Source organism: Brienomyrus brachyistius, chromosome 19, assembly GCF_023856365.1.
Source record: "Brienomyrus brachyistius isolate T26 chromosome 19, BBRACH_0.4, whole genome shotgun sequence".
NCBI lineage: Eukaryota > Metazoa > Chordata > Actinopteri > Osteoglossiformes > Mormyridae > Brienomyrus > Brienomyrus brachyistius.
In genome coordinates this window covers 8,821,356-8,893,444 of record NC_064551.1, presented here as the reverse complement: position 1 = coordinate 8,893,444, position 72,089 = coordinate 8,821,356, and the positions used below count along the sequence as shown (strand labels likewise).

At 45.0% G+C, this 72,089-nt stretch overlaps 1 protein-coding gene and 1 long non-coding RNA gene across 3 annotated transcripts; both read left to right on the top strand.

Annotated features, from left to right (window-relative positions):
- The first annotated feature begins 12,605 nt into the window (after positions 1–12,605).
- On the top strand, positions 12,606–14,923 carry sox11b (SRY-box transcription factor 11b). The gene has a single exon (XM_048985727.1). It carries the CDS (start codon positions 12,751–12,753, stop codon positions 13,822–13,824), a length of 1,074 nt encoding a protein of 357 aa, XP_048841684.1. The 5' UTR covers positions 12,606–12,750; the 3' UTR covers positions 13,825–14,923.
- Positions 14,924–22,649: 7,726 nt separating this feature from the next.
- LOC125714779 (uncharacterized) lies at positions 22,650–42,713 on the top strand. Of its 2 annotated transcripts, none has more exons than XR_007383838.1 (6): positions 22,650–22,777; positions 22,900–22,947; positions 23,117–23,156; positions 28,881–28,966; positions 29,207–29,302; positions 40,658–42,713. It is a non-coding gene; the product is annotated as an uncharacterized LOC125714779 (long non-coding RNA). The 2 variants fall into 2 exon arrangements; XR_007383837.1 differs by having other exon boundaries at positions 38,732–42,713.
- The last annotated feature ends 29,376 nt before the right edge of the window (positions 42,714–72,089 follow it).

Here is a 72,089-nt window from a genome sequence, read left to right as displayed (position 1 = left end):
TGCGACGATATATTATAGCGTCCCTGTTAATTGTTGCACACCTGCAAACGATTGCGATTATGACCGTAGCCTGCAAGTGACTCGCACCCCTCACGTTTTTCGTGCCTTCAAACAGAAGTATTTATTTTGGCTGTATAGGCAATACAGTGTTGCAGAATAAGACATTTGGAAGTGCTACGTTTTGATGATTGTACACGTTTTTCAGTGGCCCATGTCATTGTGAGCAATGTCTGCTGGCTCCCAGTGCTTAGCAGAATGCAAAATGGCATGGGACTGGAATCCAAAGTATACAACTAATGACTATATAACAAGCCAATACCACTGGAAATATATAACTCTTCTGGTTACATCTAAAAGGAAAATCTGTGAAAAATCCCTTTATATGACTACTATCAAAAATACATGAAACACATACTCCTGGTATTATATAAAATTCCGGTATTACCAACCACAAATTACTGAAGTATACTTGACATGTGTATGAGTGGCCACAATCATACATTAAAAAGCGGGCATAATAATTCTATATAAAATGATATATTACCTAGAAAACCATTATCAGAACACTTCTTTTCCATGTGAGACGGATGTGTGGAAGCTATATTTATCAAAATACCTTAGCAGCAAGACAGGATCGAGGTTGTGGCATGTAATTTGGGATCTTACAACAAATAGCAGAATTCCTGGGCAGGACTAACTGGAGGGTAGCGGATTGGGGGGGGGGGGGATCATGGATCACTTTCAAGTCCTTCTGGGGTGGGACCACTGACTGAAGTATTTTTCATTGCATTGTTCCAGACTCTGCCTTCAAAGAAATATGTCAGAGTGGTTATTACAAGCCCACTGCCCCTACATAGGGGCTGGGGATCGGGTCAGGTGTGGCTGTGGCCATGTTGGAGTGGAAACCCCCGTTTTTGGATATGGTTTTTTCCTGTAGCCATGTTTTCTATATGAGGTGGGGGGAACCAGTGTGGAAAGGTGCAGTAATGCTTGATTACAGCAGAGCACAAAGCTGTGGAGAGAGATAGGAGGTGGACACCTTCTAAAATTTCATCCCACCCAGCTGTCCTCCACTGACACTCATACAACTGGTGGAAGCCTTGTTGTTTGAAAGCAATGTTTTACTACTTAAAATGTTGTGCCTATAATCACAAGTACAATATAAATGTTACAGAAAGCTTGAATATTTCACTGCGTATTATTTCCAACATTGCAGTGAATGTATACGAAGGAGGATCTCGTGGGACCATATTCTGAAAAAAAGTTGAAAAAAGTTGAGAAAGAAATACGTTTCCAGTCTCAGGTGACTTATTGCGATCAGCTGTTGTCTTCTTTAGTGGTAATAATTGGTCTAATTGGTTTTCTGACTCTTTACTTATATATACCGGCACTTTTTGTACCCCTAAATTTATTACTCGCATATAACATACAAAGGGTTCTTAAGGGTACGGTTCGCAACCAACCTAACGTGAATATTTAGCTATTGAAAGCAGATGTGTTTGCTACGATCCAGTTTTCAAACCCTGTAACCCTCAGCGATAAAATCCTCTGAGTCATTAGGCTGTTAAACGCTGCCGTACTCGCGTCAAATGGACTTGTTACGCAAACACGTAAACAGCCTCTGCTCTTGGTGTTTAAGATGATTAGAAGAGCTCAGGCCGATTCCTTTTTGCAAAAAAAAAAAAAAAAAAAAAAAAAACTGCTGTTAGAAAACATCTGCTCAGCCAGAAATGCTCTCACATGTTTTGAGTTACGAACGACAGGAAACAGGCGAACAGCTATTGGGAAGCTCAGCCTTGTTCAAATAAATTGTTCCATATGGTTGATAGGCTGCGCCGTGCATGGAGATACACAGGAATATCGATGTCACTACAGTATTCGCTTCTTTAAGTAAGCTTTCACTCAACATCACTCACATATCATTACAATTTGACTGTTTTCTTTCTTTTACCGCTGGGTGTAAGTACCCAGCTCTGGGGTATGACAGGCAAACATGCAGTCATTCATCACAGTGTGTGCGCTCTTCACAACCGGCTAAAATAATCTTCATTTATCATACAACATTTTAATTGCTCAGCTGCTGAAATTCTAACAAAAATTATATCAGTCTTATAAGATTATAAACATATGCTGCGACCATTTTCATTAAATTTAAAAATTCATAAATCAAATAGCTGATGTTTCCATGAGATTTCCCACAAACTTGGAAATCGGTGCAACATTCTAGATTGCCGCCTAGAGTCACCTGACTGAGATGATAACAAACTGATATTGTATTTGCAAGTCAGTGATCAAGCTGAATCTTAACAGGTTTCTTTCGTACAGCAGGAGGCTTATGAATAGATTTGTAAGAGAGTGGCATTCAGGAGTCGGGGGGTGGATTGTGGGCGAGTCGGATTGCAGGGCACCCCAAAGAGTGTGAAATAATGACTACAGCTGTAGGGTAAAGACGTGGTAAAGACACAAAGAAGGGCGATAAGGACCTTTCATATGGGAGGGTGGAAAATACCGGCCTACATGTGCATATTTAATGTTCAGGATAAAATTAATTCTCAAAGCTACGTTGAATTTCAAGATTTTTAAGCAGAGGTGGTCTAATTCCTCTACATGGTCTATTATTGTCTACACATACTTTCCATAGCGGACAGAGCCATGAGCACAAACAGCAGTGTAGACTTAGGTTCTATTGACACTGAATTTTTGAGTATATCTTGAGACTCCCCTATTCTTTCTGTTGACAGTCAGTCAACCGCTAAAGGCATATTCAGCATTTGAATAAAATAACCTGTCTTGAAATATGGCGCTCGACTAGTGATGGTTAAACTCATTTCACATCGTAAGTCAATAGTTGTACATGTTGTGTTTTATTACTACATGGCTATCAGTGTCATATTAGCCTTTTACCACGAGAATGCACAAATGTACAACTGCTTTTCACTGACACAGAAAGAATAAATGAACAGCCAACTCAGCAACAACTAAATAATGGCAAGTACTCAGTGACCTTCAATTCCCAGAAGTGTAAGGCCCCGACATGGACATCTGAGAGCCATGAGGTTGAAAATGGCTAAACCCTGGTGGTTCTCTTCAAGACGAAGTCGGGTAGCTATGTTGCCGTGAAACACCGTCCTGCAAAATAAGCCCAATAAAACCCTGAGCGCCGATCTCTAGAGACATATGCAGGATCTCAGCTCTCCCTACAAAGGTTTAAGGATGGTGAATAAGTGAAGAAACTCTGACATTAGCCCAAATGCAATTGCTCATCATGGAGTAAATTTTATAGCTTGCCAACAGCTCATACGTTATCAAATTATTACAGTACAAGCTTCTTTACGATGAAATCTTAAGTACAGTAGACGGCCTACATCCACAGTATTAGTGACTATCGTTTCAGTTGTATTTGGTTTATTGTGGTATGAAAAAAAAACTGTAAAATGTACAACTGTATGTTTCTTCATTGTTCCTTCGTCCTTTGAGGGGTATAAAAAGCAAGTGACTCACACCTTTCATATTTTTCTTGCCTTCAAACAGAAGTATTTATTTTGGCTGTATAGTAAATATTGTGTGGCAGAATGCTCCGTCATCCCTTGATACATTATATTTATTCATTGCTCTATTGTCTCTTAAAAATTAGGCTAAAACGTCAGAATCCCTTTCACTCAACAGAGTACAGTACTGTATACTATGTATGAGGTACTTAGTAGTATTACTATAATTAATGCTGGTAATGTCTTACTGTGCGTAATGTATCAGTTACCATATGTGAGTACACAAAAAAATCACATTATACATGGGGTCCACGTATGGTTCGCTGGTTCCACGGATGGTTCCATGGTTTTGGCTACTAACGGTGAATTTTGGAAGGTACCACCTGTAGACATGAGAGGCTACTGTAAGATATCAGCAACGATTTTCTTATAAAATTAAGATATAAATGAAGTAAAAATAACTGAACATGTAAGGCATTTTTGAAAGAATTTCAGCATCTATTACTGATGGGGCATCTTAGCCAACTGGGCAAGACATAGTCTTAGTTAATCTTGACCTGTATGAAGTACGTGTTACACAGAATACCTTAGGAATTATACCAATAAGTGCTAAGACATCATACTAATGAGTGTGGACACATCCCTCCTCCCCCAGCATACATCGCTAATCCTGTTTCTCTGCAAAGTGAAGTGATCCTGCTTTTTCTTGAAGACCATCCTGCATAAATGCACTCAACTCTCAGTGAACTAAACTGACAGACAAAGGCCAGATGGGTGTGTTTTCATAGGTAATGAAAGAGGCACGGAGCTGGGGGTTTCTGCTTTACATGTTTTGGGGGGAACCAAGCCTTTTAACTCCTGTGTGCTTTATCCCTTCGGAGGAACGTGTTTATTTCTGGAAAAGATCTGACAGAACATTAACGAAATGTCACGTCAACAAGTCTGAATATGTGGTGGGCAGTTTCAAAACAACAGCGGCTATATGGTCTACTTTCTGTGCCTTTAGCGCAGATAATGAAGCGATTATTCCTGCTAGCGCGTAGGCTAAGTGAGGGCGATTCTATTGGTCTGCGGGCAGCTCCCAGACATGCAAAAATGTTACCTGCAGACCCTGCAAACAAGACTGCAGTCCCCGCAGTTCTGACATGCTGTGTTTGTCATGCTTTAGTTGGGTACTCTCCAGGCTCCAGGTAATTAACTGGAATGTCAACATAAGATAGACTGGGTTTAAATAATAGCGTCTTTTATCTTCAAGTCATGATCATTATCTCTGGGTTTTTTCCTTCCCCTCTGTCGGTCGCTCCCTCCTTTTCTCTCTCTCTCTGCCATTGTCTTCTTTGTTCATAATTGATTATATCCTCTACTTACCTTTAAATTAGTCTGCCCCCAGGATGGAGGGCTCCAAGGAGACTTGCAGGAGAACTTCAGTTTCGAGTAGCTGCAAGCAATTTGTGACCAAGAACCAGTGACTTGTCTTGGCTCTACCTACAGCGACATTCGTAGAGAAACTCAACAGTGGCTCACAGCAAGGTAATATATGATGAGACAGAGATGCGTTAATTTTAATCATCATCAAGCCAAAAGTCATTTCTCAGCTGGAGAATCTGAAATGATTTTATTTTCATTCATTCATCATTCATTCATTCATTTGTTTATTTATCCTTTTGCATTTTTCAGTTCTCTTGATTTGAGGCTCTGTTCTCTCTAAGCTATAAAATATTAACTCTTGTAATACCTTAAAGATAACATGTATTTTTTGGCATAATTGACAGCACAGAGCATGATGCAGAACGCTACCAGAAATCAGCTCTTATTCAGATGTGCTAATTAATGTGGGTAGATCAGTTGTTTCAAGCCCTTAAATTTCAGGTTGTACGTTTTAAAAAATGCTGAATGAGACCTTGTGTGCTTGGACCCGGAACCAGCCAAACATCGGGACATCGGGAAAAACATTTGAAAGTGATGAAACACACAGGAGGCTCCTTTAGCCTGTGCTTAAAAATAACACCGATCAGTCTTTTGTTCATAACAAAGCACCTCCAGATATGTAATTCACACAACACAGCTGAAGCGAAATAAAAAGAATAAATACACCGTCCATCCAGATTTTTATGCAGTACTGGGGGGGGGGGGGGGGGGGCATGCCAGATCACTGCAGGGGACACACATATGTTATAGGCAATTTAGTGAGATGTTCACCTAAGTGCATGGTTTTGGATTGCAGAAGGAAACCAGGGTGCCTGGTGGAAATGCACCAGTAGGCGGAGAACATGTATGGCAGGGGGAACATGAAAACCGCACACACATGGCAGGGGGAACATGAAAACCGCACACACATGGCAGGGGGAACATGAAAACCGCACACACATGGCAGGGGGAACATGAAAACCGCACACACATGGCAGGGGGAACATGAAAACCGCACACACATGGCAGGGGGAACATGAAAACCGCACACACATGGCAGGGGGAACATGAAAACCGCACACACAAGGCAGGGGGAACATGAAAACCGCACACACATGGCAGGGGGAACAGGAAAACCGCGCACACATGGCAGGGGGAACATGAAAACCGCGCACACATGGCAGGGGGAACATGAAAACCGCGCACACATGGCAGGGGGAACAGGAAAACCGCGCACACATGGCAGGGGGAACATGAAAACCGCACACACAAGGCAGGGGGAACATGAAAACCGCACACACATGGCAGGGGGAACATGAAAACCGCACACACATGGCAGGGGGAACATGAAAACCGCACACACATGGCAGGGGGAACATGAAAACCGCACACACATGGCAGGGGGAACATGAAAACCGCACACACATGGCAGGGGGAACATGAAAACCGCACACACATGGCAGGGGGAACATGAAAACCGCACACATGGCAGGGGGAACATGAAAACCGCACACACATGGCAGGGGGAACATGAAAACCGCACACACATGGCAGGGGGAACATGAAAACCGCGCACACATGGCAGGGGGAACATGAAAACCGCACACACATGGCAGGGGGAACAGGAAAACCGCGCACACATGGCAGGGGGAACATGAAAACCGCACACATGGCAGGGGGAACATGAAAACCGCACACACAAGGCAGGGGGAACAGGAAAACCGCACACACATGGCAGGGGGAACAGGAAAACCGCACACACAAGGCAGGGGGAACATGAAAAACGCACACACACAGCAGGGGAGAACATGCAAACTGCACACACAGCAGAGGGAGAACATGCAAACTGCACCCACAGCACGGGGAGAACATGCAAACTGCACACACATCCAGCAGGGGAGAACATGCAAACCACACACATCCAGCAGGGGAGAACATGCAAACTGCATCCACACAGCAGGGGAAGAACATGCAAACTGCACATACACAGCAGGTGGAGAACATGCATGGCAGGGAGAACATGAAAACCGCACACACATGGCAGGGGGAACATGCAAACCCCAGACCAACGACAAGGAGAGTATAGCAGGAGGAAAACATGCAAACTGCATAGATGCAGCAAGGAGAGAACATGCAAACTGCATAGATACAGCAAGGAGAGAACATGCAAACTACACACGTCGAGCAGGTGAGAACATGCAAACTACACACACATGGCAGGGGGGAACATGCAAACCCCAGACCAACATCAAGGAGAGTATAGCAGGGGGAAAACATGCAAACCACACAGATGCAGCAAGTGGAGAACATGCAAACCACACACACAGCAGGGGGAGAACATGCAAACCACACACACACAGCAGGGGAAGGACTTGCAAACCACACACACACAGCAGGGGAAGGATTCAAACCACATACAAATGGTAGGGGATAGATTCAAACTGCCAGCGGCAGAGGTGTGAGGCCACAGTGCTACCCACTGATTCACGGTGCCACATAGAAATGCACTGCTGCTGTTAATGATATAATCTCTAAAAATCTTGAAATGTTGAATCAATTTTAAGAATAACAGTTTTACTACAGTGTCTATTGTGAGAACCAACTATTTTACTCCTATTTGTGAGCTAATTTTATGTGTCAAGTAGTTTTTGTCCAAAATTTTAAGCTGAATTTTAACAAAACTAACCCACACCTCATAAAGTTTGTTGAAATTAAGACATGATTTTGCTTTATAAATGAGTTAAATAAAATCGATCTTTTTTCAGGAATCCTGGTATTTTTTCTATTTTTTACTGGTAACAATGAGCAGGTAACATAAATAGCATAGTTCCTATTGATGATAGATGGCAACAAGCTGTCTCTGAAAGCCTATATGCATAAAACATGCAGCCATGACGTAGTATCAGCATGAGTAATCAATACTGATAGAGATCCTGTATAGACACGAACTGCACCTTCTGGACTCCCACAAACCGCCAGGCCGAGAGCAGCCTCTGGGGCGGCGCTGTCAATCAAAGCTAGGCCTTTTGACTAAGCTCCCTTTCATCAGACAGGGTCAGAGGCCCCAGAGCTCTCCTCTCTGCATCTGTTCTGTACCCAGACAGGGAGGTAAACACAGTAAACTTTGTTACCAAAGCTTGCCTATGTACCTTAAGATCTCCGCACAGGCAACGCTATATACATACCTGCAGGTCAGCCTGTCCTCCACGGCCCCCGTGACGGACATCCCCTTTCACGCTGCTGTGCCGGAGGGTGACCTCATCCTTTAACCACCACCTGCCTTGCGGCCGTTCCATTCAGCACCCGGGGAGCCTGTCGCTGTGGTTGCACCTCCGCCCCACAGCGACAAATCTCAGGGGTCCCATCTCTGTGACACATGGATTACCTCCACTTCCAGCATAATTCCGGTCCACAGTTGCTTTTAAATAGGTTCTAAAGGACAGGCAAGATGGCTGATTTCCTTACATAGGAGTGGGTGTAACAGCCCAGAATTGCAAACCAGTTCCATGGCTACCAACTGTGGTCAGCTGGCGGGCATGAGATTTTCAAATTGAGACAAGTCTGCATGCTCATCTATGTATGTAACAGTTTTATTACCTTATAAATAGTCTGTAGGGATTGCAAACTACCCCAAAGCTTTTGATGTCACAAAATTTTGGCTTATAATAGAATAATATAGATTTGCTGTAAGATTTCGTGCATGAACGTGAGAGTCTGAAAGAGAGTCACATCAGACACATGAGAGTTAGCAACCCAGCAGTTCATATGTCCAAAAAACCATTTGAAATCCACTGATATGAGCCATTGTTCACAAGTTGAATTTTGACCGAGATTATTGCATAGTCATCGTCTGCATAGGCCTGAGCAAAGCTATCAGGTCTGGCCTTCACTGTACATTACCAAACATCCACACACACACACACACACACACACACACAGAATAAAAGAGGGTCACTTGGGGAGGGTGGGGGGATGGCAAAGAGATTTACAGCCTCCGCTGTGTGCACATGACATGTGGTAAACATACCAGTGAGTGTGAAGTGTCAACTGTTTACACTGACAGCGGGGCTCTCGGGCTTCGAGTGTCCGCTAAGTGTCAGGCCCCCGACGGGAAGGGGGCCCCAGCCGTGTCAGGGCCTGTTTACGCCGTCAGCGGTCACATCCGGTCACATCGCCGTCACAGCCAAGTCCTTAAATCATCCACCGCAACTCTCAATGCAAAAGCTCAATGACACCTCGTATCAAAGAGCATCACAACACATATCTCCCCAAAGGGCCAGCAAAGGGAGACACTCAGGGCCGGTATATTTACCACATCGCCCCGACCTTACACAAAGCTCACCACACAATACATAGATGAAATTATTCTCTCTTCAGGCAAAACATAGAACTTCTTCTGAAGTGTAAAAAAACACAGCTGATAAGAGGCAGTAACGTGAGAAGTCATCATCCACGCTAATGAAAGAAAATAGTTGTTTATTCCAAATAATACAAAGCTCTGCAGAGTATAGACTGTCAACCATGGTAATGTGAAAGGGGTAAAGAAACCACATTTTTTACATTGTACAAAAGAAACATGAAGTGTTTGGTACATATAATGGAATTTGCTTTTGTTATGAAAATGTTTACCTATTTCTGGAAAATAATTAGCCGCTAGAATTCCTGCTGTGATTTCCCAGTATTTCAAACCCTGTTTGCAATTTAAATGCAGCGATGTGGACCTCTGTGGATTAGTTGCTTGTTTTCTCTCTGTACCAAAGTATAAGCTTTATTTGAACTGATGTCCATCAGTCTGTCAGAATGCATACAAGTTTCATATTAACCGATGCTGAACTGACACTTCTTAATTTTCTCATTTCGTAACAGGGAAGCAGCAGCAATATTATAACACAATAATGGATCACTATTGCAAAATGTAGCTCCTACTTGCTGATGTTGAGGTGTCCTTCATATTTGCATATTGCGCTTTATAATATACCCCATAAAGTGATGATAGATAGATAGATAGATAGATAGATAGATAGATAGATAGATAGATAGATACTTTATTAAACTCAAAGCAAATTGCAGGTTTACAGTGGCTGAATATATATATTAAGACTTACAAGGACATTTAGACATTAGCAGACAGTAAAAATAACTAAGAAAATATGAGACAACGTGTCTACTCCATGCATCTGTCATCCTCTGGCACGCCCCGAAAGCAGCCAGTCACATGACACACGCTTCGCTCAGCGAGGTCCTGCAGCGACTGCCCACCCGTACATCCTCTGCTCTCCAGGCAGTGTGATAAAGCAATCACAGCTGCCTTTGATTAGATAGCCATACGTGGGAGCGTGGAGTTCACGTCTGTGGCTCGGGGAGTCCGTTACGCTGCCCGGCCCCTGACCCACACCCGCTCGTGTGCTCCGGAGTCGCACACCTGCTGGGCCCGTTAACCTCGTTTAACACACGAGCGCCTGCCGGCCCATTTCAGGCAAGCATTCGCATGTCACTCTACTTTATTCTCATCTTCATATTTACCTAGTCAGAGTTGCCAAAGCCACTCACAGCTTATATACTGAGCATCCAGATATCCTACTCAAAAGTTTAAGGTTAAACATTTTGTTTCAGTGTTCAGTTGCAGCACAGCATTTCCTGAACATTTATCCAGTACGCTGCTTGTTGATAAAAGTAAATCAGAGTCGCAAAGAAATGTCAGACAGACGAAGGAGAAATGGCATTTTTCTCTGACGTTTTATTATGCTTTGTTGTTTTGGTCTTGCCCTCTACATGCTCATATTGTATCATACAGAGGGGTGGAGCTTACAGGGATCCAGGAGGTCAAAGACGCCACCTCCTTCCTGCTCTTTCTGGGGAGCTTTCGGGCAGTTAAAGCTCGCTGTGCGCGCACTTGCACTCTCTTCTGACGGCTATTCTTGCGACTGGGCCGTACTTCAAAAGGAAGTCCATGTAAATCACAGAAAATGTTCATGCCATTGTGTTGATACTGGAGGGAAAGGCCAACATATGAAACATGGTAGGAGCCTTAATTTTAGTAAGCAGTCCTTTGGGTATTGGGAATATCCAGACATCCATTGTCTATACCTGCTACAGCTACAGGCATAAGGCAGGGAACAACCCAGGATGAGGCGCCACCAATGGCAGGGCACACATAAATTTATTGGGAATATTCACACAACAATTATTCTTTTTTATTTTTTTAATGTTACTCTTCTGTTTGTCACAGAATAGGCTCCTAGAATTTATCACACAGAGAACAGGGATTTAAGGCAAAACTACATGCATAACAACAACCTTACACTGCATATTCATTAAACAGACATGTCTGCGGCAAAGCCAGATTGTATTTTTTTTGGGAATGACAGACACTAGAGCATGCCAGATCTGATTAGAGAGTTTTGGCTTGGGGTGGGTGTGATAATGACTTTTACTCACATCTCAGCCGAATGGGGGTCTGCCTTTTCCCCACTTTCTGCCTCCCATGCCGAAGACCAGAAAGCCAGTCGGTCTGTTACCAGTATCACTTAACAGAACTGTATGGGAAAAGCAGGGGTGGTAACCTGCGGGGGGAGGGCGGATTCCACAGGCTCATGGATTGCCCTCTATGGGTGAAACAACAGGAAGCCTTATCAGACGTCTGCGCAGAGCTGGCGGTGGGCCAGGGCCGGTATAGAGACTGGTCATTGAGGAGGTCTGCTATGCTTGACACAGCAGTCTCTGGAGCTCTGTCTGTGCCACATGAGGAACATCACGCCCTACCAAAAGCTTCAGATTATTTCTGGGTCTTGTCACCTAATCACCTAATATCACAGATTATGTCACCAAGTGGGATGTTCAATTATGGAAATGCTATATATATATATATATATATATATATATATATATATATATGTGAGTGTAAATATGTGTGTGTGTGTGTGTGTGTGTCCGTGAAAAACAAAAATTGAAAAAGCACTTTGGTAGCTGTTCTACCAAACTACACTACACAGGTATGTCCAGCAAATGATCATTAAGATGTATGTCTTCTGAAATGCTAAGGGCAATGATACATAAAGCACTTACGATTGCAGACTCTGATCCGTTTAACACACTTTAGGTGAGAAATCCTAAAATGTACTCCCTAACATAATTTCAGACCTCCTAGTTGGAGTATTTATATGTTTGCATCGGGATATATGTTGCATGCTATGGAAATGCCAGAAATTCAAAGTTCAACAGGATGCAATGAAAATGTGCAATAATTCAGCAGTATTTTATTTAGAACGACTTCATGCAGGAGAACCCCCAAACGATGGTCGTATTGCTTTCAGTGTCCAAGCGCCACCTTCAGTCCGGTGATTACACTCCCGGTTTGCAAACGCTGCGGCTATTCTTACAAGACATTTCGCTATTCCGCCAAGACATGCCGATGTTGTTTTTACCTGAATTGAAAATAAAACGAAATTGAAAAGCTTGTGTTTCTTGCGTGAAATGTCTAGCTGTCTCTTTTTCACGAAGAAAGCTATCAGTCCACGCACAGAAAAATGTGAATAGTCAACACGCCTGTCTCGCAGAGGCAGTGCAGACGATTTTGAGGCATGCTCCGCCCACAAATTTTATGGCCAATAAAACAGCTGACAGAAGGCGGACCGAAGGGGTAAGGGCGCCGGGTGGGCGGAGTGAGAAGATTTGATTGGGTAATTATAAATGACGCAATCAATATGAAAACGCTAATAACTTGTTAAGGAGGTAGTCTGCAACTTCGGAAAGAGTGCAGACTGAGCTTCAGCTAGAGATAGTTCTGGTAGTGGAAAGTGTTGTTTTGTGGACTGTTAAAACCGCATAAGCTTCCGTGGAGCCTACAAGTGGGACCATGGTGCAACAAACAGAACATTGCGAGACGGAAGGTACCACGTCCAGGGAAACTACTGACAACGAAGAAAACGACCTGATGGCTTGCAGCTCTGTGCCGGTGAAAGCCGACTGGTGCAAAACTGCAACCGGTCACATCAAGCGGCCGATGAATGCATTTATGGTTTGGTCTAAAATTGAGAGGAGAAAAATCATGGAACAGTCCCCAGACATGCATAATGCAGAAATCTCTAAAAGACTGGGAAAGCGCTGGAAAATGTTGAAGGATAGCGAAAAGATCCCTTTCATCAGGGAAGCCGAAAGGCTCCGGCTTAAACACATGGCTGATTATCCGGACTACAAGTATAGACCTAAGAAAAAACCAAAGCTCGATAGTTCGTCAAAATCAACATTGCCATCGCCAGAGAAATCGGGTAGCAAAACTGCCAAGACTCCCGGTAAAAAATGTTCTAAGTTAAAGACCGGCAAGGCGGTTTCGCGACCATCTGCGGTCTACAGTTATCCTGAAAAGACCGAGAAGACTATTAAACGCGAACTGAGTGACGATGAAGATGATGAGGAATACGAAGATGATCTACCCATCCGGATTAAACAGGAGGAAGATGAGGAACAAATAAGGCTATATAATGTGGCCAAAGTCCCCGCTAGTCCAACCTTGAGTTCTGCTGAGTCGGAGGGTGCGAGCATGTATGATGAAGTGAGAAACGCATCATCAACCAGACTTTTCTACAATTTCAAGAATATTACAAAGCAGGGCAGCACGTACACGGCTTCCGTCTCACCAGCTTCATCGTCTAGGTCTGTGTCTACCTCGTCCAGTGCCAGTGAAGACGTGGACGACCTGCTTGTGGACTTTAGTTTAAATTTTGCATCTAGTGCCCAAGGATCGGAGCTAGGGAACACAAATGCGGGCAATCTCTCGCTTTCCTTTGTGGATAAAGATCTTGACTCCTTCAGCGAGGGCAGCTTGGGCTCTCACTTTGAATTTCCAGACTATTGCACCCCCGAGCTTAGTGAAATGATTGCAGGGGACTGGCTAGAGGCGAACTTTTCTGACCTGGTGTTCACATACTAGTTTGTGGGGAAAGAGAAGAAATGGAAAAACTAGTAATGACTATAAGAGGAATAAGAATATGACCTGTCCAGATTGTTCCAAGCTCTGCTTGCCTGTGGTTTATTTTGGGTAGGAAAAGGAGGTGTGACGACTGAGAACTCCAGATGCAAAAGAAGGTTTTGTGGCAAGTCTGCTGATTTGTTTAAGCCGTCCGTTTTAACAGGGTTTTGTGGAATTTTTTTTTTCTGCGGGTCTGCAGTCAAAACTGTTCAGCTGCACTGGACCACAACGGGAAAACAAATCTGAACCTCTATGCATCATAAACTCCTTTTTTTTCCTAACTGCAGGGAGTTGGAGGACGTGAGACTGGAGTGATCTGTGGACTAACGCGTTTCAGGATATAATGAACTTTATAAGGGTTTTATGTAATTTCTATATGCCGCAAACCGTTTTGTTTTTGTACCCGGTTCAGTTTACCTCCTTGTCTGAGAATAGAGGCTAAGCCGCTATGTTGTACAGCTATGGGGGGAACATTTTGATACATGACATACCTCATCTTTTTAAAAGAAAAGTGAAATATTTTCAGGCATATTTTTGTACAGTCTAAAGGGAATGTTCTTATCGTGCTTTCAGTGAGTTTTCAGGCACTTCTTCTACCCTGTGGGTTCACTTTTTTCTTTTAGCATGCAAGATTCTCAGTTTTTTTTTTTTTTTTTTTTTGTAACGATTGAACGTTAAATTAAAACTTGCATCTAAATGCCTTGTGTTTTTAAGATAGGGTTTGTACAGTTGTAGATCAGATTTGGTGCGTATCTGTAGGAAGGCGTAAATGGAATTGAGGATGTGATAGATTCCTCCGCTGGTACTAGTTAAGATTGTATGTACTGTAATATAGTAAAGTTAGCAGTCTATGTATATTAATGTGGATGGGTCCCAAATAGCAGGTGTAAAACTGGATTTTCTTTGTCCTTAATTTTTTAAATGGCACATACTGATTTGTTTCCTATTTTGTGCAATATATTCAACACACCATCTGCATTTTGTAGCAAAAGACAAACCTTAAATGTCGTGATGCTGAAGTCTGTATCTTGACAAAAATGAATAAATCAGCTGGAACTGATGCAAAGTTACATTTGTTTTGTTGCGCTTTTAGGACTAATACGGAACTTTGCATGTAACTGCATTTTCTTGCAGCCGCAACTTAAACCCACCCCCAGCATTTTTGTAATGGATCGTTGGTTTGTATGCCTGTATGTTAACGGTAAGTAATTTTCGGGCGCATTAAAAAAACGTATAATGGCATATCACTGACGAGTTTAACGGTGTTTATTCCGTGCCAATTTTAATTATTTATTCTTTATTTATGAACTCGGAAAACCAAAGTGATTGCACAAGAACCTGGCTGCTGCTCATACACCGTCGCTCCGTTCTCCTTCAATCTGTTGGCCTGAGTGTCGCTGCGCCTTTAAGAAATCGAATCTCGCGCCTATCTAAATGATGCAATGTGATTGGTGAAGATGTAAGTCCGAAACGCCAGCATCATCGAGTCGTTTGTTAATGTTTACCGTTAACAGAGTGCGTCTGTGTGTTTGTGTGTGTGTGTATATATTAAAAAGTTAGTGTATGTATGTGTTATTAAATTAATTCCTACACTTCTAAACTTTGTTCTCTCATAAGGCTGCTCTAAAGTATCTTCAGCTTCCGTTACCCTTTCATGGTTATTTGATCATATGATCTCCCCTGGTTGTGAGACAATTTACAAATTCCAGGCCATTGCATTTCAGCGATGACTGAACGTAGTGACACGGTCACTCCCTATTCATCTGAACCGCACTGGCTAGAAGCACAATCTATTGATACATTGTGGCTGGTATTTTCACTTGCTGAAACAATTATTATTATTATTATTATTATTATTATTATTGACTTCTAATCTTTTCTTCAACTGGGTCATGCCAAAATGCAACTCAGGAGAGGAATGCACACAGAAGACAAGCTAGTGATGTGGAGAATAGCTGTGGAGCAAATGATGAGCAGCAGCAATTAGACAGGATCAGACAATGTACACAAGAAGAAGGGACATGTATATAAAAATTGCAATGTATTGTATGCAGACAACGAAATAGCAGCCAAACTCCAACACCTGGGGTTGTACTCTACAAAGTGGTGAGTGCCAGAGTATGTAAACACAGGCCATGTGGTTAGGTGGTGCAGTGTGAGGAGACAGGGCACGTAGCAGTAATCCTAATGACAATAACAACAAAAATGATAATTGGTGGTAGTAGTAGTAATGCAAATAGTGCCGTGACGTAGGGAACCTGGGGCCCCCTCTACAGTCCCGGTGTACGTGTAAGGGTCCGCTGCTGATTGCCCCTGTAAAGTCTGCTGCAGGACCAAAGACCTACGGAATCTCTCTGTAGAGCAGCCTGTAGCTAAAGGAGCTGCCTAGGGCATACAGGGACTCATGCAGGGGGTGGGAGAATTTGACCAAGTTCTCCTGGAATTTGGTCACCATCCTCCTCTCACTCACTATCTCCAAAGTGTCCAGCCCCCGCACCCCCAGCACAGATCCAGCCCTGCTGATCAGTTTGTTCAGCGTCTTCCTTTCCAATCCAACAACGCTCCCGTCCCAGCCGACGACCGCTTAGGAGATGGCTGATGATACCACCGCATCATGGAATGACGTCATATGTGGTCCCTTTATGTCAAAGGACCTTCAGTAGAGTCAACTCTGACTCTTTCTGTTGTCTCTCCAGTCCAGCTTACTGTTGAGATGAACACCCAGGTATCTATAGGGCTGGACACCCCAATCCTCCATCCCCTGGATGCTCATTAGAATGATTGATAGCAGCTCTGCCCTGTGAAAATCCACTATCAGCTCCTTTTTAGCATAACGAACATATCTTGAGCTGGAGCCAGTTTCGCTGGCACCACTCTGCAGTGTCATCGGTGAGTCCCCTGCATTGGCACTGAAAACCCGTGATGCAGCTTACAATCGCTGTGCCACCTGTGAATTTTTGGATGTGAAAAATCGTATGTCTTGTGTGCAAAGTCTGCAGTATATAAGGCGAACAGAACACACAGTAGCTCTGCACAGTCCTTGATGACTGGAGTTGATGCCATCTGGTCCAGCTGCCTTCCTCACCCTGGTCTTCCTCAGTTCTCTTCTCAGTTGGTTAGTTGAAATTACAGGAAGGGGGTAGGGAGGTGTTAGTCAATTGATTTATTGGTACTTAGTCAGTACAGGGTGTGATTACTTCCTTGCTAAAGAAAATTTGGTCAGATGCTTGGACGATTTAGGCTACTGCATAATTAATAATGGTTTTAGTGTTTTACCGAAAGATTTAGAACCTGGTGTCCAAGACATTATGAATGGAGCTCAGTTATTTGGGCTGTCTGTATGGTCACCAGGAATAGATATTAACTTCTAGGCACCTAAAAATATTACATTCAAATAACAGACTGGGTCTGCGTACATGGCTATAACATTGCTTGACAGCCTCCATGCCGTTCTGGGGTCTGATTCTGAAACAGTCATTCCATTTTCTCAGCCACACTGCAGGCTCAGCGCATGTATGCACGGTGTATGATTTGTGTACTTTCATTAGGGGAATGGCAGGAAGTTTCCCACAGGGACAGTAATTATGTGACTTGGAATAAAATGCCTCGATGCCTAAAAGCCATTTGGAGCTGACCGTACCTCTCCCTCTGAGCCATTTCTGACAAGCCTGCAGAGAATACGGCTACCTCACTCTCCCGAAACAGACCCCTGGATGGAAACAAACTTCCCAAGGTTAAAAGGACTGCAGTCTTCATTCTTATAGTGCACTTTTTTGTATATTTCTCTATCTTTTCTTATATGAAGTCCTGTCTGTCAATCTGTCGCATATGTATATTTACATTTTCATACAAATTCGTCATTATTTCGAATATTTTAAATCTAAATTGACCTATCAAAATGCACATGTTCTGATACATCGCTATATACAGGTTACTTTAATCCAGAAATAATATATTGGAAAAATTCATGTAGATATGCTCTGAAATTAATTTTTAAATAAACCTGAAAATCAAAAAAGTATTTCTGGTACACATTTGCCAGACATTATAACACATTAGGGCCATTTTTACTATTATGTCATGTGCTTTCATCAGTTTCATCCTTTTAATTCGCTATATTTAGCTGGCTTGCGAGGATCCTGTGAAGGATTACAGGTACCAGGCCAGGCCTCAAAACAATATTTACCAAAAAGTAGAGCCCCCCCGTTTAAAGTAAGACAGAGCACACACACTTTCATGCCTGATCTGGAAGGTTCTTCAGAATCAGTCATCACAGCTTCCGAACATCCACAGCTCCTTTTGTTTTATTTAGGTGCAAATTTTGGGTGGGTAAACCTGGCTGCTTGTTCCAACATAGTCTAACTTGTAGAATTTGGTTCCTTTGGTTGTCCACATGGGTGATATACAAAAAACAGTCAAGCTGCTTGTGTTGCACAAGATGTAGCACGTCCACTTGGCTTATATGGTCTGTAATATAAGGAGAAGAGCTGTGCCCTGGATTTGCCAGGCCTCAGGCAATTTGTGGCAGTTGATGACTGTCTATTTGTTGCTCTCAGGAAACAGGAGGCTAAAGTGAGGCCCTGGGTTTGTCGGTTACAGGGTGCAGACTGTGTCCCTCTGCGTTTGTGGAATGGAAGCAGGAAGTCTTGATTATCCCTGTAGCAGTACGCCTCAGTGAGCCAGATTCGGCCTAAACGGGGGTTAAATGCAATTTGACCTGACGGACAGAGAGACGTAGCTAAAAGTAGCCATGTGTGCTATAACATCTTTGATTTGTCAGCCAGCTTGGTGCAGCTGTGAGATGCTGTACTTTTAAAGTTGAGATGCCGGTGGATGAGCTTTCAGAATCTGAGGCTTTGAGTGAGAGAGATAAAAGTGGGGCATTGTTAAGGCCTCACAGTTGTTTTGTCATTCATGAGGCTCTGCAGCTAAGCAGCTAAGACATCTCTTAACACATAAAAAGCTGTGCAGATAGCCTTAAGCGACTGCACCGCAAACAATGTGTTTTATTGTGGAGGGCAATTCGCGGTCATTTAAATATGTGTAAAGACTGGTCAGAGGTTTGCATATGCTCTGTCTTGGTAAGCAACCAATCACTGGCGCGGAGGCTGTGAATTAAGAACTTTTATCGCACAAGGGAATGCTCTTCGGTGTAATTTACATTTTTGGAGTTTCTTTTATTTAATATTTTGTTCGCACATGTTTCCTTAAATCATGTTTAATGTAGAGTTTCTTCACATGTTTGTATTTACAGGAATCACACAAGTCAGCTTTATATTCTGGTTTAACGTCTGTGTGTAAAGCACAGGAATTATGTGTGTGGTATAGCAGATTAACATGCACACACATCTCATCCAGGTATATTGTTTGGAAAATGGCAGTTTTTATCATCCGGCATTTGTTATCTTCGGGTCCTTGTGAGACATGCTGCATCATTCCTCTTGTTTTTATTTGTATTCTTTAAATACCCTGGCATTTTTGGCTGACCTGTAGAGACATGGGGAAAAGGAGATACCTAAAAGATATAGATAGTGGTGAAAGTAGCATACAGGCTTGCTCTGTCTCCTTGTTTGTTTATCTGAGAGTGGGAAGTCGTTATCTAGCCAATAGCTGTAGAGGTAAACGGCTTTGATATCATACTTCTAGGGGGAGAAATGGCAGGGATTACACCATAAAGGTATACCATCACTGGCTCCATGAGTGTCTAGATAGCTTATAAGATATATAATATTGTAATTACACTAACTCCTCTGTGTTAGCGTGTTTGAAGATGGATTGATAGATTGATTGAGAAATAATGTTCACCATAGAAATATGCGGTAATGTTTATTGTTCTTAAACACTTTGTTTAGGGTACTTGTGCTGTACAACAAATTTCAGCTTAGCAACCCCATCAGCATCTTCATGGCAGTAAATACTATACTAGCTTCACACTATGACAATCTTGAAAGCTGCTTAGCCTAATAGCAGCCCGGACTGGTTCTCAGGTTACCTCAACAAAGACAACAAGTCCCTCCCTATCTACTGCAGTACTGGATCTAATTTTATAGCCAATATGCTGTGTGCTTCTGTAAATAATTAGCCTGTGGAACTTGGGGACTGAAGAAGTTAATTATGATGAATGTGGGTTAAAGGTTTTGTCTGTTTTGGGCTGGAGAGCGCGGTTCAGCCACTCCAGTGCACCATTCAGTTTGCATGTTGTGTTCAGGTTTAGAAATGGGAAAATGTAAAACAGATAATTCACTGTTTTTCGCAAGGCAATTCATCAAATGCTCCAGTGGGATGGTCAGGAGTCCATGGAGCGAACAAGCATTTTAGGCCACTTTGATCTCAGGCTCATGTTTGTGAGAGTAGTGTCTGCTATTTTACAGGACGAAATGAAAGGCAAGAATATAAAAAAGCATCGCTTTTGAAAATGTTGCCAGGAGAAATGAGAAAGACAAACATGGAGAATGGCATTTTTCTTCTTTCTTTTTGCACTGTGCCATTTATATGAATCTGTTATATCATTGTGAGTAATTAAAGAAATATTAAGCCAAAAGATAACCATGTCGCTGTTAATTGTCTTTCACTGATTCCCCCCCCCCAAATATGTGTTTTTTTCCATCTTGAAAAGACAGCATGATGTCATGATAGCTCGTGGGAGTTTTACTTACACAAAAATCTGATCTGAGGGTAGAATGAAAAATGATTGACTCATAGAGATAGCCAATCTGATCGGATGGTCCCGCCTCCTCTAGTTGCTTGGGCCCACCTCCTCTACAATCTGATTGGTTATCTCCCCGAATCAATAATTTTTCGTTCTGCCCTCAGATAATTTTTTTGTAAGTTAAACTCCCTTGAGTGACATGATAGAGGAAATGAATTGTGTACGGACCACTGCCGAAGGAGGCTTTATGCTAATTTAGGGAAATCAGTGCGTTGCCGTTTGAGTTGTTACGGCTCAGTCTTTCACAGTCGAGATGACTCCTCGTTCACTCCAGACGTGTCGCACTCTCCTTTGTCCCCCTCTGGTGTGAATGTCACTTTAGAGCACATGAGCGTCAGTTGATCACAGGTCAAGGGAAACTGGAAGCGCAAGAGAACTTCACATTGTTCGGAGTAGAGGATTGGCCTCACTCTCTCTAGCAGGCTCCAGACCAAACATCTGCTCGTACACATGGGCTATGCTAGTTACACATCCAGTGACTGTCTGCTGCTAGGTCACCTTTGTTTCAAGCCTCAGCAGCTCAGGCGGAAAACACACACACACAGACACATCAGCCAAAATTCATATTACCTTTTAATAACTTACCTCCATCATGGTATAAAAACATTTTACTTGAGACATTGTAAATGAGCTTTCATTTCGGTGATGTTCTCAACCTTGTATGCTTCTCATTCTTGTTATTTTCCTATGTGTTAGTCTATGTTGTTTTGTGTTTTTAATGTGCAGTTGTTTGCCCCATATTTGCAATGCTGAAGTACATTCCTGTTGTACAGGAGGAATTCGGTTAAAAGGTGTATGCCTCCTGGAATTTGAACCAGCAACCTTCTGGCAATGGGGTGCAGATTTAGATCACCAAGCTCTGTATCTTTCAGTTCATGGTTTGTACTTCAAGGTTTTCACAGAACAAAGGACGTCTTTTTGGGATTAACAGTATTAGTGGATAGGCAATGCATATCTTCTGTCACTAAGACCTGGGAAGTCAACTGTTTGTGTTTTGCTTTTCTTCTGTCTTTCATCATATATGGCCAGCTGCCAACTCCATGTTTTACATGCTCTATTTCTCTGCAATACTTGCTTTACTTGTCTACTACACTTTTTCAGCAAGATACACTACTGAGCTGTATCAGTGCTCAGTGCCAAAACCTTGCTTACTCTTCCTGGGCTTTAAGTAGAAGTCTGACCAGTCTCTAAGTGCAAAAGCACACTGATCTACCTTGACATGAGACACTACTGTACCTTTTACCCCGAATGTGACCAGCTCACTGGCATTTGAATTCCATCTCTGTGTTCCTCATTTATATAACCAAAGGATGTCAACACACTTTACTTGACACTACAGCACGGGAAAAAAACTCAACAAATAAATATGTTTCAGACCCTCAACTCATATGAACTTGGTATGGAGGGGTAGATCTTTATTTTAAAGACACATTAAGAAGCAGATACCATCATAGACCTACAGTATTAAGCCAGTAAATCACGTTTCCTAATTAGATATGGTAATCTGCTAATTAACGTCGGACTCTGTCGGCTAGGTACGGAATGTAAGCCTTTCCTGGCTAAAAGGAATAGATTTATAAGACTCTTCACACTATTAATCCCTTTACAAGGGTGTTAAAACAGACAATATACTTTCCTCATCCTATAAGTATTGACCTAGCTGCTAATTGCTGTGAATTCAAAGCAATTGGGAATGTTGCGGCAGAGACATGGGATGCTAATGAGAGCTGAAAATGAGCTTGTGCACTGTTCGCTTTTTGCAGATTTTGCACGCAGAGAAGGGGCGTTGACTTCTCTGAGCTGCAAGTATGCGCTAATGCTGTACAACTTTCCCTAGATGTGGCACTAGCCTAAGCTCTTTCATAAGAGCCCCATATGCACCGTCACAGCCTTCCATTGGGAACCACATTTCAGATTAGTCTGTTGTCCAAGTATGGGGGAAAGGCTGGACTTAAGTGCAGAGCTCTCACACTGGGTGACCAATGAGCTTGCCAACAAACGAATCGGGAAACACTCTGAATGGGCGAGCACAGCAAGCCATCCCCGGGCCTGGCGAATCACATTGCCCCGAGTCTTTCTGTGATTCAGCAGCATGCCGATATTATACATTATGGTCTTAAAATGGCTTGACATTTCCTTCAGCAGTCTTTGGAGGAATCGATACCTCGATGTCTGCAGTGAGAGGGCTGGTCGAGGAAGAGAAAGGTGGGGAATGGATTGATTTTTTATGGAAAACTCGGTTAGGTGACATGTTTATTTACTGCATTTAGAGAATCCTATTTGCTATATGTTATCTAATAACATCTGATTTCTTTTTTGTCTTTCAGTGTATTTGCCAGTGTCCCTAAAATATTACGCACAACAATTTCAACAAGGTATAACATTTTGGTATGTGGTAAATATTGGTACGAGACTATGTGTGGTATATACCAATGCTGAGGCATATAGAGACGTTTTTAATTGAAAGTGCTTTTTTCAAGATTTATTAAGGGTTATTGAGACATGACTCTCTCTGTTCTCCCTATGTGTCATTTCCTGCCCCAGGAGGGGGACCCTGACATGTGACCTGCTGTGTCGCTTTCTGGTGAGAAATGGCACCTTCGCCCGCTTCTGAGCTGACTGTTCTGCCTCCAGCTTCTGATGCTAATTTGGGCACATTACCTGGGCGGCATACGGGAGCACAGACCCCACCCCCTGCAGGCGGATCGTGTGCCCGCTCTGAGGCGGGCTGCGCGACCCGTTTGGGAGGGCGAGGAGCTTCCTGTGCCCCCCTCAGTTGGCTTAACCAGCAGCTCGCTGGGTGTTATCCCGTTAGCGGTGAGGGGGTCACCTGTTCTCAACGCCAACCTCTTTGAAGAGGCTGGGGACCTGCTGGCCCTCCCACTGCCCACTGTCATCCGCTGGGTTTGGCAGTGCATCCTAAACCATGACATTATCGAGGACTTAACATTGAGAGAAGAAGGTATGTAATGTTCATGACGGGGGGCTGCAGTGTCTCTGTTGCCTCACACCTCCAAGGCGACGGGTTCGAGCCGCGTCTGTGGGGTTTGCATGTTTGCCCAGCTTTTCTCCAGGTTCTCCGGTTTCCTCCCACAGTCCAAAAAGCATGCAGTTAGGTGAGCTGCCATTTCTGCCTTGCCCATGGAGTGTGAATGTGTGTCCAGGTATGTGTGTGTACCCAGTAACAAGCTGCCATCCCATCCATCGCGTCCCCCGCCCTGCGCACGCTTCCTGGGCTGCTCATGAAACATGGATTAATAATATCCTACCTATTGCACAATGATTTAATATATGGAGTTACCTTTGTATCTGACTGCATTTGAGCAGAGAGAAGGTCAACAAACAGAAATGTTTGTTTCTTTTGGCTGAAACAGGATTTCGGGCAAAATCATCCCTCTGACAGTTGGGAGGCCGTGAAGTTGGATTTCTGCCGAAGGGCATGTGTTTCATAGGGGCGTTTAAACACTTTCCTGTCTTCTTTGCAGAACATCAGGCCCCACAGTGTGAATGGGCATGTGAGCCCCTTTCCTGCAGTGTATGCTGGGAAAAGCTGTTACATCAGGCAGTCTGTGTCCGTTCCCGCTACGGATATTTAGCGCTGTTCCCTGGATGCTTCATTTTTTGTTAGCCTAGAAGCATACATGTTATCTTTGCTTTGTTTTATACAGTCCGATGCTAACGTGAACAAAACAGTCACATTTTGTCCCCTATTATGTGTCAGCTGACCTGTTTTTTGCAATGAAAAATTATATATCTGCTGATTGCTGCTGGGAAAATGCTGCTGAATAGATGTCTGTGCATCCTGGGCGTAAAGGCAGCTTCTGTCATATCCGGAGCGATGCAGGCGCGCTCACACTGCACGCTCACACTGCACGCTCCGTGCCGTACTGCCAATCGCGCGGCTCGCTTGGCTTTCTCATCCGTCAGGATCCTGATGAGCTCAGCCACACTTCCCAGCATCGCGGTAGCGCTGCCAGGCTCAGGGCCGTGAACACAGATAAGACTGTGTTCCTGTTACCTTCACCCCCCCCCAGAGTAAGTAGAGATGTGTAGCAAAGATTCAGAGTGCTGTTCTGCCTGCTTGGGACTTCACTTACCCTGTGGTTTTCACTTTAGATGCAAAAGACTAAACTACTGCACTTGATGCAGGCAAGTGTACATGCCCAGACGTCTCGGCAAATTCCCCACATCAAACATTGCAATGGCATTATTATAAGATCTAAAGTCTTCAAAACCATCTAAGGGAACTTACAAGTCTCCTTTGTAAGATTTGATTGTGTTCTTTTTTTTTTTTTGTTAATCCCACATAAGTACATTCTAAAATTCAAAAATTCTTTAGTTTTCACACATCCCATCTTTCGCTTCTATGAGGCACACATATGGAGCAAAGCCTATGATCAGCCATTTATCCAGGCTTTTTTTAGAGCACATTTCTGGGCCTTTATCAAGGGCCCAACAGTGATATGATCACTCTGCCAGCCGTGGGACTCAAACCGGCAACCATCTGACCACAGACACCAGGTTCTAGCCTTCAGAGCTGCACGCTGCCCCTATAGGCTGAAATGAAATCGCGGGCGATGGTGGCATTGATTTGTCACAGTCAGAGCTGGATTGCTGGATCCAGATTATCATCTCTGACACTGTCAGCTTGATTGTTAAAGCCGGTATTCCCACGAGTGCAAAACAAAAATATTTTGATAAGAATGACGTTGAATGTACCAACATCCCTTTAAAGGAGACTGTATTGGATACTGGGGTGTAATAGACATTTAGCTTTGGCCTGTCTTTGAGTCTCTGTCTCGCTGCCTGACGAATAGCATGATGGGAAACTCGTTTCGGTGAAAATGTGTGTCTTATGTTTGTGTTTATGACGCTCTGGTATTCTGAGCTGGAATCTCAAATATGTGGAAAAAAACTATTTGAATAATCTGTCAGAAGTCGTGCTTTTATTTAGTTTAACAAAGGCGGACATCTTTGGGGTGTTTCTGAAGGCTCTTAAATTCTCCCTGTAGATGCTGCCACCCCAGCGTACGGTCGTCCTCCAGGCCGGGGATCTGTTTGCGCTCACTTGATGAATTCGACGTGTTTATGCTTTTGTTTGCATGGCCCCGCATACACCCACTGAGCAGAACTGTCATCGACATAAAGAGCGCCTCATATCGGGCTCACTCTACTGCGTTTGCCTTTCCTCAGGCCACAGCCTGACAACTTAATTGAAACAGTTGATTATTCTGCTGTTTGCCACTGTCTCAGATGCTCATATTGAAGATATTAGCTGGCACGGTACTTTTCCTGTTTGTAGGGCCTGTACAGACCTCCCTGCAACATGGATCCAATTAGCCCGGCTCTCAATGCAACCTGTGCTTATACCGTTTCACTTGTAAGACAGTCACGTGACCCGCTTTACGGCTAAACACAGGCTGACTGGTTAAGCACAGATCTTTGTTATCTCTCAGGTTCTGATCATCGCTCCTTTCTTTAAGACACCCCAGCGCTACCTGTGGTTTTCATGCCTGTACATCTGTTTGTCACTTAGGGAAAAGTCAAGGTCAGCATGCGCTTGGACGTATGCCACAATTCTGGCCAAGTTTTGATTTAGGACTTGGAATGAACTTCCTGTATAAAACCTGGTTTCGGTCTTTTCTGCTGTGTTCATATGCATCAGGAGTTCCTAAACATGGTCCTGCTGGCTTCCCAGGGTGGGAACCTCTCGTTTCCTTAAGCCTCTCCAGTGTCTTGGGCTGAAGGCCGAGGTCCTGCTGGTGGCTGGCCGTCCATGTAAACCCTCCATCTTCACACAGGTGCTTCTCTTTCTCTGTTTAGTGCAGCCCCCAGCCTGCTCTTCAGGTGTGTGTCAGGTATGATATTGAATCTGATGACTCCTCGGACAGATCTCCAGTGTCAGGAAACATTGACATAGTCATTCCACATGGAGAACTTTGCTAATCTTGTGACTGGTAATATGATATAATCAGCCACCTTCTACTGCACTGATTCCCCTTCTAGATTAGTTCTGTTGCCTTGTGTGTGTCTATGTGTATGTTTATGTGTGTGTGTGTGTGTGTGTGAGTCTATTTGTGTGTGTGTCTGTCTATTATATAATAATGCAATGTCATGCAGTCAAATGTCATAACTGTCATGTATGGGAGGTAGAGATGTGACGTGCGGGGATCATGTGACATATCTGGAGTGAGCGGGGGGGGGGGGGGGGGTGTTTAGGCACTGTTAGTGTGCTGTCATCTACTCCGCAAACGTCCCCGTGCCCCGGAGCCTGACTGGGTCCCGGCAGCAAGGATGCTGAAGCTGGCATCCCCAAACCTCCGGTGCTGTCAGGCTCCACAGCAATTAAAGCACACCGGGGCACCGGGGGGATGGGGGGGGGGGCTCTATCCCTGCTAGATCCCTGTTTGTTTCTCAAATTAATGCAAACCCTGTGCCACATTCTCCCCACAGCCTATTTTTATGCAGGAGACGCAGCTAATTGGCATGTTTGGGGGGCAGTTTCCTTTTAACGAAAGAAGCTGTCTGCATGTCTAAATGCTTCACTTTCTCCACTGTCCATATATACCTTGACGCTGATTTAAAATAATCCAAAAAATTTGAATGTGCTTTTTGCAGCCAATTGTTCCCAAGATGGTACATTTTTAGCAGTAATTGGGGAGGGGCAGGGCTATGGATCATCTGCCCACCCATCATACCCCTGTATCCAGCCCAGGATGGCTTTCTGGGACCGCTACTGAGAAGAGTGCTGGAATTATGCGGCTGGTCTGCACAGAGTGGTTGTGGTGCCACGGAAGATGATGTGGGTGTACGACACACCCTGTGTTTTTGTGGTTTTGCCGTGCTCTATGTGATTGGTATCTGTACCGGTGATCAGTAGGTTGTTGGTTCAAGCCTTATCTGAACTGTTACATCTGAGTCCTTGATCTAGACCATTAATCCCCCGGCCAAATGTGCCAGGGATGTTGAATAGATGGTCTGACCCAGTGCTCTCAATTAAGCTTCGCTGTCACGTGTATATGTGTGTGCCCCAGTTGGTACATGTGGTACACGTGTATATGTGTGTGCCCCAGTATGGTACATGTGGTACACGTGTATATGTGTGTGCCCCAGTATGGTACATGTGGTACACATGTATATGTGTGTGCCCCAGTATGGTACATGTGGTACACGTGTATATATACTTGTGCCCCTGAAACACAGAGTATGACTTCCCTTCCTCGTAACTGAAGCTGCCTGCCCCCTTGCCTCTCCTTCCCCGTACAGGTGGCACCCCCATCTCTCCCCTCTTCCTGCTTAACTCGCCCCCCGCTCTCTTTCAGTATGTCGCTGCTACCGCGCCTTCTCTAGTCCTCCCGCATAGCTTAACAAATCAAGCTCATGGGTTTCACTTTGCCAAATGACAGTTTAGCTGCTGTGTATGTGTCGCCCATAAAGGACCCTTCAATAGGGAGGAAGGGCTGTGCTGTGCTTTCCCTGCTCTGGAGTCACCGAAAGGGGCCATATACTCAATGTTTTTCCCTAGAAAGGGTTGATAACACGGGTTTAAAATTCTATTGGTGCATCAGCAAAATGAATTTGGTCACATAAATATTCTTTGCTTTAATAATAATAACAGGCCATACATCAGGTGACATGGATGTGCACAAAGGCACAGTAAACAAAGGTTATGGGCTCTGTCTACACGTCTGACCTGTTCACATTTATGTACCATGTAGAGGAATGTTCAAAGGAAACTCACACATGGTCCGAGGCACAGTGAAAACGACCTCTTGCTGATTTTGTTATACACTCATCTTGTATGCGGTTCAAATTAACGCTTTGTTAATTTACTTCATACGGATTTGCATTAAGAGGAAGGTGTTTTTAATTAATAGCTGTTAAGCAGTTAAAAGATTATTAAGTTTGTTAAAATAACTTCCATCCGTCCATAATCAGCAGACAATTAGGATTTTAATGGCAGCTGTATTGCATGAAACGCAAACTGACTGAAATGAATGAGATAGGTGAATGTGTGTGTCTGCGTGTGTGTGTGTGTGCAGGGCGTGCGTCATATTGACGTCACTTGCAAAATGATGTGCAAACGTTTTAACCCTGACTGTGTTTTCAGTGTCCCTTCACTGCAACTCCCCTCTCCCTGCCCTGGCATCTAGCGGTGCTTAAAAAATAAACGACGAGGAATAAAAAGACGCAGATCACAGAGTACGTGATTGCACTCATAAATACGTGCTGTGGTGAAGGTTTCTTACATGTAGGCCTCAGCTATCTGCCTGTTTACAGGAACCCCTGTGTTACGATATTATCACAGGTAATATCAAGGGGAAAGACAAGCCCAGGCCACAGAGGCATCGTAAGACAGGAAATGCCGCTTTGTTCTGCAGAGGGGAATCCAAGGTAGGTCACCTTATATACTCTGGGTGTTACTCTACATTTATGTAGAGTCTGAAAGTGTATGTAGTACATAAAACATTGCTGTATGTCATGTACAATATGTACTGATGTATGTTATCTGCATTGTGCTGCTTGAATCTGCACATACTATTGTATTGATCATCTTGCATTTGTTCCTCTCTGTTGTGTATCTTGTGTCCTGTTTTTATTGTCTGGCTGTGTTATGCCCTAATTCTGGTGTAGGCAATCCCGGAGTGCTGGTGTCTAGCAGCTTTTCCATCCTACCTGGTCTCTGATGAACCACACCTGCACTAATCATAAGATGCTTCTTTTCCACAGGTAAGTTGGTGCAGTACCGTGGTTTGTCTCTACAAATGTAATGTGAAGTAAAATTATGAAATCTTTGGCTCCACAGGTCCACATTAGCGCTTAGTTGTTCAAAGTTCGTTCCCAGCATATCGAAGCTGATGAAAAGCAGTGGCATCCCAGAATGCCCTGTTTTGGGGGAGATACGTGGGCGCTCATGGAAGCGCAGGAGAGGTGAAGCACAGCTATAGAAGCATTTCAGGCAAGCCGACAAAAAAGCGTAAACTGTTTATGTTGAGCTGAGTTAAACGCGCATTACTCATGCTTTCCTGGACTACGTGCTGGCAGCCGGAGGTACTGAGCCTGCAGGTATCGCGTTGGGATTCCTCGGCGATAAACGCCCTCACAGGCTCACGCCTCATACCCCGCTCCAGTTGGGCGACCACATAATAGGATTCATTTCAATCACAGATTTACCTGAGACTCAAATGTGCAAGATAAAAAATGCATATTTCAAGGTGCTTCTGAACCAAAAATAATTTGCAGCTGAGTCAGGATGTATAGCAGTGGAACTGGAGCTAGACTTGGTGTGAATCATGTTGCCCCCACATGCCCAATACCATCCTTCCCCACACCGTTACTAATGGATCCTGTGGCTTCACCCCAGGTGACCCCATCTCGCCTTCAACTAAACAGCAATGCTAACATCCACCAACGCAGTTCGGGAGCCGGATAACCTCTTACAAGCTTCTATCTTTCATAGAGTGATAAAAAAAATCCTAGGCTTGAAGAACTTTTGCATAAATAATCCTAAACTATAATATTTAAGCATAAACAATAAAACAAAGTACAGCTTATTTTCCTGGCTGAAACACGTCTGAATGAAATGGTTAACTGGATGCCTAAAGCAAGTATGCTTGTGTTGCATTGAACAGGATGGAGGTGAACTCAGTACATCTTTTGTATGTCTTTGTGTCAAGCTGCTATACACATTGTCTGTGGCAAGGGTCATGTAAGCTGGGTCCGGCGCCATGCAGCACACTGCATTCCAGGCATATTTGCTGGTATTTCAGTTGCAAGCAGACATTCTGGTGCGCATTAAAGATCCCAGTGTCAGATGGAATGCCATAAAAATATATTTTGATTTTATATGAGGTGTGAAGTGAGAAAGGCCAGGCTTGTTTGGGTATAATTGTTCATGGCCTCCATTTAATGATCACTTATACCCAGCATCCAAGGATTATGCAAGCCACATGTATGGGCACCTTAAAAGGGGAATTATGTAGTGATTGCACTTCTAGTTAACAAGCTCAGGAGACCCCTCACAGCAGTTTGCCTCCACTAAGAGGCTCATCATCTCGTTTCATCTTCCCGCCGCTTTTCTGGTGAGGACTGCGGAGGCAGCATGCCGAGCATCTCGAATCGCACCTCTTTTTCCATGGCCACAGACTCTAGCTCATGCTAGATACACTCCCTCCAGCATATCTGGGGGTCTCCCAGGGACCTCCGCCCCAGTGGGACACGCCCAAAGGGCTCCCATAGAAGCTAACCAGCTGGCATCCTTATAAGAAGCCTGAAGCACCTCAGCTGACTCCTCTCCATCAGATGGATCAGTGAGTCTATTTCAAGGTCCCTCTGGATCTCTGAACTCTTCACCCTGTCATAATTAGCCCAACAACTCTACAGAGAAATCTCATTTCGGTCCATGCTACTTGTGACCTTGAATTTTTTTTTGGTCATTACCCCCAGCTCATTACCGTAGGTGAGGATAGGGACATGATATTGACCAGTAAACTGCAAGCCCCTCTTCAGCACCGTGGATGTCCTCTGTGCTCAAAAACTGCAGCTGCCAAACAAATCCGCCTATCAATCTCACATTCCCTCATACCATCACTCATGTACAAGGTTCTTCAATTTCTTCATTAAGGGCAATCCACTTTTCTAAGCGAACGTCATAGCCCCGGATTTGGAGGTGCCAGTTCTCGTGCCTGCCTCTTCAGAGTTGAAGCATCAAATTCCTCAAGTACCTTCTTGAGAGTTTAACCGGATGAGGCCAAAAGCATCAATATAATGTGCAAATAGCATGGATGGCACTTCCAGCTCCCCATAACAGGCCATCCTTTCAGACACACCATGAAATTGGCTTGGACGGTATTATCATAATGCAGTATGCAGCAGTATTTAGGGAATGTGGCGGTATTTTGGGTAAACCATTGTATTTTGAAGTTCCCCCTCGGTGAATTTCATCACCAAAGCACTAGTAGAGCATCACTTTTAAAAATACAGGCAGTACCCAGATTAAGAATGACTGACATACAGATAACTAGTACATGAGACAAACTACCATAAGGCCTGTTATCCAAGGTGCTAACTAGTTTGAGACGATCATTAGTGTGTGTGGCTGGAACGTGCCAGGAACCACCTCTGCAAGTTAGTCTCCCGGTGGCAGTTAGGGGGAGTAAAAGGCATAATTACGTATAGAGGTGTTTTTCTGGACAAATATGTGATCATACATGATAGGAGAGAACACTGGATTCAGAGGGGATTTATTTCATTATTGATTTACACCTGTTCTTAATTGTGTTTTTTGCATATTTAATAATACATTTTAAAACAAATTCAGTTTTCCCTGCTATACCGAAATTGCATCGAACTGTGAACCAAAACCAAGGATCGTACGGAACCGTGAATTTTGTGTACTGTTACAACTGCCATCAAAAGTTGACTGAAATGAAATGATGATACTTCATTGATCCCCCTGGGGAAATTCTCTTTTTATTTGTATTTTAAGCACAGTATTGTTTGTTTGAAACACTTGAAGGTTTGCTTGAAACACTTGAATTGCTATTGACTAAATTTCTGGAATTGTGACATCCCTAGTAGTAACAACCACTGTAATGGCACCCAGACGGCATCCCTGCATGCATGTGCACCTCTACCAACAGAACCTCAATTTCAGCCCCACTAACATTCTTCTTTAACATTCTCTCGCCATTATCAAGTAGACGATTTGGGCTTTGATTCAAGGTCATTTATATGCTAATGGTATTGCTGGGGGGCGTTCCCAAAGTGGAGCTCTAAAACCATTAAGCTGCACATGAGTTCTGTACACACATTTTTTTTGTGCGTACGTTCATTTTCTATGAATCACACTTACACACTTTCCAGAAATGGTCTTTGGTCATATGTAGGCTAGGATTTATGCAACTTTTTTATGAATGAGGCCCCAGATTCACATTATTAGTCTCATCTTCGGTACACTGGAATAATCCTTCCTCAGGAGGCTGAGAAGTGTGATCCCTCTATAGTTATAAGATCCCTTTCGGCCCTCTTTTTGAAAATAAGGTTCTCCATCAATGTTTGCCAATCATCGGGTACTTTACCTGCCTTCTGTGCAACATTGAAGACACATTAACCATGTCACTCAGTGCTTTCAGAGTTTTCTCACCACCAGCACAACTTTAGCTGCGATGATGGACTCTGATCCACAAGAATTTTCTGAAAGTAACTCCTTGTGAGAGGGCATATCCATCAAGTTAAGGAGTCCAAAGTCTTCCAACTCCAGAAAATCAGCACTTCCCCTTTCTAGCTGAATACACCTTGAGCAAGGTCCCACCTCCCCCTTTTGAGGTATTGAACCATCTTCCAAAACGTCTTGGGCACCATTCACTAGTCTGTCTCCATATTCTGTCCCAGCTCCTCCCAGGCATGACTTCTCACTTCCATGGCTGCCTTTGTTGTAGCTTTTCTGGTCTGTTGGTACCTTTCAGCTGTTTCCAGAGACCCTGATGTTAGCATTCTCCTCAAGGCTTCCCTCCTTAGCTTGACAGATTTCCGCACCACATGTGTCCATTAGCTCATCTTAGGGTTACTGCCATGGCAGACACTGACTGCCTTCTGCTCCTTCCAAGGAGAAGTTATTCACTTTACGCTGCAGCATCGGCCAGATGTTCTCTCACTTCTCGTCTAGATTATCCTGGTTCATCTGGCCCTCTTGACATGTGTCAGATCCATTTCCCCACAAACTGATGATTATTTGACAGTTCTTGCCCATTGTATTCAACCGAGTGTCTAAAACACGCAGCCTTGAGTCAACTGCCAAGTCAACCATTGACCTTTGCTCTGGGACCTTCTGCATTAAGCATCCATGTGTCCTTACAGGGTGTTTATTATGGACAATCCATGGTTGACAAACAAGTCCAGTAAGAGTTCACCAATCGGCAGTTTTCTCTTTGTAACCGTCAGCTGCATAGAAACTAATCTCTTATCTACTGGGAAAAACTCCAGCTGCACAGCCTCATCCTGGCTTTTGTGAGCATCCCCACACCTGCTTGGGGTCTTTCACCATGGGGAACTCCAGAGTTGGAGAAAGTCCATCCCTGATCGTGAGGTTTGGTTGCAGAGCCCACACTAAGCATGTATGTGAGGTGGACTCTATCCGGCTGATTAATTTCTATGCTCCACACCAGCTCAGGCTCCATCCCTGTGATAGTGGTAACATTCCACATTCTCAAAGCAAGTGTCCATTTCGATGGTCAAATCAACCCGGGTTCTTCGTATTCAGGCCTTCCAACGAAATGGCGGTACACCTGACCTCACTTTTCACATTGTAGGTAATGAGCCCACAAGATGGCTTCAGGTAGCCATTTTAGATAGAACCTGGCTGGGGTATGTGGGTTGCTGGAGCGAGGTCTGGCTTCAGGGGTGGCTCCCAGGTAACTCTATCCCCGGCAGAGTACACAGGTTCTTCCTGGTACCTTTTACTCTGGGTCTTTAGTCTTGAGTCAAAGACAGTTTGGCTTCTCCCGACAGACCTGTTCTCTAAGGGAGGCCTTATCAAGAGTTCAGGCTCTAGACAACAGAGCTCTGTGGATCATTAAAGTAAATCCCTCCACCACACGAAAAGCTCGATCCTCAGAGGGGCTCTGCCCTGGTAAAGTGAATTCCATGAGGATGGCCTCCTAAGTAAGGACCACGCTGAACGATTACTACCCCAGCTGCATAAGGGGCGACTGATAATCCAGCTTGTCAGCACATGCCCAATGGAATACGGCTGAATATGACTAGGAACCATTATTACCTGTATCTGGGGGGGGGCATTCCTGCTCATCCCATGCTCTGTAATGAGCACCCATATTAACATCATTTTTTAGATAAACATAAAAAATTGCCTAATAAGAGATTAGTTTATGAGGCTTGACTGTGTTTACACAGGTATGGATGCATGCTAACTGTCCTGGGTACCCATTCAGCAAAGGCATGACACCCTTTAATAAGAGTTGTTCCATCACTTTAGTTTCCAAGGAGAACAGCCTGTTTCATGATTGATGACTTAAACCTTGATCACTGTACCACCCTTGAAACTCTAGAACCAGAGCGGAAGGAATGAGAACATTTTCTGTCCTTGTGCGACATGTATGGTTCTAATGCAGAGCCCTGGGATTAGAAAATATTAGGTTCATAAAAAAAGAAATAGCCTTATTAGCAGGAGTGAAACTATATAATGTGGAATCTATGGAACTATTATGGTGACCCCTTAGTAAATGATTTCTACTCCACAGGGTTACTATACATGGAAGGCATGGAGGCACTAAATCGCTTTAGTCTCAAGTAAAAGCAGCTGAGAGCTGATGTAAGCTAGGTATACAAAATCCAGAGTTAGCTAGGTAAAGGGACCTCGAGTACAAGGACTACTTTATCATTACTACTGGTTTAAGAACTTCCTAAATGTTTTCTGTAGAACTTTGATTCAGTCCAATATGAATCATATTTAGTTATTTAATTTCCAGACAAGCAGGATAGGTTTAATTTGGAAAATCAGCGGTGTAGGAGTTTTAATGCACTTCCAATAACTTAAAAATTATTTCTTTAATTCCAAGAACAAAAAGATTCATAAAAGAGACTTCTTAAAAATCCCGAAGTATACAAACAAAAAAATAAATAAAATAAATTCCCCACACCTTTACTTGATCAGTATTTCACCCCTTTTGTTTCTAATACTACACCTTTAAAGTGATTTGTATATTACGTTCTTTCACATCCATAAGCAATAACATGTAATAATAGAACTCATGCATAACATAAACAATTAAAATTAAATAGTATTTAATGGACAGCTCTGGAAAAAATTAAGAGACCACTGCAAAATTTTGAGTTTCACTCATTTCTCAATTTATGTGTCTGCAACTGGATAAAAAAAATACATATATATTTTTTGCAAACTCCGGCCTGGCTCCTCCCGGTTTCGCATTAATGAAGGGCTTCTTCCTTGCTTTATGGGTCTTCAGTTCTGCTCCTAGGAGCCTGTTATGAACTGTTCTAGCCGTGCACTTCACACCTCTTAATGTTTCCCATTCTTCTTGAAGGTCACTTGGTGTCATCTTCCGATTTATGAGGCTCAGTCAGATTAGTTGATGGTCATCTCTGACATTAGAAAGTCGCTTCTGCCCTCTGCCTGTCTGCTTTCTGGTCACTGCCAGTGTCTCCTGCTTCACCTCGTTCTTGTGTCCTGCTGTCTTACAAAGTTTGAGTATGGAAGCAGCCTGCCTCGCAGTGTAGCCTTCTGACAGCAGAACCAGGATTAAACCAGGATTTTAAAAAGCAGATTTAAAAGCAGACTTCTTTTAGAGCTGTTTACATTTGATATATACACTTGATATGTACATTATGTTTGGCTTGACCTAAGGTGGGTCAGTTAACCATCCACGTGTCCCAAGGAGTGCCAGTCTCAGGCTCTGTGTTGTCTGAGCGGCAAACAGCTTAAGATTAGGTTACCCATGCAAACTATTCACATGTGTTATCCAGTAAAAACTAGCAGCACATGGCTTATTGGTCCATTCTCAGGTATCCATAGACTCTGTATTGCTGGAGCTCATCCCCAGTGCTTCTTCTGTGCACCTTTCCTCTGTTCTCTGCCCTTCCAGAGACTTTGAAGAGGAGAGGCGCCTCCCGCAGGGCAGTAAAGCCTGGTCTCCCGGGTCCAGGCGCAGTGCCCAGCCGTGCAACATGTGCCTCGTCCTATTCCGAGGCTCATTTGTTTCCAATTAGGGCACTTAGGGTAGGTTAGCATATACAGGTTAAAGTCATTTCATTGCCTGGCCTTTTCTGTGTTCACTGAATGGCACGATCAATAATGTAAAAACTGCCCTAAAAAAAATCATCTGAGATTTTCTGTGCATTTGCCGTACGTGTAATTTAATTGTAAGATGTGCATTTTTTTATAAGAGCCGACTGGCCCTGCAAAATGGCAATATTAATATGGTTACCAGGCACCAAAAGGGAATACAGGGAGTGAAGTCATTTAGTATTATTTGTTATGTACAAAATGCAAAAGAGTACTGCTGTAATGATTCTTTTACAGTTTGAGATGCACTTTCTCAGGGCCACTGTAAACTGCTACAAGGACGTATTTGCCACGGTACACAAAGTACCTCAGTAGCTCCGACAAGGAGCTGCCAGCAGTCCTCCTCCCCAGCTCTTCCGGCTGCCTCATTTTTTCACCTGTGCCGTAATCCTAGCTAGGTTGCTTACACCCTTGTGGCCTCAACCAAATTACCATGTTTCCTTTCGAGTCGTGGTCTTAGCGTTCTGTCTTGATTTCAGACTCTCTTGTGGCTCCCTCCTTTCGTGATTTCTCATTCTACAACTCTGCATTTTCTCAAACATCATCTATCTCCCGATTTACCTTCACCGGGCTTTGATTTCTGATTTGCATAATAAAACTCGAATCTCGAAAACTCAAAAAAAGCTGAATCTGAACCTGCTAGTTTTTTTCTCTCCATGACAGCTACATTGAGGTCAACAAATGACACGGAAAACTTTCCATGTCCGTGTTACTTTTTAGAAGCAGTAGCAGATACCCGTGACCACAAAAATATGGAGCTCTTGGTTAGCCTCCAAAAGAGAGTTGGCAGCTCCTACCAGCAGATTATTCCACCACAGCAAAGCTTTAATGAGAAGAAAGTTACTCAGGGCTGCTACAGAGGGAATAGGAAGCCTTATGGTTAAGATTTATATGCATGGAGGTGTGAAGGGATGTATCAGGCCATCTGCCAAGGAGAATGCATCATCTAGAAAGGCTGATAACTCAGCTGATATGTTAGCACACTTCATATGATATCGCATTAAGGCAGCTTGGAGGTCTGAAGAAGAAAAGAATTTTGGAAAGATCAGGAGGATGAGAGAAATTTGCAAGTAATTTTTATAAACCTGTAGTCCAGTTAGGGTCAGTATCACAGTAGTTATTGTCATAGCAGTCTGTGTGGTAAGGATTAACTGATGGTTGAAAGGAGTTGAGAGCATTAACATGGTCATGACAGACATCAGACTAGTTGTCCTCAGTGAATCTGCTTGGAGACTACAAACATGGCACCGTTTACCTGGAACTAGGAATGAGGGTCTCAGCTCTTTATTGGTCTATAGCTCTGTCAATCACAACCCAGAAAATACAACCAGGGGCCTGTATAACACAGCAGGATTTATTACTCAGTCAGATAACTTCTCAGATTTAAGGTAGTCTGGGCTAAATCTAAGTAAATGTAAAATCCATTTAAACCGGGGTACCTCATATCCGATAAGTTATACAGCTAAACAGGAAATGTAGCTTTGTGATACAGGCCCCTGTTCTCTGATTAGTTCAAGGTATCCCAGTTTAAATGGACTTTATCTTTGTTCACTTACATTTAGCCCGGACTCTCATAAATCCAACAAGGTACCAACCAATCACAACTTGTGTTTACATGTTGTCAGCCAACAGCATGCCAGATAGACTGTTGCAGACAATTTTGGATTTGCAAATGTTTTTGACCATTAAACTTTATTCACATTACCTGTGAAAAAATTTTACAGTTAGCGGAACAAAATTTTGTGGTCTGCTAATGGTTTTCAAAGCTAGCGGGAATGCTAATCCCCTGAAGAAAAAGTTAGCTTGTCCAATTAAAAGATGGATATGCAGAAAAGCTCCGTGTGTCTGGCTTCCCAGATGCACTAACAATCTGAAATGGCCTTGCAGTGTTTTCGAGGAAAATGGTTTTGAAAAATGTGTTGCCAAAAACAACCCAAAACAGGTAATTCAAGTTTTGAAAAGGGCCCAGTGAGGGAGATTTCAGACATGATTTCCAAGTATTTTTAAACTATATTATAGGTTGTAGGATGGGGCAGGTTGGAAGGCTAAAGACAGAAGGTAACAGTGACAGATCTATGTGTCCCTTAGCAGGCTTCAGTGCAAAACATTCACAGGGAAACGTTTCCCACAGGAGAAAATGTTCTTGGGCAATATATGTAATAATTTAGTCAAATGCCAAGATTGCAAATAGCTTATGATGGGGAAAAAGTTTATGTGTGTTTGAGTTTGAACAGCAATATCTGCAAATATGGTTTTAAAGGAGGTTAAAGCCAAAATCTGTGAATATGTTTCCAACTGTTTCTGACATCCAACTTTTTTCACCAAACTGTTTTTTTCAGGAGACAGATATCTTGGAAGTTTTCTTGGAATCCATCACTTTGTAACTGTATACGAAACAGCAAACAAAATATGCCATCTGACTTTTAAATTAATTTCAATAAAAAATTTAGCACAATAGGTAAATGGCAAGTTTTTTTTTAAGTAAGTGGTTTTGGTAATTAAAAACTGAAAGCATGAGATAAAATTTGCGATAAGGCAATGAAAAGTTTGTCAAGGAGGATGAGCAATGAAGGTTCTGCTAAAGCTATAGGCCTGTGGGAACGCTCTGTGTTACCTCTGAAAACATCCATTCAGCAGAACAACAGGGACACTCAACAAATCCATTCCAGGAGTGAATTCTTGGGAAGTACTCTGTCTGAGTTCTGGCCAGGACCCACTTGAGGCTGGAAGCGATCCTCACAGGAGGAGATTCACTGGACTGCAAATCTGAACCCTGCACTGCCCTCAGAAGGAATGCCAACCACGAACAATGATGTCATAGTGTCCCCCTCCTCTACCGTCCTGGCAGAGGTGGGCTTCCAATGCTGGCTTCGTTACCACCTGGTGACATCAGAATTACTACAGTTCCTAGCAGTCCTGCTTAGAGCTTACAGTCTATGTTTCTCTATGGTGCTCTGATGTTATGGGGCCAGACGGAGGGTTATTATACTCCTCCATGCTGCTGCTGAAATTTCTTGTCTGGTTGGAGCTGAACCCATTGCGATCCAGCTGACCCATCCTGACCTTTCTGGAAGGAATATTGTCTTGTTATCCAACTGAAATGAGGCAGTGGGGCAGGCCTCTGAAAAAGTTGTCTTTGAGCAAATGAGGGCATATTTGGAAAGAGCATGCTGTAGTTTATTGAAAAGTGAAATGAAAATGTATGTTTTATTTTTCCTTCCATCCTACAAACATATACAGAGAGAGGGAGAGTCTTCTTCACATACCGAATGAAAGTGTCTTGGTGGCTCTTGGTCTGCTGGGGTGAAGAGTGATGCAGTAGAGGTGCCAGAACAGGCCCCATAAATTAATTCAGTTAATTAACACCGCAAATACTTCGTACATGCCCTCTCTGCCAGGTATTGTTCTCCATTCACCCATTCATCCATTTAGCAGCCGTTCGCATTCTGTGAGGTTATTGTAATGGAGCTTTTTCACTGTTGTGGTAGTGATGGGGTTTGGCTGAAGCAGGAGACATGCTGGGGGCAGCCATGGTGGGATTAGCCCTAATGGGATCAGCAGCTCAGGGTCATGTAACAGGGAACAGGGGCGGGGCACTGCAGCCGTGGTGGGATCAGCACTGGCGGGATCAGCACGTCAGGGTCATGTGACAGGGAACAGGGGCAGGGCACTGCAGCCGTGGTGGGATCAGCTCTGGCGGGATCAGCGCATCAGGGTCATGCGACAGAGGCGGGGCACTCCACCTCTGGTGGGATCAGCACTAGTGGGATCAGCCCGTCAGGGTCATGCGACAAGGTACAGGACGGGCACTCCAGCTGTGGTGAGATTAGCCCTAATGGGATCAGCAGTTGAGGTTATTGTGACAGGGAACAGGTGTGGCGCACTGCAGCTGTGGTGGGATCAGCACTAGTGGGATCAGCACGTCAGGGTCATGTGACAGGGAACAGGGGTGGGGCATTGCAGATGGGGCCATATCAGTACAGTGATCAGCAAAAGGCTGCAGCCCCTGTGCTATTCAGACCAGTGAGGTGTATAAACATACAGAGCAGACCCTCCCTCTGCAGCCAGCCACCCCTTTGTTTTTTAATCACACTTTTCCTCAGGTTCATGCTTGTTGTTTTAATCCAACCTTATATCTTTTTTCCAAGAAAGAAGTGAAAAAAAATCAATGTCTGTTAATGATGTTAATGATAATGGCTGTTTAAACCCTGTAAAGCAGAAAATCAGAAGGAAGGTATCTAGAGGCAAACTATTTGTTTTTACAGGCTCCTGTCCCTCTCTTGTGACCTCTCCTCCTCCCTTTTTGGGCAGCTGCTGGAAGGTGCTAGGAAAAGCTGGGCAGGCACATCTGTGACCCGGGCTGGCGGCTCCAGAGCCCCCCCTCCCAGCAGGGCAGCAGTCTGCTTGCTTCCCCCCCAAAACCTAGCATGGCCCCAACCATGTCCATGCCGTTAACGTGCTATGCACTACATGATAATATATGTGTGATCACATGAAGCACACCACCCCGGGGAGTCACACGTACTAACCACATCTTTGCTTGCCGGAGATTTTACAATATGTACACTTTAAAACTGTAAAAAGCAAAAATGGCTTCTGTCTACATTTGTACTTTGAATCCACCATATTTGCACTACCTTACGTCTTAGTTTAATTTAGTTTAATGTTATTTTTGCATACGTGTATATCCTTGAAAACTTGTATCTGTCTTGCTAGTTGTTGTTAGTGCACTCACTGTGGGATCTGAGAGTAGCGTAATGCCAATCCTCTCTGCGTCCTTTACATATGGCAGAATTGACAATAAAGACTTATAAAGCTTAAGCTGACATCGTACGACCAAGGCTCTGTAACTATGCCTTATGCCTCTGAATATTTACAAATCTCCAGTTTCAGGACAGCCTTCGCTAAGAAGTGTCAGTTTAATCTCTGTTCCTCTCAGCCAGCTCCAGACCTAGAATTCAAATTCCACACCTTGCTTTTTTGATCTGATCTCTGCTTGCGAAGGATAACCACTCCGGAATGATTATGGGGGTGATGTGTGGCTGTGTGGGTTCGGACTCACGATCACAGTCGCTGGTACAAATCTAGTGGTCAGGAGAGTGATGTCACTGCTGGGCCCTTAACTCTCAATTGCTCCAAGGCCACTGGATGCTGGCTGACCCCCCAAGCTTGCTGTCACCTACATATGTGCCTGTTTGGCTCATAAAGAGCAAGACAGGATCAGCGAAATGAGAAACTCCTGATGGGGATCAATAAAGTATCACTATTCTATTTCCTCTTCAACCACTTGACATTGCTTTAATTCAGCTCATTCCTAACAATTTAACATCTGTGTTGTTTTCTTGTTTCTTAATCTCACCTGCACAGGATGGTTAGTTGGTGCTACGAACACAAAATAAACCAGCCATGCAATTTGCCTGTTTATCTTACCTGCTACTGCAAGGTATTGCCACAGGTGCAGAGTTATTTCTTAGGGTTCCTTATTATGCTGCGTGTTTCTGATGCTTCTGCCGTGCCTTATATTTGTGCTTCGCTTTGTTCTCTATGTATCTGTTCGTGTCATGTGTGAGTCACACCCAGGATGTCCCACATCACATTTGCACGTCACAATGGAGGCTGGAATCTGTCACATCTCTCCATGGAGCCCGGTTGTCATGGACGTTTCAATCCTCTGGCGTTTAAAAAAAATAATAAATCCGTCAGCAGGGCCCAGTTGCTTGCGCTCTCCCAGAGCTGCAGATTAATGTTATTCTGCTTTTTATTATCCTCCTGGAGAGAGATCCTATCTCCAAAACGGCACGTTAGCACCGGATTGCTTTGGTGACATCACAGGCTACCCTTGTGACATTCTGCTTCATGTGGCAGCTCTGCAACGCCCGCGTCCCCTCAATCTCTCATGCTGCAGTTTCCGGTGTCATTTTTGGTCGTAACGGGCCTTTATTTTGCACAAATCCTGATGCTTCTGTCCCGAAGCTAGAGAGATCACAAAATACATTTATTTCCTGACAATTCCATATTGTCTTCAAATCAGACGAAACTCATTGTTTTTACCAAACACGAAATGCTGTGTTTCACTGCAGGTAACTAAACAAAAAAATAGAATCACCAGTAGCGAGGCCCAGAATCTCAGACAGCCTAACTCTGGTACCGACTTCCATTAGTTATGTATGATTATGGAGCTAAAAATAAACCATATCAGTTAAATGAAAAAGAAGGTATGCTGTGATGTACTCATCTGTCAAGGACCCATTAAAGTTTAATCTTAATAGCAAATCTAAATGTCAATTGTGATGAGATCCCTTACATCCTTTGTGGTGAATGTACAGCGAGCTCTGAGCAGAGGCGAGGCAGCCTGCTGATAGGTGCTTCCTAAACAGAAGCAGGCTGTCTTGCCTTTATGCAGCACACTGATCAAAGCAGCGCCCCCTGCAGCACACGCTGCCTCACCGCGCTTCTGAGGGACCCTTGTCAGTTTTGTTTTTCGGTCCTTTGACAGTGATATGCGATGATCTGCTTTATGAGAACGTGAAGCTTATGTGGTTTTCTTTTTAATGTACATTGAAAATGTAAAAAGCAGTTGTAGCATGATGAAAACAAATGGTTCACATTTCCTGAGGGTATCAGGGCAGGTTGGGGGGGGGGGCAGAGACAATAGACTCCATTGCTGGTCTTTTCTGATGCCTCTAGGTTCATCGCTGACTCACATACAAATGCAGATGGACCCCAGGCAGCTGCAGTGTCAGGGTCAAAGCCACCCCAGCACTCCACCACGTCACGGTCGGGCCTCCCAGCTACTCCGGCAGCTAACAGTCGGGCCGTCTAGCCACTCCGCCGCGTCATGGTTGGGGTCTCCCTGTCACTCAGCCACTCCGCCGCGTCATGGTTGGGGACGCCCTGCCACTCCACCCCGTCATGTTCGGGGCCGCCCCACACATTTTTGCTCCCTCCCAGCTCCAGTTTCTTCCCCACCAGGGAGGTTAGGCAGGGAGCTATGTCTAAGGACCAGGTTGGGAAACTGCCGTACAGCCTTCCCAACAAACAGGCGGCTCCTTTTTCTCCTCTATTGATACATCAGGGGCTGCTGTGTCCACAGGCTTTAGTCATCATCAAGGATGGATCTATCCACTTGATCCCCTGTGACTTTTTAAATAAGTGCTACCCACCCCTATCCAAGAGGCAACTTGGGGATGAGAAAACCACCCAAAGTAATATATTTCACTTAATGCACTAAAATGATAATAAAAAGAATATTACTAATATTTCATGCATAGTTTAGCATTGTTAGCATTGTCCTGATTTTATTGGATCTTTTATGTGTATTTTATCTGAGCTTTTTATCTGTTTATATTTGAGCTTTTGAGACTATGTTGCATTTTGGGCTTGAATACAGAGTTAAAGTGCTTATTCTGGTTGAATTATGTGCCTATAATCCTGAAAGTCTTAGGACCCTAAAACCTCCATATCTATATTTAACTAAGAACATTGCATAGACGATATATAGTCTCATGTAAATATCTGTGAATATTGGAGTCATATTGTGGGAATCACACACAGGAATCAGCTCCTGTTAATGAAAGAGTTGGTTATAAAAATCCATTCTAGATGAGGTCTTCGTTTTGCTAAACATAAAAGGCATCCTGTCATTGGTAATTGTATGTGCTACTGCTTAGCTAATCAGCAGCATCGTCTCAAAACCTTTTCAAGTATTAGTGCTGATTGGTTCCTGACCGTCAATAAGGTGACGTGATTGGTCCACACCAAAAAGTACCACACACATCTGAGAGGAGGCGGGTACTTACCCCAAGGCGCCATGGTCGATCTTTCGGATGCTCAGTACCTTGCTCCTGTTTCGCTGACGGTGTGCATTTATGTACACGGCTGCATCATTTCTAGAACCTTGTAAACTCACCGAGTGTGCTGCAGATCATTAACTGTGCTGGAGTGCAGCTTTTAAAATGAGAGGATCGCACCTTCTGACACTGAGTGGCCTGAAGCCGCCTCATCTCCTGCAGGGAAACACTCGGAGCAGACCCCAGCCTTCTGCCTGGTGTATAATTCATCCTCCCCTCTCCAGACTCAATGACAGTTTGACCTTAAAAGTATGTGCACAGTCATTTTAAACATTTAGAAGCTCAGATGTGGGCTGTTAAAATTCAGAGAATGCCGCCGCTCCACCATGAAGGCGCTACCCGTCGCCTTGTCTTTAAAGGCAGGCAGAGAGAAGCCTTCAATAGCACAAAACAAAATCTTTCTGACATTTTGTGCCCGACTGTAGAGATTTACGTGAAGTCGTTATGGATCCGTGTCTGGCAGCTGCGGCGGGATCAATTTCTCCGATCAATGGCACTTTTAAGAAGACAGCACAGTTCACGGGGATCTAGCCAACGTTAGCAAAGGCCTGTGGTGTTTAGACCAGGCCTCTAAGCAGGCACAAGAGGCTTGAGGTGCCCCCACCCCAAACTGAAGAATCAGTCTTTCAATGCTTTATTAAACCCCTCATTCACAACCCTCTCCCACTAAAGTTTACCTGCCCATATATAGTTAGTTGTTTGAAAAGTATTTTTCATTTTTTTTTAGTCTCCACTAAGTTTTGTGATAAGAGTAGAAGCTATTCAAAATGTCTGCAGCACTGCAGAAAAATCATGATTGGAATGTAGATTTGCAGCAGCTGCCCAAAGAGTCCAATGGAGAGGGGTGTCGGCATGAAGAGCAGATTGATGGAAAATACCACAAACATTTTTCTTTACAAAATTCTCCAGGGGAACTCGTATAACGTAAGTGTGCGTCCTTTTAACTTTATCCATGAATATCATCGATATGCATGCCCGACGAAGGGGGACTGCCATGTACTTTTCGGCAGGGTTTGGGAACTGGGATGCAGCTGGTCATGTGATATTAAGCGCTCGAGATAGGAGCCTGGCTAATGAGAGCAGGACCCTGCATAAGGCCCAGTCTCAGTGTCACATGACCGCCTGTGTCCGCCCAAAATGATTAGCACATTGTGTACAAGTGATGCGTCTATTGCATTCTGCTACAACTTTTAGCCCCCCCCCTCCCATGGCATCCAGGTAACACCAGTGCTCCCCACCTCTGCACCCGCTCTTCACTCAACTGCCTTTGAAAGCCTTGGAAGCAGCCAGCAGATTCATTTTGCCACTGGCACTGATAAGGCCACCTAAAGCATAGCATATGCACACGTGGGCTGGCCGGTGACCTCTGACCTCTGAGAGGAGTGACACATGGGTCTGAAACCAGGAAGGAAAAGCAGTGGCAGATCCAGCCCATCACATTTCCCCAACACTGACAGACAAGAAATACTGGTGATGAGAAACCAGGAAATACAAAGACTAGTGTGCTGTACCTACCTACCAAATCTGACGCTTTGCTGGCAGGAAACTCTGAGCACATCAGCTCCATCAGCAGCAGGAAAATAATCGCGAAAACCCTCTATATGCAAATTAACAGCAAAACAGATTTGACTGTGATTTGATATTCTCTGTTATCTTCCTTTTTAACTTCTCCTGCTTAAAAATCCACTATACTCATGAACCCTTAATCTGACATTATCTGAATTTTACTTTTAACGAGACTCATGTGTTAATAAATCATTAGTCCTGGTGCAGAAAGGGAATCATGTGACATACAAATATATAAACTGTATTATCTGACAGCAGCTCGTCGCTGTGAGGGGTGCCTTGTCCCCACCCTTAATGAGACTCTGATGTAAATACGCCCCGGCCAGCACACTGTTGTTATCACAGGATGGCCTGCTTTGCTCTGCTTACATTTTGATGCATGTTAAAGATAGACAGAAATGACTCCATACTGACTGCCATATGTTTTCCTATATGACTCCCATCAGCACAGCGACGGACCAGTTAATAGCGCCATGTGCTCCCTTACGGCTGGGACGTTTTCTCTCCAGCACCTCTGCTCGCTATAAAACAAGGCCCCGTCCACCCACTTGACTTCTGTCTACCCCTTATCTGGCTTAAGGTCACGATGAGCCGATGATCCTGGGAAGCACAGGGCAGGGCTCACCCTGGACAGGAGGCCAGCTTCTTACATATAGCAGAGCAAATTAAAAGGTATACATGCTGTATATTATGGCTTTTATTATGTTATGATGTCATTCTGGTTGCCAGGTGGTGAAACATGCACCATTTGTTTTCAATAGCTGCTTATCCCAGGATGTGTGGTGAGTATGGCAGGGTCAGACTCTAGCTGAACTCCAGGCTGCTCCCACACATTGGCAGGGGAATCTTGGGAAGACACATAGGCCAGGAGTATGTTCCACCTCCTCCTATTGGAAGGCTTGCCCTGTGCTGTGAGGTCACACCGCTACCCTCCGAGTCACCTGGGTCTCTATATTTGCTGTATATCTCTACGTCTGATGGAAGTTATTTGCTGCAAAGGTGCAATTTTGCAAGTTATGAAATTATTGCGCCTGGGAATTGGCTGTTTTTATGCCTCTTTGGTGGGTGGATTGAGGTTCTGAGGCTATGGATGTGTGACAACAATTGGAAGGTTGCTGGTTCAAATCCTTAACCCGCAATTGCTTTGTCCTGGGTATGACATTAATCTACATCCAGCCCTGCAAGGAGGTCCTCCAACTTACATGGAAAATATGGGGATTGGTACCGGAAAATCTCGCACTGTTCCATCTGGACTAATGTGGTGCTGAGGTATCACCCACTGCATGGCTGCACTCAGGTTCTCATCCCTGAAGTGGTTTGTCATGGGCACAGCAACATGCTATAATCAGCTCATGCACTTTACCTCTCTCTCCTGGGTAGAGCACCACCCACTGTTGGCAACAGGGCATGCAATTTTATAGTCACAATCAACAACTCTTACTACCAGTTGCTGTGCCACCTTTACTTCAGAGTAGGTAATTCACCTAAACCTAAGCAGGTTAGGGCCTGGTCAGTACTTGAATGGGAGACCATCAAGGAAAGCTGGGTTACTGCTGTAAAAAGTGTTGGTGTGACTAACTGGTTTGCCCATCCTGTGGTCTGTGTGGATCTCAATGCTCTGGTGCCAGGGATGCTGGGCTGTGAAAATGGTGCCGTCCTGCAAATGAGATGTAGAAATGAGATCCTGACTCTCTGAGGTCATTATTTCAAGACCAGTCAACACCACTCATCAAAAAACTCCAATATTTATCACAATGGTTTAATATTCACTTGTTTGTTAACCCTGAGAAGCCCTGATTTTTGTTCCCATTAACATCAGGTTTGTAACTTTGGATAGGTATTACGTACAGACATGAATCACGTATCTTTGCAATCGAGAGAACTTACTCGATACGGTCATCCAAGGCGCAGTGTTGTCCCCTGAAATATTCCAAAGTAAGCAGTGCCACTCTCCGCACTGACATACAACGGCTCAAAAATGTCTCCACTTGCCCTGTGGACAGAGCCTTAGGGTTAAGGACCCTCTTCAGTCTTCACAGTCTGAGGTGTCTGTAAGACCCTGGTAGCACTGTGAGCCTGGTCTTCTGGGAACGGCCCCGCTGTCACCAGGGGTCAGCTTTGGTGGGCCAACTAAATGTCAACCCAATGCTGCCACATCTCAGCCCACAGAGCTGTGGCCGATATGGTGATGTCACAGTTTGCCTCAGGGAAATGAGAAAATGAAACATATGATATTTGATTTCCAGGTGTATGGCTGTGTTTCACACTGTAAGAAGGGTGTGATTGTGATGTAGAGCACTCTTTGCAGGTGTACAGCTGTGTTTCTCACTGTGAGACAGGTGTGATCCTGATGTAGAGCACCCTTTGCAGGTGCATAGCTGTGTTTCTCACTGTGAAATGGGTGTGATCCTGATGTAGAGCACCCTTTGCAGGTGTACAGCTGTCTTTCTCACTGTGAAATGGGTGTGATTGTGATGTAGGGCGCTCTTTGCAGGTGTACACTCATGTTCCAGACTATGAGATGGGTGTGATCGTCATGTAGAGCACTCCTTGCAGGTGTACAGCTGTCTTTCTCACTGTGAGACAGGTGTGATCCTGATGTAGAGCACCCTTTGCAGGTGTACAGCTGTCTTTCTCACTGTGAGACGGGTGTGATCGTGATGTAGAGAACTCCTTGCAGGTGTACACTCATGTTTCAGACTGTGAGACGGGTGTGATCGTGATGTAGAGCACCCTTTGCAGGTGTACACTCATGTTTCAGACTGTGAGACAGGTGTGATCCTGATGTAGAGCACCCTTTGCAGGTGTACACCCATGTTTCAGACTGTGAGACGGGTGTGATCGTGATGTAGAGCACTCCTTGCAGGTGTACAGCTGTCTTTCTCACTGTGAGACGGGTGTGATCGTAATGTAGAGAACTCCTTGCAGGTGTACATCTGTGTTTTTCATGACTCTGTAGGACACTAGTGATCCCTCAGTTGCCTTTTTATGACCCTGCATTACATATGGTCACCTTGAACGGAGCAGCTCCAAAGGTCTGCATGACATCATTTTGTCACAAAAAGCCCCGGATGATTACATTGGACATGTGCATGCCTTTGAACCCCCTACCAGCTGAGAGAGGGTGCAGCACAGCAGGCTGCCACGTCCCTGCCTGGCGGAGGGGTCTTGACAAGAAACACAAAGCAGACTGCGGGCAGGTCAGGCGAGGCCATCTGTCTATTTCACGGACCCCTCCCACAACACCCGCTGCATCCTGATCCCTAACAGACGGCCTCCTGCGCTCTCTTTCCCAACCCTGCATCAGCAGTGGTGTCCTGGCGCGTGGGTCCCTGAGTGTTACAGATCTTTCTCATGCGCGTCCTGGAATAGCACGTTGCTCTTGCATAACGAGGCATTAAAATATTTTCCAGCTGCATGTGGCGTTTGCTTGCTGATTAACACGCTGGCTAGATATTCGCCATGGTGCCTTTAACAGTGTGCTTCCACACGGGGAACAGAAGCTAAATAGCCAGAGCCCAGCAGGGACTCCCGGGTAAGTGACCTCTAGCCATAGAAATGAGCTGCTGTTGTCCTATATTTAAAAATTATGGTCTTGTACTACCTTGCAGAAATGAATCCCCCTATTTGAGCAGTGGCTTAAGATTCATTATGCCCTACACTCTGTAATTTATTTCACAGCAATATTTTAAAATATCCCTTAAAAATGCACTTCTGCTATTGGTACCTAATTTTGGGTGAATCTCTCTGCGATTGGCTTTTGGGTCACCATCAGGTGATCTAGCTCGTCCAATGATAAGTAAGAAACATGCAGACCGGCTGAGGTTTTGTTTTCTTTTTTTTTTTAACTCTGAAAATAATGTAAATGAACATCTTAATAGTAAAATCATATTATGCCCATTTCATGAATCTTTCTGGGGAAAATTTTCTGGTAAAAATACAAGAGCAGGCAGCCGTGTGGACGAGGACCATCAGCAGCACACATTCGGCCATGTAACATGAGTGTGTGTACTGCCAGCCACGGGGCCCACGTGAGTCATCACCCTGGTCCTGAATGATTACGTCTGACCAGACCCTGATTTTTCTTTTCTTTTTGCTCTCTGCGAATTTTGCTATTTATTTTTCCTCTGATTTTGACGGCCCGCCCCTCCAATTACTGTACCACGAGTGCCCGACCCAGGGCTCGGTCATTAGTGGCAACTCACAATTCCATAAATCTTCCCTCTGCAGGCCATAAATCTGCCCATGCTTAGCACGCCTTTTCTCTTGGCCCCACTGCCCCCAAAGCCAAGTCTGTCCGGCCGTGAGAGCCATGAGTGGCAAAGTGGTGTGGTGATCGCATTTCTCAGAACAGTGACCCGTAGGGTGGTGTGCCCCACCTTCCGTGACCCCCCCCCACACACACACATCTATCGTCACGTGTGTCGATTACATGGAGCAGTCTGCACCTCGCATTGTTTACATAGTTCCCTTCCATAGTGGTGTAGTGCTTGGGTTGAAACTGCGAGTCTCCCCTTTCACCCTGTACATGGACCGCTGAGATAACAGAGGCAGGCCCCAGTCACGGTCTGCCGTCCCGGAGGTTGAACGCAAGCCTGCTCTGAAATTCTCACTTTGCCTCCATTGACTCCTTCCCGCATCCTGTAAGAATAAAACAACCCGTATTTGAGTATGAACTGAAGAGTTTGGGTCTATGAGGAAACCAAGTCCAGCCTCCCCACCAGCCCTCACAGAAACACAATCATCGCTGGGCTCATTCGCAGGTGTCGATGTGATGGGAGAATCTGAAGAACAAATGCAGGCTGATGGCTTGCTTCTGGTCTAGAAGCACTTTGAAGCAGAGCTTCAGGCAGTGTGATTTACCACGTTTTTCTATGATGTGTCTATTTGGGAGACAGTCTAGCTCTGGTTGACCTAACCAATGAAAGTCTCATGCTTAATGGGAGAAGGGCAGCTAATTTCCTGTAGGCAAGCAGACTCCAGTTTAGTCTGGGGCATGTTTTCCTTTCTGGGGGGGGGGGGGGGGGGGGGGGGCACCATGTAAAGCCACTCACCTGCCTCCAACAGCTGTCAGGAGAAAAATTAAATGCAGGAGTGATATTCTCCTTGGAACATCGGGGACCCAGACTGACTGGATCGGACGGAGCAGAGCACTCCCAAGATAGCTGGTGAGGCCCTCAGGGATATTAGGCATGAGTCATTCGCAGGTCAGCACCACTGGCTATGGCTGGGGAGGCACTGACCCAGCTGAGTGTGAGAGCCTCTTCCGTTTCTCAGACCCAGACCTCTGGCCGCTATCACTGTGGCCAGCATCCCGATGGTGTCAATTCTCTCCTTAATGAAGATAAGTCTGGCTACTCTGTCTTCAGCATCCCGTCGGACGTCTGAATAACTGCAGGCTTTTCTTGGCTGTGGTCTGAGTCTCTCCACAGCCGTCGGTTTATGATCATCACCCTCTATCTGTCAGGGGAGTAATGGGCACTGGCATTGGGGCGCAATGCAACATTAAATGATTAATTTGTTACAGCCGGTCAAACACAGGGCGCCGATTGGTGCACATATTGACCAATGAGCACCAGCTGTACTGATTACAGAGTCCCTCTCCCTGTAGTTTTAAGCACAGCTGTCATGTTGATAGATGACTCTCTCGCTCTCTCTCTCTCTCTCTGTAACTTGCCCATTCAATCTCTTTTTTTGCTAACCTTGTCTTTGGCAAAAAAAAAACTAAAATACTATGAATGATGCCCTAGAGCAGCTGCATCATATCATATGACTGGCATTTCCAACAATTAGTGATTTTCATTTCACGTTGTCATTTAAACAGAGAATGGCTTTATGGCTTCATCTGCTGCTTCCTCTGTACCCCAAACCACACTTCAAGCTCTGAATACAGCACGCCAAGCTTCTCCCTGAATAGACTCACCTTTCAGCGTTCTCGACCTTTGACCCCGGACCTCTGTCCATGATGTAAGGATGGCCTGTCCTGTCAGTGAGAGCCTTGCCGGGGGGGCCGAGTGACCACGGCCCCAGCTAATTAGCTCTGGTTTGTCGTGCGTGGCCTTGGGTTCCCAGTGGAGCCAGCGATGCTTCCTAGTGACAGATGAGCTCACAGGTGAGTCTGAGGAGGGTGACGCAGATACACAGCAGTTTGTCCTCTGCGTCGTCTGGGCCAAGCAGACCTGCCCTTAGCCATATCTTTAAGCTGTCTTGTTAAAATGGGATCTACGGCATCCATTTATGTTGCTTTCTGTAAAGCGGCATGCGCAATGCGCTTCACATGCGCCTTAATTTGCACTGAAATGCCAGCCAAAGAGCCAATGGCCAGCTGCCCCGGAATGCAGCATCGCTGCTGACATCATACACCCGAGGCTCAAGGTGCTTAAGGACGGCATGCGATCGCATCCAGGATGCGATGACTGCAAGCTGCACGTCTGCACTTGAGTGCCGTCCCTGCGATTTCCATTTCCTGAAAGCGGAGCCGTTTGGCCGGACGCAGCGATAGTGTGATTATCCTTCTCTTGTTTGTTGCTGTTGAATATAATCTCCGTTCTGCTCCCTTGGCTGGCCCCTGCAGACGTTGCGTCACTATCTCTGGCCGTGATATTCTCCCCCGAGGAGATTCTTCTGTTAAAATCAGAATGGCCTCTTCTTTTCCTAGACCTGCGGAAGGAGACCCTGACCGTCATCTGCAAGAGAAACGCACGTATTTCATTTCATCCAGGGCCTTAAATGGGACAGTTAATCTGATTGATCATTAGGGCAAACTAATGTTTTTTGTTGACCCTGCTATTCCGAATAATACACACATCATAGTGTGTTATACCACACATGTACCATGCTAAGCGTAGTCATCACTGTTGTGATGGCTACAGCCACACAGTAAGACCTTAGTTCATTGTTTGTATGCTTTTTCTAATTAAATTGCTTTATTTACAGTAATAATTCATAAGTCTTAGTTGATATGTTTTGCCTTTTGTGTTAGGTGTAGTGTACATATGTTGATACTGTAGGGCTGTGTGCAGTGATTGTTTAATCTTTTGGTTTGTAGTTACTTTGGTTGTGGGGGATGGTGGTTTCTATCCAGCATAAAGGGGTGGCTGAGGGCGGAGGTGTCTCAAAAGGACAACCCCTGGAGCAGGAGTGAACCATGTGCTGCCATGGCAAGAGGGGGGAGTTGGGGTTTAGCTGTGTTTTGCTTTGTTTAGTTATATGTAGTGCTTATTTGGTTTACCCCTTTTGTATGTTAATTGGTTTGGCCAAACCACTATATATGTTTCCTCATCTTTCCTTATTGAAAAAAGGTCAGTTTGTTTCAGTTACTGTTTTGCTTTGTAATATTATGTTATGTTTGTTTTTGTTGACCTCTTTTATGGGCCCAGTTATTAAGGTTTTGAGTTTGTTATTGCTTGTGTTTTGGGGGTCAATAAAGCCCTATTTATTTAATTAATGTTTGTTGCCTTACTGCTTGGTCCCTTGGTTAGCACAACGCTACAGCAGATTCATAAAGATAGCGCATATTCCATTCTGTAGCTTCACAAACAGCAGTCGCTCCCTAATGACGCATGGATGCATGCTTTGTTTTACTGATATGTGCTAACTAAATGTCTTGTGATTGTCAGTCATTGTTTTCTGTCCAGTCCAATGTCTGTCTATGTGGGAGAATAAGCCCTCTGTTCCCTTTAGGCCAAGTAATGGTGTGCTGCAGCTTTAAGAACTGCTAGCACCTCGAGAGTGCCCCCCATGCCCCCACCTTCCTGCCCACCTCCTCAGGACACCACCTCTGGCAGCCAGCCGGGGGGCTGTTTCATCACAGCCAGCTGGCCGAGCCCGAACGTGGGAGGGATGTGGCTAAAGCAGGCACAAGGCGGGCTCCCGCTCGGGCTGCGTGGGCCTAGTGGTGCCCCTCCCATCTGTTCTGTGGCCGTGGCACTGGGTCTGCGCTCAGATGGGCCTCAGAGGGTGATCATTCACTGTCTGAATCAACGACGCGAAGACAAACACGAGGTGTAAGTCATTCAGTATGAGAGTGACATTCATTCATCGATCCATGCATTGATCCATATCAAAAGTTTGGTTCAAAGAACCTCGAAGCTGGTTTGTTTTTTTCTCTTAGAAGAAATAAAGTACAATACCATTCATTCATTCATTCATTCATTCATATCAAAAGTTGGCTTAATGGGATTCAGAAGCCTATTTGTCTATTTCTCTTAGAAGTAATGAACTACAAGAATGTCTTTCATTCATTCATACATACATACTTACACACATACAAACGTATGTACATATCAAGAGTTTGCCTGTTATGTTTCTATGATTACTAAGGACTCATAAAAATCAGATGAGAGAACCTTGTCAAAATTCAGCACGTTCTCAAAGATCTGAATTTCTTTTCAGGTTCTCTGTGTGCTGAGAGAAAATGCACCTTCTGTCAAAGCCCCTGTGCTTAGCAGATGCAGCCTGTTTTTCCAGGGTAAAAATATTTGTTTGTACTTTTGTCACAATCATCACCCAACGGTGCCATTCGGTCATGAAGAAATCAACCAATATATTGAGCTGTGATACAAGAAAACTCCATAGCAAACAACTCAGTTTGTGCAACTTTAGCATATGCTCTGAATGGCGGCTAGGCCTTCACCGTGACCAGGTCGCGTGCCCCAGCTGCCTGCTTGGGACATGGAGAGCAGGAGCAGCTGCCTGCTTGCTGCATCCTGCTTATCATTCACAGAGATGAGCAGATCTGCACTGATAACCGCAAAGGTCAGCATCAGACATAGAAATGCATCAAATAGCAAATGTCTGGCCCGGCCCTCAGGGGCCCTTCATTTCCCGTTTAATTTGAAGGAATGGGTACCGGGTCGCTCGAGGACACTAACAGAGGGGAGTCTTCTGCTTTGAGATGCTGCCTCTGTCCTGATGTGCTTTGATGTGCTTCTCTGATGTTGTCCCTATGATGTCATTAGAGAAAGCCAGCATTAGTTACCGCCTCCCATCACAAACACCGCTTACGCTGAGGATGTATGGTCCATCATGTCAACGTGTCTCAGGCTCAGAACCTTAAAGGCTACCGAAAGTAGCACCAAACCATTTGGACCATAAAGAAACATTATGCAGGACCTGGAGCCCATGGGACAGGTCTCTCCAGCCCTGATTCTTCATCTTCTTCTATCGCTTCAGCTTCCTGATCCTTCATGCATTTTGCATGTAGCCTCTTGTGAGTCTTTTGTCCAGTCCTGGCTGGATTCACCGCAGCTAATTGGATCTGCTTTCACATTTAATTGACAGTTTTCCAATACCTGGATATATTTGCATGGTATTGATGGGCTCTCTGGTTTTCTCTGCTGTGTTTCATACAGTTTCCGTAGAATCACTATGCTAAGAGCCTCTGAAACTTCTCCATCATATTCAAAACGCTCATTAATCTACAAGTCAAGCAGCTAACCACTATTTTTATTGTCAATCACGGTACTTACTCTATTGTACTAATTTAATATATTTTAAATAACAGAATCCATGATATACGGAATGCATGCATAATATACTTCACATTTTTGGATATGGGCATTTATTGCATTTTTGAGCAAGTAAATGAGATTAACGCTATTACTAAACCTCCTCTTAACTAATTTCATTAGAGGCATTTGAGAGCTGCCCCCCTGCAGAATAACAAGAACTGACTAAATGAAAAACTCTGCCTCTTTCTTTCTTTTTTCTTTCTTTCTTTCTTTCTTTCTTTCTTTCTCTTTCCGAGTCAATCGCTTCAGCAGAGTGGCAGCATACTTTTTAGTTTTTCGCTAATTTCCTTTCACTGTATAGTCAGTCAGTCAATATAGTCAGTTAGATGTGTTTCAGCTTACAGTCACTCATGTCAGATTTTATTGTGAAAAATATTCAAAGAACATATAAGATAATGCGATCTAATAACACTAATAATACCAATGATAGATTTCTGGCTTTCTGGCACCAAATATGGCCTGAAAATTAGTCCTTTTGTATTATCACACGTCAAACAATTTGATGTGAAACATTTGCCAGAAAGATGAAGAGAAGATATTTCAGATCTTTGTTTTCTGTGTACATCATCATCATCATCATCATCATCATTATTATTATTATTATTATTATTATTACAGGGATATAGTTGCTGAATAAGTGAGCCAGTGTTGCTTAGCTCTTCATTCCAGTCACCTCCACTCCGATCACTCCCCTAAGTTCACAGGGAGTGATACCGCACCCTTAGCACCCCTAACGGCGCACCTCCCCGGCCCCAGCGTGCTGCCGCATCATCGTCCGCTCCGGTGCCTCCACATCCCACAGCCCTGCCCCTCCTTGAGATCCGGCCTTCCCACAGGCCTCTTACGAACCCCCTGTCCCCAGGAGAAAGCCCAGCCCCCCCCAGCACAGCCCAGCCCTCCAATCTGGCGTCAGCGACTGTCTGGCTGCTTAACGAGGTGCATCAGCTGCAGCCCTTGCTCCCAGGCGGCCGGTGCGCCGGCTTGTCAGCCATGCAAATGAGAAGGGCGCCCCTCCCTCGCCTGTCCCTCCTCTGATAAAATATTAACGGCCAGCCTTCCTTTGCTGTTTGTTTTCGTCCTGCTTTGGGACGCCACTGAAAATGACTTCAGTGAGAATCAGAGCACAGCTCAGTGAGAAGATATGGACTCCAGCTTCCTCATTCAACACTTAGAATTATACATACGAATATGTAAAATACATCGGACCCTGCGCTATCCCTCGCTGCAAGCTCTTATGTCATAATCAAATAAGCACTATTCCCAGTGTATTGTGCAGAAACTGCTTGGGGTGTGCACACTGATGAGTTGAGTTTTTCAGGAGATATTTCCTAGTCTACCTTAAATGTAAGTTTCTATGAGATTTACTGCATATATTAGATTTACACATATGTAGGGGAATACAGTAGGTTTACTGTTAGGTATAAATGTACAATGATTTAATTTAATTTAGTTGTCTATTTTCTGATTCATAAAACACCATTATTGTGGGAGATCTTGAACTTCAAATTTAATATACCCATTGTATATATTAGGAAAATTATGTCATTCCACAGTACATCTACACATGAGCCACCCTGTATGTGTATTTTATAGTTACGTGATCTTTTGAATATGTATGTTTGTATTTTGGCTTGTGGGTGTAGCCTCTATGGTAAAATATCTCTTTTTCTGTTAAGATTTATACACTGCGTTGAGTTGAGACATGGCCATGTCTGTGTGAGTGTGTCTGTCATTAAATGATCATACGTGTGCTTTTATATGTTGTTTTTAATGACCATGTGTGCATAGCTGCCATTGACTCTGTGTGTGTATATGTGTGTTGTGCTTATTGTGTGTGCGTGTGTACGACAGTTTGTGCGGGTTTGTATTTACCACTTTGTGGTGCCCAAATATCCTCACAATGTGGTAAATCCTTTTACTTTTTAGCTTGTAGGGGCAATATGAAAATCTGTGAATGGAATCAAACTAAAATAACCAAAAGTCTTGAATTTTGGTTATCATAGCTGGATTAAGGACATGCCCACAGAAATTAATGGAGCGGCCCTGCAATGATAGGAATATATTAACAGTGCATGTATATGTCATTTTGAGCAATATTGTGTCTTTTTCAGCAACCGCTTCTCTGTGCGTCGCTTTGAGTAAACACGTGTGTGCGTCGCTTTGAGTAAACACGTGTGTGCGTCACTTTGAGTAAACACGTGTGTGTGTCGTTTTGAGCGACCGCGTGTCTTGCTGTTAGCTACTGCTCATGTGTCATTTTTGAGTGACCGCGTGTCTTGCTGTTAGCTATTGCATATGTGTCATTTTTGAGCGACCGCGTGTCTTGCTGTTAGCTACTGCATATGTGTCATTTTTGAGCGACCACGTGAGTGTTTCTGCTGTTTTGAGTGACTGTGTGTGTTGCTTTGAACGACCACATGTGTCTGTGTGTCGTCTGGAGCAATTGTGCGTGTTTTATTCAGCTACTGTGTATTATTTTAAGCGACCGTGTGTGTGTTGGTCTTTTTGAATGACCACACGTGTGTCTGTGTTGTTTTGTGCGACCATGCATGTGTTTTTGAGTGTCGTTTTGAGTGATCATTCGTGTGTGTCATTTGGAGTGACTGCAGGTGTGTGTGTGTCATTTTGATTTACCGTGTGTGTTTGTCTTTTTGAGTGACCACGTTTGTGATGTTTTGAGCAACTGCTGATGTGTTTGTGTTGTTTGAGTGACTGTTTCTGTGTGTCATTTTTAGCTAGTCTGTGCGTGTGTGTGTGTGTGTGTGCGTGTGTGTGTGTGTCGTTTTGAGCGTTCGCGTGTGTCTCCCATGAGTGTCTGAGCAGCCGGGGGCAGGGCCACACCGCCCCCTTTCCTCTCACATGGGGCTGCCCTCGGTTCTCTGAAAAGAAGCAAGGAAGAAAGAAAAAAGAGCGAAAGGAATAAAAGACAGACGTTTGTTTGGGTTTTACACGATTTAAATGCAGCTGGGGATCAGCGATGCCCCTCGCTGGGCCCGGGACAGCAGATGGGAGGCTGGGGGAGGAACCGCGTGGGCCGAAGGTCTGCAGCACTCAGAGAGCAGGGTGATGACGTAGCTGTCAGTCAGCACCCGAGCCGGCGGACCCTGGCAGTCTGCTCCTCTGTCAGAAATACGACAGGCCAGTACATATACAATCCCGCTTTTGTATACATTCTTTTTTTTGTGATATCAGGTTTCAAGTATATTTACATTAATTTATCACATGAGGTGCAGGAGCGCTGTGGCTTTTATGCACTATTGCAGCCCTTCACAGGCCTGCCTGGACACATTCACACACAGGCTGTCCGCTCGCTGCCTGCTCCTTTCTGTCAGCTCACACTCCTCTCCTTGTGGTCCATTTCGGGCCGTATTTCAGCGTAGCTGTGGCACTGACAGTCGCCCCTTCCCCTTAAGAGGAGCAGGTGCCAGTCTGTCCCCCCGGAGCCCGTCCAGCTGGCCTCCCTCACCCAGCCCTCGGCCCCATGAGCCAGCGCACGTTACCCACCCCGTTTGGGGGTGAGGAAGCTGGCCGCACCTGCCCACATCAGGTGGAGCCGTTTAGTGCAGAGACAACTCCCAGCCAAACAGTGGCATGCTGACCAACGAACGGCTGCATATGACCAAATGGCAGTGATTGTCATAGTCCGTTTTGGGGCCTTATCTTCAGCCCTGTTACAATCAGCCTTCTGCTGCTCGGACTGACTGGCAAGATAAGATAAGATAAGATAAGATAAGACAAGACAGGGGGCCAAGAAAATTTGCAAAAATACTGGATTGGTCTGGACTTGGGGGCCCAAGATCTCTAGCAACACCCCTACGTGAGAGAGACATTTGCAGTGTTTCTCGGGGAATTCCTTCAAATGGCAGCGTAGCGTGTTCTAAAAGCTTTTCTGGGATTTATCTCTCTGCACAGAGACAGGCCGGTGAGGGGCGGGCGTGTTTGTAACCTTTCCGTGAATTAAAATGCAATCCCTCTTCAAATGGCAGGACTGAGCAGGTGACGATCTTGTGAAAAGGCGTGACGTGGCCCCCGGTCGCTATTCACCCCAGGAGGAGGTGGGGGTGTCAGGGTGCCTGCAAGTCCACAGCAGCTGTGGGGGCGTTCACTTTTATTCGTCCACCCGGGGCTGATTGGACAGTGAGGCGAGGAGGCGGGAGGGGGGGATTGTTCCCGACTACATGTCAGGCTGCATGTCAGGCCGCTTCCGTCGCAGGTCTCCAATGCAGAAACGTGGCCCAAAGGCATTCTGGGTAAGTGACTGCCGGGCCGGAGTGCTTCACTGCCCAGACTGTCTAGACTGGATTAAAAAAAACACAAACAAACAGCACAGCTCTCAAGGTCTGAACTCACCATCTAGACATTGTTTTAAGCACAGAAAAGGAATGAGTAATTCTTTCCTAGTTTAGTATTAGCTATACGTACGTGTAAAATGAGCTGTTTTCTCACAGAATCTCCCTGAGCTGCGCTCAACTGCGTCACTGCTGCCTTGGTCTCCTCTGGGTCTGATGCAGGGTGGGAATACAAAGCAGGAGGCAGAGGGGGGAAAAATAATAAAAACTGTGAATTGAGTGCAGTTTTCCTCTAGCCGAATCCCATTATCGAGAGCAGACCTGGGGGAGACTGTCGATACCTGCATGACAGTTATTAGAATTTGTTGACCTGCAGGATGTGAGTCACTGCGATCTATTTATACTAATGTCACGCTGCCTGTTCTGGGATGCACTGCACACATGTTTCGTCTGAGGTTCAGGGCTTTTGGCCTTTCTTCTGTAGGAGGGGGGCTCTGTTTTGGAGGGGGGGGGGTGTTTTTCTGAAGGGCCATGAATTCCAGGAGGACACGTCTGGATGAGTCTGGCAATTATTCATATCCATCGTGGTGTGATTTGGAGGGAAAGGTACCACAGCAGCCCGACCTGCTTCATTGGCCACCCCCCCTGGGCCCCCCCACATCCCATGCGACCCGCCGCTCACTGTAATTTGTTTTTGAACGCTGTAGCTTCCCGGCATCTGAGAGAAACGCTGTGCTTTGGATCTGGCCACGCCCTGAACACCTCATAGTGGATAAATGGCCGTCACAGACAGCCAGGAAGCAGACGGTCCCCCAAGGTGGTCGAGCTAGCCTGGCCCTGCATGTGAGGAGTGCTGGCGAGGGGGGTGGGGGCTCTCCCCAAGTTGGCCCAGTCCGCCGGTCCCTGCGCATCTTAACCTAACAGCCGCTCTTTAAGCTGATCCCCCCCAGACCCCAGAGCTCACCTCGTACGCCACTTATTACAGCATCACACCTCCCCATCCACATCAGGCCAAGGGGGCACTCTGACACCCACAGGAGTGGGTTCATGCGTTTGAGGAGCAGCTGGAGCAGCATATAATTGGGGGTGGGGGCTGAGAACCAGCTGTTTGGCTGGAGTTCGGATTCAGCACGGCTGCTTAGTCTGCCTCTTTCCAGTTACAGACAGGACAGTCACAGTCTCTTTGCCAGTCCCACCCCAGTACTGTCTGTAACTGCCTGAAATGCTGTACAAGCTCCACCACTCGACCTGCTAATCCATCCATCCATCCATCTATCCATCTACCCATCCATGCATCCACCCATTCATGCATGCATTCATTTTCTGCAATCAGTTATTCAGGGTCCTGGGGGGTCCAGAGTCTATTGCAGAGACTACAGGTACAAGGCAGAGCACCAACCCATCCCACCTGCAAACCTGAAAAAGCCCCCTTTGGTTCATTAAAATGCTGGTGACCCTAAGAGCAGTTGAAGGTGGTGGGTGTTTTAAGCTTGGGGATCCGGAGGTGTCACACAGAGCTCAGGGAACATACTTTGCTGTTTCAATGTCTTTATCATTTTCGTTAGCCATGAGGAAGCTGACGCTTGTCTTGTCAGTTACTGACCTGTGAGGAAAACATTTAGCCACATTGTATATTTATGAGAATGAGAAGCATTTTAAAAGCTACCAAACTACCAAAAAGTACCAGATGGAGTCACATGTACATATAAGTGTCTACATGCCTTAATAACACTCTCTAGAAAAGATTATTGGTACGAATCATCACAGCCCTTAATGATGATGCTATTATTATTGTTGTTATTGTTAGTATGTTGTTTATGTTGTATACTTCTTTAGACAGAAATGGTATGATAGCCATCATTACCCTGCAGAATGATCACAGCAGGGGAAGTGAGACCGGTGGGACCAATCAGCACTGCAAACCCTGGTCAGCTGACTGTCTTTGCCCAGATGGCCACACCCCTGTCTCACTGATTGGTTGAGGGAAGTGCTTTGTCACATCAGACAAGAGTAATGCTCTCTCACCTTTAACCATCTCATAAAAATCACAGAATGGTATAAATTCATAAACTTCTGTGAAGTTTTTAACATTTTTAGCTGCTGTCCAACATCATGGTGGCTTGGTGGGTTTGAATCCTGCCTCTGATACATCCTGTCAGTATCAAGCTGCTATCCTCCCACAGTCCGAAGACATGCAGTCAGCCTAATCTGTGTGTCTAAGTTGCCTGTCCTGTGTGTGTGAGCCAGCACCCTGCCCAGGACGTACCCCAGCCTGCTACCCCGTGCTGTATGGGATAACATCCAGGGTATCTGTAACACTGATCAGGGCGGGGAAATGATGGAATGCATTTTGACTATATATTGGTAGACAGCAGTATGAGTGGGATTAGCAAATGCTTATAGATGAGGTTTGTAGCATGATGTTCAGTTGCCATACACATCGACCCTAAGAGAGTCTCCGGTTTAATACAAAAGTGATAGGCCTTGTTTTCAGTTTTCCCAGGTAGTCAGTTTAATAGTTACTGATTCTGATTGGCCACAGAGGCTTCACACCTGACAGGTAAAGGAAGGCTGGAAAATCAGCAGGACTCGGCCCTTCATTTGAATATCCCTGATATAGAGATACAGTCTTTCACCGATCCTATCTTGCTCTCCATGACACACTCAGACAGGTGAGCGTAAGTTTCGGGGTCAGAGCGCAGGATCAGCCCACATACGGTGCCTGTAGAACAATTTGGGGTTACCTGCCTTATGCAGGGGCCCAATGGCAGCATCGGCTTGCCAGGCCTGAGATTCAAACTAGCAACCTTCTGATCACAGGGAGATGCTGAGCACACAGCACCCCATAGAAGCTGTCACTCAAACCAACAATCACTTAGGAAGCCAGTGCCTTACCCCTTAGGCCTGAGGCGACTTGTGCCCATTGGCTGAAATAGGATCCATCTGTATTTTCCACTGATGGGGACTTGCGCTGCCTTTGGCTCCCAGAGCCTATTTTTGGAGTAGTATTATGTTTTTGGTGCCCTTTACTCACAGTTAGTAAAGTTGTTATAAGCAGGGATGCAAGTACACATTTGACCTTTAAAGCGATACACAGATTTTTATCATAACAATAAACATGCAATAAGGGCAGACAGTCTGCTGGTAAAGAACATCTGACTATATGAAAATATGGGTTAAATACGATGGTTCATAAACACTAATTTGTGATGCTTGTTAAAACATTGTGCAGCTTCAGACGTTCGTTGGCTGGAGGTACAGTATAGTATATGTAGTGATTATTACTGTATAATCCATCCATCCATTTTCCAAACCGCTTATCCTACTGGGTCGCAGGGGGTCCAGAGCCTATCCCGGAAGCAATGGGCACGAGGCAGGGAACAACCCAGGATGGGGGGCCAGCCCATCGCAGGGCACACTCACACACCATTCACTCACACGCCATTCACACCTATGGGCAATTTAGCAACTCCAATTAGCCTCAGCATGGTTTTGGACTGTGGGGGGAAACCGGAGTACCCGGAGGAAACCCCACGACGACATGGGGAGAACATGCAAACTCCACACACATGTGACCCAGGCAGAGACTTGAACCCGGGTCCCAGAGGAGTGAGGCAACAGTGCTAACCACTGCACCACCATGCCGCCCCCATTACTGTATAATAATAATAATAATAATAATAATAATAATAATAATAATAATAATAATAATAATAATAATAATAATAATAATAATCCTACTGGGTTGCGGGGAGTCCGGAGCCTATCCTGGAAGCAATGGGCACGAGGCAGGGAACAACCCAGGATGGGGGGCCAGCCCATCGCAGGGCACACTCACACACCATTCACTCACACGCCATTCACACCTATGGGCAATTTAGCAACTCCAATTAGCCTCAGCATGGTTTTGGACTGTGGGGGGAAACCGGAGTACCCGGAGGAAACCCCACGACGACATGGGGAGAACATGCAAACTCCACACACATGTGACCCAGGCAGAGACTTGAACCCGGGTCCCAGAGGAGTGAGGCAACAGTGCTAACCACTGCACCACCATGCCGCCCCCATTACTGTATAATAATAATAATAATAATAATAATAATAATAATAATAATAATAATAATAATAATAATAATAATAATAATAATAATAATAATAATAATCCTACTGGGTTGCGGGGAGTCCGGAGCCTATCCTGGAAGCAATGGGCACGAGGCAGGGAACAACCCAGGATGGGGGGCCAGCCCATCGCAGGGCACACTCACACACCAGTCACTCACACACGCACACCTACGGGCAATTTAGCGACTCCAATTAGCCTCAGCATGTTTTTAGACTGTGGGGGGAAACCGGAGTACCTGGAGGAAACCCCACGACGACATGGGGAGAACATGCAATCTCCACACACATGTAACCCAGGCGGAAACTCGAACCCGGGTCCCAGAGGTGTGAGGAAACAGTGCTAACCACTGCATGTCGGCCATTATTGCCCCCATTATTATTATTATGCATTGTATTATTATTTTTAACCTACCTACAAATTCAGCTTAAACACAAACTCTCGTTCGTAAGCTGGGAACTACCTGTACGCATCTACGCTGTTACGACAAGAAATTGCCACATGTATCACTTCATATGCCGAATGCCTCCGAGTTGAGTGCATCCCTGGCTGTAGACAGTGGCTGCACGGTGTGAGTATAAAGCTTTACATGAACCGAAAGGCCAGCCAGCATTTTCAAGCAGATTTGTTTAAAACGAGTAACACTGCAGAACAACATTTGTCAGTCTTGGAGGGACATCAGTGTAAAATAACAATTTGTTTAATCATGTATGTGTTACGGGATGTATAGGTTTGTAGCACGTGTTTGGTAAGGTCTTCCCCACTCGAGCCCAAGGGGAGGTTCACAGTCATCTGTTCTGGGGTTCAGGGTGAAAGATGTCATATCTTCAGCTTTAAACATTGTCAAAAATCTCTTTAGGGTGACTGATCGTGTTTGCAGGTGTCCCCTCCTGTGGAGTACTTTTCATTATCTCAGGAATATGTGAAGTCAGCTTTGATGGCCGCGGGCCGTCCACCCTGGAGAATGATAAAGCAACCAGGGCAGGGAGTCGCATGTGTTACTGTACCGGTGCGGACTCACAGTCTAATGGATATTAAAGCAGGAAGGAAGGGACCGTGGCTTGTGAACCCCGGCAAGGGGATTTCTATGGAGACGTGGGTCTCGTCTGCATCGCGTGCCAGTGAGCGGGAAAGCGAGCGCACATGTGTTTCTGATCAGGCCGTCTTACCTTCCCTTTTTCACATCACTCGAGGTTTATGCAGCTGGCTCTTGACTCCTCCGGTATCGCTATTAACATCGCTTACTCCATGGCCAGGTCCAAAAACGCGCTCACCTTCCAGGACCTTCCACACCCCTCCCCCCCCCCCCCCCCCCCTCGGCCCTCCCCTAACAGCAGATGTTCCAGGTGGCCTCTTCAAACACTCGGCTGCAGACCACCACGCGGTGCCACTGACCTTTTCGGCCCTCTAATGTCGGGCTTGAAAGGAAAATTGGGTCGCAATTTGACGTGTATAAGTGGCACTACACCTGCGCTCCGGCACGGCGGGACGCGGCGTCATTTTGAGACCGCCGGCGAATGCTCCGTGTTGCCCGGATCGCTGTGTTCCACCATACCCCATTAGCGACAAGGACAGCCCTCCAGGCGAAAACAGAAATGAGTTTTTCGAAACAGAGACGAATAGAATTTCTCATCACAGGACATTAGAAACCCGCCTTTTGTCCTGCACTTGAACGTTCACTTTATTTTTCGTTTTTATTATGTTATTTCATTTTTTTTACGTCTTTCAGAGCAGGCGACATGAATGCAGAATCACCGGGAAGGAAGGACTGAAGACGGATAGGTGCGGAGGTATGACTTGGCAGGGGCTGTGGCTCTGAGATGGAGAAATAAAAATGAATGGGGTTATTTTGGCAGCAGCCCCCACACACAGAACTGATGGAGCCTCCACCATTCAGGGGAACATTAAACAAAACTCTCCACAGAGTCTCGCCCAGGATTCCTTCAACCACTATGGATTGCCATCCGCCAGGATTTGCCCCGAGCACCCATACGTCATCCCCCCATCCCTCTATCCACCGTTCCCTCGTTTCATGTTAGGAGAGTACACCCGAAATCACCCCCCACCCCCGAGATCAAAGAGGACAGGAGTGGAAACGGGACAGTGAGTTTCTTTGAAGGAGGGGTCTTACTTCGGTCGGCAGGCTGTGTAAACAGAGGTGGGGCTTTGCTGCGTTCATGGTAACCGTGACCCTCCCCCAGGGTCAAGAGTGGGGCACCGGGTGAGTATGACCACGACGCCTGAAACGTGGACCATCCAGAGTTTTGGACAGGCAGGGTGGGCGCCATCAGCAAGTCTCAAAATGGCCGACAGACAGATTTCTCCCCCTCCCCTAGTTCCCCTCCTGCTCGTGTATTGTGTTTGGCTCTCCTGGAGCAGAGGCAGCTCGCCCTCCAAGCGATCCCAGAAGCGGAGGATCATGTTGGGAACATCTGCGCTGCGGCGCGGCCTCCTGGTTATATGGAAGCGCTTCATCACACCTGTGACTGCCTGGATTTGGACGAGGACAGAGCCACACCACAGTCACTCCCCCCGAAAGTGATCCCTCCCTCCCAGCATCTGCCGGTCAAGGTCATATTTCCATGGGACACTCGAGTCTAAACAGTGAACAGCGGAGAGCCACAGGTTTCCTCTCTCCATTTCCTCCTTGGCTCTGATGCTGAATCGCAAAGCAGTCCCTGAGCTCGCTGGGTGATCCTCTGCCTCTCCCCTGCTTTGCTGTGTCTCCTCTCTCAGCATCATCTCCTCTATTAATCAGGAAAGGGCACATAACACCCACGCAGAGGTGGCAACACACCAAGGAAACCAAAAAGTACGAGCAAAACAAACCGGCCATCTCACGGACACAGTGTGCAAAATACTACCATGTGACAAAGATATGTATTTACGTTTCCCTTTGCTAAGCCATTCTAGGTCAAACTGTTTTCTCCTAAGTATTTTCTACATGAAAAATTGCGATAAATCTGATTCTGCATAAAGAGTTTGGCCCTGTTTCAGTCTCTAGGGCTTGGAAACATATTCAGCTGTGCTGGTCTGTGGCAGGTTTGACGATTCATCATCATCTTCAAGACAATAGTGTTCCCTAACTTTTGTAGAAGGAAAATGATGCAGCCTTAAAGAACACAAGCGCAGTCGTTTATCCGTATTTTGGCAGGGGTTTATCCTGTGGGATTAAATCATCAGTCCAAAGTGAGTAGCGTTTGGTGTCTGAGGCATATAGCTCTTTCTACGTTTACATCTAAGTGAAAAACAAGTGCATTTTTTAACTGACAGCAAACGGATGTGAGTATCAGCACAGATGCTAATTCTGTAGCTAGGCTAACACAAAGACTATTGTTGTCAGCACCTGACCTTATTATAAAGGTAAAAACAAATGCGAACTGCTCTGCCCAGTCTCTTCGGTTCGCACATTAGCACGGTATACTGTCTGCTATAATTCGGTGTATATCTGTGATTGTAATCAGTTTATAGCTTGCCATTTTTCATAGCTATTTCACCTACCACATCACCACTCTCTTTTCCCTTTTTATCTCTCTTCTTTGCCTCCCTATCTGTCCTTCGCAATCTTTGTGAATGGCTCCTTCCTCTCAGGTCCTGCTAATGAGGGATACTAACTGCTATGGAAATTTATGTCTACGGCGATCCGGGGGGTCATCTCAGCCCGGCAGACCACCCAGACCGCTCACCCGCCCCAAGCATTGTAGGCTAAAACAGAGGAACGGGATCCCTGTGCCATTAAGGTCAGACATAGTGAAGTTTGCTCAGTGGCCAGACTTGACTCAATTCAATGCACATTCACATGTCTGCCTATAAAACTGCTGCAGGGGGACTGATGTCGATCACTGTTTGGTTTCCTCTGTGCTGTTGATGATGTTTCATTTTAATTTTATCATTTCATTTGTGTCACTCAAGTAGGATTTCTAGAAAGTTCCTGTAAGACGCTTTGTGCTTATGTATCTGAGATAGTATGATGGCATAATTAAACATTCAGTCTGATCATTACTTATTTACTACAAATCTATGTGTAAATCATTTTCTTTTAAAATATAACATGCAGTATAAGTATGTTCAAAATGTGTTTTGAGAACTACAGAAGTGATTCCCTTATTTTCTTTTAGAGCATCTGGCTAATATTTCCGTCAGCTGTTAAGACCCATATCAAGCTCCAGTTTACCCAGTCATTTTAATGGATTCCAGTCCTGATGTAACATATAATGGCACACAGCTGTATGACGTTGTCTCATGTCCAAAAGTAAACATGGAGATGTCTATAGTTTTTTGTTAATCAGACCGACTTTACTGGGTAGAGTTCGTTTTGGTTTTTAATAACGAGTGTCAGGGTACACAGGCGGTCATCTCTCCACCAACAGTCTCTTTCCATCTTTTTCTCTTTAGTACTGATTAATAAGATTATTCACTGTCAGGTGGCATTCATTATGTTTATTTTTGGAAATGTAAAAATGCAGTTATCTATTAAAAAAAAAAAATCTGACTTCAAAATTTGAAGTGTGACACGTCAAATTATTTCTGCTATGACTTGGAACATCTCTGACGAATCATGCGTGAAATTAGCCACATGTCATGAGAGAATCTGCAGTGTGCAGTCCTGCTCTTTCCTTTCTTACATGCTGCCATATCCTCTTCAGAGCAGCACAGTCGCTGGTTGCCCGTCTGGGCTGCTACCAGCTAACACTAAAAGCAGATAATGTGCTACATGCGTCTGAAAGGACCTTTCACGTGTGTCTCTCTCTCTGCCTTATTCAGAGCACCTCTTGAGGTTTTTTTGTGCATTTGGGAGTGTGGTCTAAGCCAGTCATCCTGAATGAGGAGGGGTTTTTTTTGGGCAGTTGCTAGGAGATGGGGTCTCAGGCTGGAGTTATCGCTAATTGACAGCTGGCTGCCCTGAGGGGCTTACCCTAACCCCTAACCCCTGGTGTATCGCGAGGGCAGGGCAATGTCTCCCCAGAGTCTGAGTTAGTGTGAGAGGCTGTTGTTGCGGGACACTGAGTCTATTGGCCGGGGAGGAGGGTCTGGGGGCTTGGGGGGAGGAGGGGGGAGACCTTGAACCTGCTGTGCTTTCCAATAGCGCCCAGGTTTTGCCTCACTGGCCTCATGACTCATCGGCACCATCTGGAACGACTCGTCAATATGGCCCAAATGAGCCGGCGCTGAGCCGTGGCCGTCAAATATTACCCACTGCAGCAGCAAATTATGCTCCGCATCACACTCGCCTGGTGAACTTTTCGATGTTACTGTGAAGGGAGCTTTCGGGGTGCAATGGATGCACACGGACATTTGTTACCTGCAGTACTGATGCTCATGACTGATTCCTACAATAATATCTGCTCTATTCACACACACGCACATTCTCTTTGCAATATTCAGTTAGCGTTTCTTCCTGTTGTTTGATCGCATGAAATGAAACCAGCATGAATGTAGACAGAAGCTCCCGTGTTTGGATGACCGGTCGCAATCCTAACAAGAAAGACGATAATAGAGGTCTATCTCATTTCTCCGAGGAATGAGGTATAACAGCTGCAAGCTAAACCTTACAGCAGACATTTCATGCTCCTTTGGTCGCTCGTTGGTGGATAATTGCGACTCGAGCACCTGAAAAGGCAGCCTGAATGGGCGCATTATGTGATGAGGACGCCCGTGTGGGCTGCAGCTTGAGCTCCGCCCCCAGGATCGGGACTGTGCCAGATGAATGTGGTGAGTGCTGAGTGACTGTAGCCCTGGTTTAGGAGAACCACAGAGCAGATGCTAGTGAAGGCCGGTCCACAGAGCCTCCTCTTCTGCATGCAGCGTACATGTCGCTGCGTGATCTTACAGCCCAGGCTGATACTCTGTATGCCTGTACACCAGAAAACAAATTAAGTCCAATTTAATTATGTTAAGGCATGCTGCTTGATATTTTCGTGTTCCTGTGGATTTATCATAATTTTACCAAAATAATATCTGGCCGTGCCGTTTGGAATGTGTGTCTTTTCATTGAACGTTCCCAGCTTTCCTAACTATTAAGATTATGAGTTTTCCTTGGATCTGTGTTTGCATAAACTGCAGCAATTACTCCATAATGCCAATTGGTTTCGTGTGTGAAGCTGAAATTTTATTGTGCAAAAGGACGGACGGTCTCAGAAATGTGCTGCATAAATTGTATCCAGTTTCTGTACTTGAGTTTTGTCCTTGTTTAATGTGGCTAAAATGACATTAGAAGACTGTCTCACAATAAAGCTATAGAGCCCCCTAACTATCTTTGAATTACCAGAATTATTGAACACCAGGGCCTGGCTTCACCCCAATCTTTCCTCTGAACAATAAGGTCACGCTTTGAGAAATAGGCTTCCACTTCCATCAAATGACTCATTATTTATAAACCTACAATTTGAGCTTTTATATATTTATCATTTTTCTTCAGTTCTGTATCAGGCAGCTGGGGAAAATTTTCCAAAACACCTTTGATATTTTGTTTCTCGGAATAAAGCCCAAGAACTCTAGCATGCAGCTAAATCACTGCTTTACATGTGACTGTTTCCCGATGGACAGGATTCCTGTTGCAAAAAAGTAACAAGAAATGACCATCCATCCATCCATCTGTCCATCCATCCATCTTTCAAATATGCTTATCCAAGACAGGGTCTTGTTGACCCTGCAATCTACCCTAGGCAGCACAGGGTAAAACACCTGGAAAGGAAGCCAGTATGTCACAGGACACATACTCATACATAATACAGGAAATTCAGCCACTCACCCAACTACATGTCCAAGTACCTGCAGGGAGCACCCACAAAACTGAGCCACCAAATAAGAGCCCATCCATCCATCTTCCAGCCTCTTGTCCAATGCAAGGTCATGGGGAGACCTGGGTCTAACCACAGGCAGCACAAGGCATAAGGCTGAAATTAACTGCTGATGAGATGCCAGCCAACCATAAGGCACATATACGCACTATGGGGAAATTAGAGATGCCCTATATCCTGGACTGGGGGAGGAAGCTGGAGTACCAAGAGGGAGCCCACAATCTACAGGGAAAACATCCAAACTGCACACACAGAGAGCGGAGGTGGGATGCAAACTCTCAGCCAGGGAGGTGCGAGGCAACCACACTGCCAGCTGAGCCTCTGTGCCACCCCACACCACAAGGATCTTGATTAAGCAACACAAATAGGCAGTAATGTCTGAAAATAACACATCTATACACGATTCACAAGGAGAAGAAGGTGCTACGGGGAGCTGGAGTGCAGCTGGTAACATCTCTCAGCTCTAGTGGGAGGCTGTCCTCCTTGTGACCAGAACACCTCCAGTAACAGCCCCCATCCCACTCCCAGGATGGGCCTCTGTGGCACTGAGAGAAGGCCCTACCACTTGGGTCTATCCAAAAGGTCGTGCCACTCACCAGTAGGCTAGAAACCAACCGTTCTATCACACTGGAGCCAAGCAGATTAGAAACGTTGTTGCCCCCTTGTGGAGCAGAGGTCTAGTGGGATTCCTCCCAAGTGGCTTGCAGCAAAGTAGCAGTTTAGATTATGAAGTGATCCGCTCAGTTGATGCATGATATGAGAGTCGTAGCTACCAATGTAACTTGGATTCCCAATTACTAGTTTATGAGCAGAATGACAACAAATGCTGCGGAATGCCATAGAAACCCAGCACCATGCCAAAGTCAACAGGACGATGTCATCTGCACGGCCGCAAATCCATACAGGTGGCTCTTTGATCAGCTGCGCGCATTTCATCCAGTGGATCTGATTGCATGTCTCGGCTCACGCTCGATAAACGTGCGTGGATTTGCCTAGCTATGGGAGAGGAATGGCTAAGGCAGTCACCAGAAACGCATCACAAAGCGGCCCCTTATGGCAGCAGAAGCAAATGCGAAGTGACGTAATGGCATTTCTAATCTCAGATCTCAGACCTGGAGGTCGAGGCAGGAAGCGCAGTAATTCATATCAGATGTATCGTCAATTGGCCCGTCGGCATTTTTTCCACCTAGACAGGCAGACATGCGACATGGAACCGGTGCCTAGGGATGTAACTAGAGTATGGCTTTCACCCAGGCAAAGGTCACATGACCAGTGGGGCGGGGCTAATGTGTTCTGTCACACAGTGTGCACTATGATTAGCTCAAACTTAAGTGGTCTTTACAATGCAGTGTCATTAATCGGGGTGAGAAAAGCAGGATGGTTCAGTTAGAGTTCAGATGAGGCTATGAATGGCAGTGTGCATATCAGGAAGGGTGTCTCTCCCCAGTCTTGTTTAAAAAGGAACATAGACCCCTGGGATTCTCTTCAAGACCAGTATGCATGTGATGCATTGTGGGTAAAAGGGCCCCCATGAGAAATTAAATCTGCAAGGCTCAATAT

Bases quoted from the DNA above. Each gene is read 5' to 3' on its own strand.
- sox11b (XM_048985727.1), top strand. From the start codon at position 12,751: ATGGTGCAACAAACAGAACATTGCGAGACGGAAGGTACCACGTCCAGG.